Genomic DNA, 72,089 nt, shown 5'->3' on the forward strand with positions numbered 1-72,089 from the left:
ACCCTTACATCACCAGTTAGACTTTGAACAAAGATCTTCATTCTCACATCATCATCATCCATTTCATAATTCTCAAAATAATCTTGGATTTTCTTAGTGTGTTGCAGGGATGTATAGGAGCCAGTACCATCAAAATACATGATTTTACTCTGATAATCTTGAGGCATAGCCCCTGGATTTCCAGGTAACTGTAAAGGAGCATAACAGTTTGTCATTTTTACAGGGATAAATGGGGCAACAGGAAGAAATGGGACAACTGAAACTGCAGGGACAGCGGTAGGAATATGTGCAGTGGATGGTGGTGTGGAGAAGGTGCTTTGAGAGGTGGATGAAGAACTAGGAGAAGCAACAGTAATGTGAGGACGGACTGACGCTTTAGAAGGAGTTTGGATATAGTTCTGCTGAACTGTTTGAAGGTTTAAATCAACAAAATTTTCTTGTTCTTCTTGTTTCCTAAGGGTCTTAGGGATCAAGTTTGGATTTTCAAAAACAGCTGGAGGATTTGGGTCAGGGTTTGACCTGGTGTACCGGGTTTTCTTCTTTGGAGCCAGCGTCTAAACTTGTTTTTTGGTATTTTCTGGGAATGTTTTATAATCACAGTTTTTCACAATATCCCACAAGAGTTTCTTGAAATATACGAGGCTTTGGGCTTTCCTTTAAATATGTTGAAACAGACGGCACTGATCAAATCTTTGGAACAATTGTTTATAGCCTAAAACTATATTGGAGATTGACTGAAGCAACTTTTATTTACTCTTGTAAATGCAGAGCAAAGACAGTTTCAAACGCTACTTGACTAACTTTAGGCTCCATCTGTAGCTTTAGAAAATAGACAGCAGTTACAAATAGTCATTCAGGTTCCCCAGTGGAGTCGCCAATGATGTTATCACTCAAGTTGTTCCCTGCCTCCTGAAGGGAATACGGCCGAGGTAACCACTAACCAATCTTTTAGCTGCAGATTCTAGCCTACCTGCAACCAGAGAGGGCTCACTCTTTGTAATTTATCTTTGTTTTGAAATATTTTAGGCTAGTTATGGTGTACAAGGTTTTGTTTTAAGTTTGTTGGATGGTGATTTCGAGCAGAGTTGTGATGCAAGTCCAAAATAGTCTATACTATTGGGCAATGGAGTTAATGATTGTGTACTACTAAAAGTGTTTCTTGGGTAAATGGTAATGCTAGAGAGAAACATAGGCAGTTTCGGAACAATTTTCAAATCTGAAATTGATGGAATGAAGTCAGGGAATGAAAGGCAATCAAGAATCTTTCATTATGTTGGTAGAGGGAAAGAGCATGAATATTATCAAGGAGCAATAAAGAATTCCTAGGTAATATTCAAAGTGAAAGAATTAGTGTAAACATGAGCAGCTAAGAATTCATATTTATGACTAATCCTGAAGAAAACATAGTTAATAGCAGAGATTGAACACAGGGTGCATTTAAACAAATCCTAGGATATTCTTCTTCTTTGTTACCAAGATTATCGACATATATGGAGTTTGAAAACACAGAAAACATAAAACACATTTTAGAATAACTTATTGATCCATAGAATGACATAGGAATTCTGTAGCAGTTCCTAGAACATCAAATCCACATCCAGACGATGAAGCAACCATGAAATTCAACAGCCATTTGTATTAGACAGTCTCAAAAACTACAACACAGTCCAGAGAGAAAATCACCAACCCCAAATACATTCTATGGGGAGGTATTTATATAAAAATGAAATACAAAATATCTTGTAGACAAGCCTTCATGCAATAACTTTCTTCACCAACTCTTCAAAAGAAGTAAATGAGAGAAATAAAGGCTGCAGTAATTGTTGGTGTGCTAGCTATCCAATTTGTCAGAGATACTTGACTTTCTAGACTGAATGAGATGACTAGAGCTACGTCTTTAATCTGTGGTTCCTGTGTTTGTTGTCCTGCTCTTTTGCTGCGTCACCGCTTTGCGGTCCTAGCCTTGTCATCCATACTTGGTCTTTCATTAAAGAGCTGTAGTCACAATTTGACTTCTTCTGTCTGCTGTTTTCATGCTTTAACTGGTGGCCCATGCATTTAGAGTTGCTGATCTGTAGCTGACCAAAAAAAGGAATAGAAATCAAATTACCTGGGTAGAATTTCCAGCATTGCCTGCCACCAATCCTCTGTAGGCAGCTGATGTCTTTGTATCTTTATGAGTGTTTCATTAGCTTCAGTGTATCTATAAAAGTTGGGCTGGACCTCAAAAAGATGGTTTATCTCATGTTCAATATAGAATAGATTCTCTAACTTGTCATAAAGATTCTGTCCAGAGGGAGGCCCTATTTCTTCTGAGGTACTTGAGGATGCTGTAATCTGATTTGAAACATAGTTATTCATCCTGGTAGTATATTGTTCACAGGTCAGTAGTCTGCCACTACTGGTTAATAAGCGGGGTAACCTTCTGCTCTACAATGCTACAATTTTTAGCTTGAAGTCATTTATTTCTGCTTGCATTTCCTGGCACTTTCTTTCTAGAGTTTGTACAAAATTTCTCAGGGTCAGCACCTTTTTTACTGTCAGAATAGTATCTGTCCTCTTACTGATATCTAATGCTGCCAACTCCTCTTTGGTATGAGTGTTTAGGAAGTGAATCTTTCTATTAGCTTGCTCAGGCATATTTCCCAATGCTTCTCTAGCTCTTTGAGTCTCAAATTGAGCTAAGCCTATCAATTCTATTGTTAATGTATGGTCTGGATTGATTGCCATTGGTTAGTAATTGACTGGCCAATTTTGGCCCACAAAATCTTCTTGATTTCAGCTAGAGTTTTGTCCAAAGTAAGGTCCTTCTCTAAGGCTTTTATTTTGTTCTCCAAGGCTTTTATCTCCCTTTGTTTCTCAGCCACTGTCATCTTGGACTTGTCATAGCTTGCCTCCAGCTTGGCCAACTTTTCTTTGGCCTCTTTCACCTCTGTCACTTGAACTTCTAGCTCTTTTACTGCTTTCATCATTTCTTCCATGCTCATGCTAGATTCTGGTGCTGCTGTTGTTGTTTCTGTAGCATCTGTAGTTGATGTAGCTGTTGTGGATGCTGGGATAATAGGAGGGATTGCTGCTGCTTGTGTGGGAGGAACAGTGGCAACAGTTGGAGCTGTTTGAAGTGGCTGGGAGGTCGACTCTCCCTGCTTGCCTTGCAATGCTCTCTCCAATTCTTCCTCCATCTGAATTATTCTTTGGTTCATCTTCATTAGTAGATCCATGGTATCTTCTCCTTCCTTTTATTGTACAAGTTCTGCAGTTTGAGGGTGCATAGTTGCAGGGAACCTCAATTTCTTTCTCATTGCATCAATATCTTCCTCTTTTTTCTTTATAAGGGCTTGGATGCCTTTGGCATCCTTCTAGGGATCATGCCCTAGTTCCACAATGATTTCCTCTAATGTCTTTATTCTATTATCTTTGGCAGAGGAAGACATTCTCTCCAAATCCAATTAAGTGTTTGTGCTTTTTAGTGATTCCTTCAGTTGATGGGCCAGCATAGCTTTGTCTGCTAGAGTGGCATAGACCATTTCACCTATTTTCTTGTGCAGCTCTATTTGGTCCATCAGGTGTATGTCCTTGGAGAGGACCTCTAAGTTGGTCTTTATATAGTCTGCAGTTGTCTGTGGCTGTGGTATCTTAGGCTTGAAATGACTCAGAATCATATTTTCCTCCTTAAAGTCATAAGCTGCCATTAATCTTTGATGTTTGGAGGGTGTTGTCTTGAGGAATTGATCATACAACTGTACTCTTAACAACTCATTTTGAGCCTTGATTTCCATGAAAGTTCCTTTAATGCCAGGTGGTCGCTTGCTTTGCTGCCTTGAGGAAGACACCTCCATACCATGTTGCCTCTCTTGCTCTTGTTGGAATGAGCTGGTAGGTGTTTGCTGGCTAGTTTCTCTTCCCCTCGTCGGACTCTCTATGACTTCTTCACTAATTTCTTCCTCAACTTGAGGATCAACTCTCTGTCTTTTGGCGTCTAGTTTCTGTGTTGACGCACTTGGACGTGTGGTCTCTTCCCTGTCCCGCTTTTTACCTCTTTCCTCATTAAGAGGAGTCTGTAAAGCTGGCACTTGTAGTGCCTCAGTTTGCTGTGGAGGGGCCTACCCTTGACTCTGCTCCTTTGAGGTGGTAGGCTATTCTGTCACTGTTTCCTGCTCTGCATCAATTACCTCCTTTTCTTTTGTTGTACCTGTTGCTGGTGTAGATCTTTCTTGGGAAGGTTGTGAAGCTGCAGTAGTTGATGGGCCTTCTCCGACTTATTGTGGCAGTTTGAATGTTACCTGCTCAAAAGAATCCATGTCAAGAGTCTTTTCCAAATCTTTGACATTTTGCTCCATTATTTCTTTTTGGGTGAATTCTTCAACTAGTGTCCCTGCCACCCACTCATCTTGGTTGGAAAATTGTTCAATTTGTGGGATTTTGCAGTGTTCATAGGCTGACAGCCTATATTTTATTTTTTTGGCATTAATAAAGCCATCTGGGTCATAAGGGATGCACCAAAAACTCCTTTTCAACTTGAGTTTCTCCCCCAATATTTGGTCAGCATCTTGCCAACCTTCTTTCTTGTTCATGACAAAGGGGCCTAGTTGGTCTTTGAATTTCAGGTGAGCCTTTTTCTTGGCACTGTGAAAATGAGTTAAATCTGAATTGACGAGTTGCCTGTAATACTCCAAGGCAAACAGTCTCATTGGTACATATGATGGCAGCCTATAGGGACAGAGCTCACAGCCATATATCCTAATGACAGTGTGATTCTGGTAAAAGTACCAGTCACCTATTTTGTAATTCTTTGAAAGCTGCAATATTTTCTGCATGTCATAGCATAGCCTAGGAGGAGGAGTTATCATTAGCAGACAAGAGACTGGATAGACAAAAAGGTCAATGAACTCATAGTAAGAGTAGGGGGAGTTGTGGACTTCATGAAAGACTGAGGTCCAAAAAATCACAGACCTTTTTTCTCCTTTAGAGTCCAATCTTTTGATGGGGCATTGGAAGCAGTCTGGCTGATAATACATGAATAGATGGTAGATGTAAGATGAGTATTTGAAGACTCCCTCCCTATCCGGTTTCAGCAGTTGGTCATGTATCTTATTGGCAATAAATTTGGCATAGTTGTATTTGACAGCAGGGGGTTGTCCTAGAGTAAATGTAGACAGCAAGACCAATATAGTATGATCAATATGTTCACTTGTCTTGAAGCCCAGCACATAAGATATCATATCCACTAGTAGTTTTCCTACTTCATTGAAATGCACATAGAGAAAAGGAGGTGGCCCTGTAGGCTGGCGGTCTGCTCTCATGAATACTTTAGGAATTCGGGCTATCTCTGAGCTGGAGAGTTTGGGACCTTCATCAAGTAAGAATTTCATAGAAAAAGGGACCAGAAGCTGAGTTTTCTTGAAGTTTAGCATTTGGCTTATTGAGTCAGGAGTTATTTGGAAGAGGGTGCTCCCAGATGGAGACTTGACTGCTCTTTGAGTTGGGTCATAGTTTTCACAGCAGAGGCGAATAATTTCAGGGAAGACATTGATAGAAGGGAGGAAGTAGATGGGCAAGTTTGATTCCGAAATGCCATAAATGTCACTGTTGTTCAAATAATTGTTCCTCAGCTGACAGAAGGTCTGCAAGTGGTTTCTCTCACCAACCAAATCTTGAACTAAGTGGTCCCTATCAGCCAAGGGTAATGCCTCAAGTTCCTTGTGAGGTGCATTGAGAGGACTAATATTCAAGGCTGCTGGAGTGGCCATCTTGAATGCTCTGTGTCTGTAATCTAGAATTTGGATTGGTGTAACAACTAAACAGTGAAAATTTCCTCTGAAGCTTTGTCAGGGAGCTGGCAGACTAGACTTTGATATAGGTATGGCCCCACTGTGTACAATTTATGCTAAAAAAGCAAATTTGTAGAATCCAAACAGGTTTTTTGAATGAATTCGTTGGATTCATAGGCTCTGTGAGTAAGCTGCAGAGGGAATGGGATTGAATTTTAGCCACCCAAGCAAAACTTGGTAGAGGGAAGTGGAATTTGACGAGTTTCCTTAGTAAACAAGACAAAAGCAGAAGATATGGTGCGTAGGCTTGGGTGCAGGACAGAGTTTTTGCTCTGTAGGCACGATTTACCGTGAAAAATGCGTAAAATAGGTTGCTTGGTGGTGAACAGGTTTGAAGTGGGGACAACGACAGTGTATCTTCCAAGAACTGGGTACTTGAATTATGCCATTTTATTAGTTTTACAGGTTCAGAGATAGAGAAAACTGGAAATGCAGAGGGTTCGGGGTCAGACGGGTAAATAGCTACTTCGAATGGGTGCTAGATGCATAATATGAACTGCAAGCTGAGCTGGGGGACGAGCTGTAGAGTGATCTTTAGTAGGCGATGGACTATGCAGTGCTGGTGGCAGATTGTTCGTGAAATCACATGCAGACGTCTCCACAAACGCAGAAATAAAAACAAACAAAAACTGTCGTTTTCGCATTTTTTAACAAAATTTGGGCCTTTTAGCGCTTTTTGGCACTTTTTATGATGACGTCATCATGATGTATTTTTGTCGTTTATTGGGTACGGAAGATGACGTGGCAGTTGATGTGTATGGTGACGTGGTGAACGACACGTTGGCGGGGCAGTGATGTCAGCGGATGATGTGGCAGTACTGTAGAGGAGTCGGGGGCCGACACGGACGTGATGTCATTGGTGACGTGGGCATGACGTGAGGGGATAGGTGGCAGGAAGTAAGCGGTTTTCCCCGCACTGCCTTTGCCCCATGGTGGTTTTGCAGAGGGGCCTCCGATACCGTCGAGAGATTGACGCGTGGCAGGGGTACGGCAGCAATACCGCCCATCCCCTGGACGCTAACCTTTGGCAGATCGGGGCATGTGATATTGCCGCCAGCTGTTGGATCGTGGGCGCTGGATCGGATGGCAGACGGGCGACGATGGACGGCGAGCAGTTTTGGATGCGGGACCCACCGAATATTTTATTGTTTGTTAATGCGGCGGGAGTTTAAACTTTAGAAAAATGGGTTTTTATATGTTTCGTTGGAGCGGAAATGGTTTAGGTGGGGGGTTAGCATGGTTATTAATTTAACCAGATGTCAAATTAATCCCGAGTAAAGATATATGCGCGGGGTTCTTATGTATGGCTTATGTGTGGGGGGGTGAACTGTGGCTATTTATTTAATGGGAGGTTAAATAAACCCGACGGTTTACACGGAGAAGGGTGATTATTCAAGTCCCAAGTGGACTTAATAATCCCCAAACTTTGTATTATATGGCTATAATTTCCAATGGAAAGGGTATTTAGTATTTTCTAGGTTTTTTATATAGTTTTTTGTAGACTAGGGGTGGGAAAATGATTTAGGGAGCTATATAATAGAGTTAAATGTTAATATGACTTTATGGAATGAAATTGCATGAACAGATGCTGAGTTTGTAAAGTGAAAACTTAGGCATAAGAAAATGTAAGGAGTATGGAATGATGGTTTTTACACAAGAAATCTGGCTTCTTTTCACTAAGTAAACTCAGAGTTTAACTTAGTATTTATCATAGAATGAAGTGAAGCAGGACTATTGGGCAGATCCCAAGGTCCTGGAGGGGATGTCAATAAGTGATTTCTGGGGGAATGATGGGAGAATTAGTCATGCTTCCATTGTTCTGCAGCCAAACAACTACCATGGTACCAATGTCATTGATGAGATGAGTCTTTCTTGATAGGACAAAAAGTGATCATAACCTTGCTTCTGCAACCTCAAACTACCTACCCAGCCTAATACACCTAGCATTTTTTCTTCATTTTGATTGGGTGCATTTGTACTTGCAAACCCTGATTTAACTCTTTTCTTTTGACTACCCTCCTATCTAAGTCTACCCTTATCTCTTCCAAGGGCACAGATTAAGCAGTTGGGCTCCTTATTTTCTCTATCTATCTACTCACCTACCAAGCTTGAACTGTTTGGACAAATATTCTTTCTCTATTCTACAACAGCAAATTCAAATATGGAGTGGTCCAGTTTGAGCTGTTGGGCCATCCATTAGGTACGATGAAACAATGTTTGCACCTTGTGAGCTTGCAAATAAGATAGCAGTGGCATTTTGACTAGCCGCTTTCCTGGTCTTTTGGTTTGGGGTTCATTTTTATTATTTTCTCTGACCAATTCAGTTTTCTTTCCCTTTGATTTTTCTTTTAGGGCATACCCTCTTTTCATTTTTTAATTTTCTTGCTTTGTTTACAAAATATGGAACCTTTGCAGCATGCAAGGATGAACATATTTGGCACTTCCATAGTCAATCATGAAAAACGAAACCTATTGGTATAGGAACCTAACAAGCACATTTGCAACAAGATTCATATAATTGCATACAAAACGGTGCATACACAACTATGTAAGTTAAAAAACATGCACCGCTAAAGCAATCGGAAGAGTTCAACTACAATAACAATATATGCATGAAAATGTGTTGCCTCTTATTATATGAAGAAGTGTAAGTTCCAACCATACAATACATCCATGTAAACCGCTAGCCCCAACAGTGGAACATTACAGCCACATCTTCCTGCTCCATGTACTGGAGAAGCCAAGGCATGTTACAATATTTTCCAAGCTTTCTCAAAGATAGTCTTATCAGAATCTCAGCTAACCAAAATCCTATACAATGAGTTATGAGGACTATTTATGGCAAAGGGTGGGATGACCCTACACATTCCCCTTTGTGACCATTCAACTATGCTTATGACCCTTCACCTACTTTATGACTATTACATCCACTATTGACACTTGAATTACTCTTGACATGACTCAACATTACAATGCACATGTACCCATATGAACAAAGTGGCTTGAGAAAGCCAAACTAGACATCACTCTTACTTAGACAACTATGGAAGTCCAATTGCTCAACATCCTCATGTTGATCAACAATAACATATTTATGGCAAGCATTGTAGTCCTTGATATTGTCTGTGTGTTCCGTGGTGACATCCGTCTGAAACCTAATCATTGCATCCATAACATCAGGGTACACTGCTCAGGCTCCTTTTTCCAACTCATCTGAAAGCATGCCCATGATTATCTTCAATGTGGCTGGAGCAACAACATACTTGTGTATGATGTCTACACTAATAGGCAATTCGAGGTATGAGTCAAGCTCTAGTCAGACCTACTTCCTTTTCTTCGCCTATGTGAGAGTCCCAAGTGATGGGATCACAAGTGTGCACACCACAACATCCATACTTTTGAATACTCATGCATGGGAAGCCCGTATGCTAGTGATGAATTGTGGGAGTTCTTCGTAATTCCATATCTGACTCTAGATACATGCCTTCATCTCGACCGCATTGAACCTCATCATCTTAGGAAAGTAAAGTGGGGCTCTCTTGTACTTCATCATCGATGTTTACATGTCATCAACAATAGCATGCAAGTTCGTCAAGATGTGTTCTCTTCTAGCACATCGTTGCTACCATCCATTGAGGTGGATGACTGCCTTGTGCACGATACCAAACTTGGAGTACAATGCTCGCATAACTATGTCAAGGGACAATACTTCATCTAGTATTTCCTTCTTTATTTGAGCTTAAGTAGACATTGTCACCAAGTCTCCTCCTTTCTTGGTTGTTTCTAGTTCCTTTGCCATTCACTCATTCTCAGCTATTAGGAAGTAAACACTTCAGCTAGTGGCTTTAGCATACACTCTAGTTGCATTGACCAAAGTAGCTGGATGTTTGCGCACATGATTCACAATCACTCATTCTTCAACATGCATAGGAGACGTATGGTCCTCCGAAGTTGACACTCTGTGAGACTGCACAACTCTATCGTGGGATTCATCAAATGAGATGTTGTGCATCTCTTCTTCTAGTTGACCACCAAGGAACTCAATGCCTCCTTGGTCATTCAATACTTGCTCATCATTTGCATGCAATGAAGCAGGTGAGTCAACCTCTTTTAGGTGAGGCATGAGGTCGGTGTCCTGTTCCAACTCTTGTCGCTCCATGTCTACATCCAAATGTTGAAGTTCTTGTTCTATCTCATGAGCGAAGTGTTGCCCCTATGATGGTTCCCCTTGTTCGCCTGATGCTAGATTTTTAGATGAATCAACTACTTGTATGGACACTGCTTCATCTATTTGAACATGTTGCAACCCCTTCTATATCTATTGTTGTTGTGCTTCCCTCTCCTATTTGTGTAGCTCTTGTTCCTTTTGGATTTTCTCCCTCATCTCATGCAACTCCTTCTCTACTTCTTCCATTCTCTTCTTATCCTTCTGCCTTCATGCGATTTGCTTGTCACATTGCTGCCTCTTTGCCTCTATTTCCATAACTTCCTTCTGTTCAAGTGGATATGCTCGAAACTTGTAGCTTTTCTCCTCCTCCATGTGATCGACAATGCTCCTCTTCCCTTTATCGCACACTGGTATGCTTGGCTCTGCTGCAACTACTGCTACTGCTGGTGCTCTCCATGATGTTGCTTCAAGTTCCTTCACTAACTACTCCACAGCAAAGCTGACCAGTTCATTGGGTCTGCAGAATCTATAGCAATATCTCCATTGGTGCACCTCGGCCCAATGACATGCCCCATGGATCCAAATGACCCAAACTATCGTGCAGTGATCTTTGACAATGCAATATGGGTCATACGAATTGTAGCTTTGGGGGTCAAATGGGTACTTCTTCATCAGTTCTACTTTGACATCGTTTTCTTGATACTCTGGATCTCATATAACCCAATCCATAATGGAAGAGCAGTCCAAGGTGCCTTGTTGGCTTGTTGGGGCCTGACCCAAGTTCGGAAGTGGTTTAGCCAAACAAATCTCGCACTACCGGCTCTTTCGGCAACAATTCGTGAGGCGCAGACTAAAGTCTCACCCAATGTAGTAGGGGAGGGTGCTAGAACCAAGTTTCCACATGCTTGGGATGTCTTGATGTGGTTTGGAGGGGTCGCGAACTATTCTGCGTCCTCACGCCAATCGGTACTATTGTCAAGCTTTCACACAGATCCAAGCTGATGCGCTTTACTATTTATGAGTTTATTATTGCTCAAATCTATTTCTTAAGGTTCTTAAGAAAACATTTAACATTAATAACCCATGCACACTATCATAATTCTCAAAGACAGTCATAAACTCATAAACCTGATGCATAAACTAGAATATAACCAGATCCACAATATTTTAACATAATATTTCAGAACCAACTTATCTTTATTAATGTCTTTTCTTCAGTACAATCCACATGCTACCCTACTCACACAGCTGCAAGGGCACGTGCACACAACTGCGGACTCTACCAGCCCTCCATGCACACAGCTACGGAGCCACTATCTAAATACTAACCCTTATGACCCACACTTACAAACTCCAAGTGAATGTTACCTTCTCAACCCTATAACACATCAGATCTTTCCAAAAGCTACTCTCTATCCTTAGAGCCTCGCTCTATTTATACATTCCCATGATCCATGGATCATGGGTAGGCCAACTCACTTCCTATTATTTTATATTATTTTTGGGCGAACAACCATTTGACTCGACCTATTACATTTGGCGCTTCGTGCACTTCATGTAACTTTTACAATATCATTACCCTAACTTATGGGCTTTAGGCCCCAAAACCATTACGTGGGGCCTCTGCTACCCAACAAGCCCCCAACACAATCATCCTAACTCATCCTGAGTCACTCTTTAGTGTGGCGATATGTGCTGCCAAGGCTTCACGATCCACCATCCCTGTGAGTGACGCACCATGTTCTGCTGCTCCCTCTTTGTCTCCTGCAACTCTTCTTGAAGCTCCTGCTCCATTGACTTTACTGATTCATGCAACTGATGATGCTCATTCTACTTTGCTTGGTTAACACAGAGCACCCCCTCATAGGATTTTAGCTCAAGTTGGGGTGCCATGTGCGGGAAGTTTTCGCGCTCAAGAACCAAATCTCCAATTTCTAGTCTATTATATGCTCTATCTACTGTAGCTTGTGTTGCATTTTTGCAAGAAAAATGTTGCTATCCGCGAGATCCCAATCTTCAAGGTGTATTAGAGACCAACTAGTAACTGCAATTACATCATTTGTCTCAATATTTACGATCTTTCTCTTGTCTTTCATGGGTCGTCGGCTAGCCCGTAGTTTAGAAAGCGACATCCGAACTAGTTCTGCTTTGTGTCTAAGAATTTCCAATGCATTCCCTACCATCAGTGCTAAACTCAGTGCGGACATCGACACCACACTATCCAGAAGGTCCTGCCTCCCCAGTGGCCATATCACAACCCTTGGGCTTCCTCCTTTAGCAACAATAACCAACAGTTCCATACTGGTGGGAAGGCACAATAGCTCACTTTTCTTAATATCGTAGATCATGCGAGGGATACCCCCTGCGATTTATAGCCGTGTTGAAAATCAAATTCATTCATTCCCTCCTTTTCTGGCATTCTAACGTTACATGTACGGTAGATTGTTTTGAATCTGCCTCGTACTTTGTATCTTAATTTCGCACCGCCCACTCCTTTTCGACTTAGCTCAGGCATCTTGTCATGAATAGTGATAGAAATGGTAACCTCCATGTTTATGCACACAGCAACATAGCCCCTTCTGTGCAACGGTGACCTTTGTGACATACTGATTCTACGCACACCCTTGTTGTCACGTAGCTCCCTCACAGATTGCTTTTTCATACCGCACTCTCTTTCAACTGTCTGGAGTAGTGAGACTGTACCTCGGTTGGCTAGCCAGGCTGTTGGCCAACCCATGTAGAGCTTCAAGCAGCTGCCATTTACTCTACCCGGGAACGGTTCTCCATTAAGCTTGCCGAGCTAGACCGCGCCTCCATTTGTGACTTCTTTGACTACATAGGGTCCAAACCAATGCATTCGGAGCTTTCCAGGGAATTTCTCTAACTTTCTGTCATATAGTAATTCTAGATCATTTTCTTTGAATGTGTGCAACTTGATATTGCAATCGTGCCAATCTTTTTCCCATTGCTTCTGTACTTGCTGATGGAATCCTGCCAAAAACGGTTCCTCCTCAAGTTCTTTCAATTGCACAAGCCTCTCTTCCAAAGCCCCACGGTCTGCCATGCCTGCCGTCACTACTATTCACAAACTAGGTACAATGTATTCCATTGGCATGACAACTTCCATGCCATAGACTAACCGGAAAGGTGTCTGGCCCATCAATTTCTTTCACGTTGTTCGGTATGTCCATAGCATAGCAGGTATGTGAAAATCCCAATCATTTCGTTGGGCATTACATACCTTGGTCAATGTAGTCTCCAAAATCTTGTTAAAAGCTTCAATGGTCCCATTTGCTTGCTGATGGTATGGCATACTCTGTTGATGATATATCTGGAATTCCTCAGTGAGTGCACTGATAGTTTCATTTAGGAAGTGCGTCCCGCAGTCGCTCATCAGAATTTTTGGGCATCCAAACCATGTCAACACATTCTTCAACAAAAATTTTGTAGCTGTAGCGGCCATGCAATCCTTAACCAACTGTGCTTCCACCCATCGAGTCAAGTATTTTGTCGCCGTGATGATATAGCGTGCACCCGTCTTTCCTTGAGAAGTGATAGGCTCCACAAAGTCGATCGTCCCTTTTTCGAACGGCTGCAACGTCATCTATGGCTTGAGTGGCATTTCATCCCTCCGTGATGGTTTCCCAGTCTGTTGACATACGTCGCAAGCCCGACAGTACCCTTTTGAGTGTTGATATAGAGTTGGCGACCATAGTCCAATGTGAAGAATCTTCTGTGTTGTGGCACATCCCGCATAATGTCCTCATGCAACCCCTCCATGTGCTTCGGTAAGGACTTGTCCTCGTTCAAATTCAGGTACATATCTGTGTAATATTTCATCGTTGCCCATTTTGTAGAGGTGCCCTGCAATAACAGTAAAGTCTACTATGCGTACCACCAGTTCTTTCTTTTGTTGAATAGAATACCCCTCTGGCGTGGTTCCTATGGTAAAGAAGTGGATTATCCTCAAAGTGGCCATCTGCGATGCTCAGTGCATAAATCTGTGCATCTGGTAGTCCTTCCTCCAAGTTTGTGCTCTCTTCGCCATTCTCAATTTGGGACAGGTGATTCGGACCTGCACTTAGACGTCCCGACTTTATGACGACTTCGAAATCATACTCTTGAAACAATAAAAACCATCTACAAATGCACCCCCTCAACAAAAGCTTATTCACTAAGTATTTTAACGCGGAATGATCAATATACATCTTAAAGTGTCCTCAAAGCAAGTAGTGGCGGTATTTTTGCAGCGCGTATACCATTGCCAACCCCTCAAGCTCAGTAGTGGAGTAGTTCTTTTCAGCTTTGGACAATCGTTGACTTGCGAACGCGATTAGGTGGTCAATTCCTTCTGCTCCTTCCTATGTCAGCACAACGCCCAGCGTGATTCATGACACATCAACATGCACATGAAATTCGATGTCCCATTTTGGAAAGATGAAAATGGGAGCTGATGCTATCTTTTCCTTGAGAGTCTCCAGACTTTTGTTACATTCCTTATTCCAACAATAAGTAACATCCTTTTTCAACAATTGTTCCATTGGTGCTGTGATCTGTGCGTAGCTCTTAATGATCTTCCGATAGTAACCAGTGTGTCCCAGCATGGCACGCAGTTGTTTAACACTACGTGATGCTTGCAGATTGAGTATGACATCAATCTATGCCAAGTCCACCATCAGGCCTTGATTGTAGACCACATGGCCAAGAAAGTTTCCAAAGGGGATGAGGAAAGTACACTTCTTTAGATTTAGCACAATCTGGTGCCATCAACAAGTATCTAATATTAACCGTAAACTTGCGATATGTTTATTGACTAGCCCAAATACGGTCCAATCATCAAGATATACCTCCAAAAACATATGTATAAATTTCTTAAAGGCAGCTACCATGACGCGCGAGAATATCCCAACACGTTCTTCAGTCCAAAGGGCATCACATTGTACTGAAAACAGCCTCATTTGGTTGCAAAAGTTGTTTTACTCCTATCCTTTGACGTGATCCTGATCTGGTGGTACCCCGAGAAACCATCCGTGAAGGAGTAGGCTTCCTATCCACCAAAATTTTCCAGTACTTCATCTGTAAATGGCGTTGGGAATGGATTGTGAACACATGCATCATTGAGCTTCCTGAGATCCATGCAGATGTGAATTTCACCCTTTTATTTTTTCTCATGTACAACCATCGGACTTACCCAGTTGGATTCCTCCACTAGTTCAATTATTCCTGCTGCAAGCATTTTGTCCAACTCTTCGTGGACCTTTGCTTTATATTTTGGATTCAACCAATAAGGCCACTGCTTGACTGGCTTCGTGTCCGGCTTCAGGGTGATCTTCATCATTCCTAGGTTGCCAAGGATAACGTTTAACTCCGTGATTTTGGTCGGGAATAAATCTTGATATTATCGAAGTAACTCGATGACCTTTTCCACCATGGCATCATCCCAATAATCCCCAAGTGTTGCATACTTCAGCTCCTCCTCCTTAATAATGTTCACTTGTTTTGTTTTCAGTGGCGTGGTCATGTTGAGATCCTCGATTGCTGGCCCGTGAACCTCGCAACTCCCCTCTGTTTCCAAAATATTGATGTTTTTGGGGTCATCCTCATCATCTTCTACCTACACATTGTAACATTCTGGGGCCTGGCTCAACTGTTGTGACCACTCTCATTGTACTATTTATTCTGATTCTAGTGGTATTTTGAAAATAGCAGCCTTCACAACTTGCAAGACATCATCAATAGTACCCATGCATTGATCTTCAAATAGGATCGTTAACAAAAATCCTTCATGCAAGATATCCCACTCACTCGTGCCATGTTAAAGCTCTGTCTCAGCATACCAGTTCCTTGCGGTGACATACAGGGTATGATAAAATAAGTGTACCCACTTCGGCTGGGGCTCTTTCCCATAGGCTTTGGTCCATTTGGTGAGGTGCATGCGTAGGTCATCATGTCCATCGTATTTCTCGGTTAGTCATAGTTATGGCTTCCCAAACCTTATATGCATCATTTGCCTACAATCGCAACATTCTTCAAATGTTCCTTCATGTGTTCCCCACCAATGCACAGGCGTTGCACGCAGCACCCACTTTAATGCATCAAACCTCTGGTGTTCTGGTACTGTGCACTCAAACTTGGTCAGGAATTCATCCACCGCTGTCAACCCATCATAGGTTGGTAGCTCTCGATCCTGGGATTTTATGCAACACAGTGACCTCATCATCATGTTGCAGTTTAACGTTGTTACTCCATTCAACCGGTTATGCCATCATTTGTCTTCTTCATCTGAATCTGAGATGCAGGCCTCTGCATGTTCCCATGATATTCTTCCTTCTGTAGTCAGATTTACCCAATGCAGATCTCACGCAGTTATCTTGTAGATATGATCCAAGTCATCATCAATTTCATCATCGCACACGGGTTTAGAGTAGCGCACTCCTTTGGTTGGGTCTAGTGGAATGACTACATGTAGGGACTTTTTCTCAAATATCATCTTTCGTTTCTTTAAATTAATCACCCCATTCATATCTGTGGCCCAGTCTATCCGTAATAATGTAGGGTAAGGGTTACTCTCATCCACCATTTCTGTTACCTCAAATTTTGTTTGCATGCTCGCACCTTCTATATCCACTGTGACTCCTTGCAATCTCCCCATGGGCAAGATCTTTTGTTGTTTTGCCATCCGTAATTGAATAGGAGACCATTGTAAGGTGGGCCTACCCATGCATTCCCATGTCTGTTTAGGTAGCATGTTTGCATCCGAGCCTAAGTCCAAAATGATTTGATCCATCTTGTAGTAGTAGATCTGTGCCGTTAATCGCATTTCCCGTCCCATGTCAAAGTGTGTTTTCCCAGTTTTCGGACCACACGAGGTTCACCTGACCCTGTGCACCTAGTTATTAGCTCCTACAATCCCTTAACTGCCTTATTATCACGTAGCAGTTTCATACATATCTCTAAAATGGTAGTTAGCATTGAAGGATCCCTTTCTGGCTTGGGTTGATCCTCACTACTAGAAGTAGAGACCTTCGCGAAGCTCTTCTTAGCTTCGATAAACATCTTCTTCGTGCATTCCAAGTCGAACTCATGCTGCTTTGTAGGGGTTTTTAGAACCCCTGGGCCTACGTCTGTTAAGTTCCCCTAATATTCCCCTGTAGGCACACTACTTCTGAGCATCATGTTGATGTTGGGGTCTTCCTCACGTGGTTCGGACCTCATCTTTTGGACACTTTGTGTCATCGTAGATTGTGCTACCCTTTTCTCACGTATCTGCACTATCAGTGTGAGGCAATCTATCATTTTACGATCAAACTGCTCGCAATAGGGGCACGATATTCTGGTCAAGTTGGTACAATCATGCGCGTAGTGCCTTGGTCCTCCATGGTTACAATAGATTAGCTGCCCGTGGCCCCTTCCTAGCCCCATTCCTCCACCATCCTCATCCTCGCCACTAGAACCCACTGTGCGTTATTGCTACGGCTGGATCCTGACCTCGCGCCTCAGTCTGCATCCTGTAGGCAGGTGTCTGATCCATCAACAATTCATAACTATGGTAGTCTCATTCATCGTGGCCCACCGATCTGTAAAAATTGCAAAATAGCTGCTGGGGGGTTTGGGTAAACTTTTGCAGTAGGTGACAGTTGTCTATGTTGAGCTTTCCTTGCACCTGACAGATTGCACACCAGAGCGAGGTCACCGTGCTTGGCCATGCATGTGCCTTTGGTTGCAACGGAATTGGTCCCCTCACTGCGAAGTAGTTATCAAATACTGGGCAATGATCCTTGTCGTGGACTTGACTTCTACATTTTCTGCACAACACTTCCTCTCGCGCTTCTAGCCGGGGTGCCTTCTCATGTTTCAAACATTGCATTTATAACCATAGGTTTTTTAGCTGTGCGTGGATCTGCTGAACTCCCAACCCACGATCCTATATTGGAGTCTCATGCAATCTCATCGCTATCTCTAATGCTTCAGCCTAGGTCGAGATCTTCTGTTGTGATAGCGCTATTCGTAGATGTCATACCAGAGATGCCACAAACCATGCACGGTGCTGCCCATCCGTTAGTGTCATGTTAGCCTCTCAGATCATACTTTTCAGTATCTGATACAGATCCGAAGGGGTTTCACCTGACAGCATCACAATCTTCTTGAACCTTATGATTGACTGCATTTTTTATTTTGGCCAGATAAACTCCTTGTTCAATGCATCCCTGATCTCCCCTATTCTGACATTTGGATGATCACTAGAGTGCTTGATATACCAAGTCAGTGTGCCATCCTGTAGCACACTCATGAAGGTAGCCTTTTTAATATTATCGTCCGTAACTCCGTGTGCTTCCCATACTGCCCTTACTATGAACCAAAACTATTCTGGATCTTCACTTCTTACTCCTTTGAATACAGGAAACCTGATCACACTCACCATGTTAAACATTTGTTTTATGCGTGGGTGTGCTAAGGCCAGCTATGAAATCTTACCATTTCTGATCTAACCAATCTTCAATCTCTTTCTTTGTAGGGTTCCAAAATTCCAACATCGAACATTCCTTAGGTAGATCCTAGTCCCAGTAACGGAACCATTTGTTTGCTTGTTGGGGCCTGACCCAGGTTGAGAAGTGGTTTAGCCAAACAATTCCCGCACTATCGGCCCTTTTGTCAACAGTCTGCAGTAGGTTTCCGCACCCTTGGGATGTCTTGATGTGTTTTGGAGGGGTTGCGAACCGATTTGTACCCTCGTGCAAATTGGTACTACTATCAGGCTTCCGCACAGATCTAGGCCGATGTGCTTTATTATTAACGAGTTTATTATTGCTCAGATCCATTTCTTAAGGTTCTTAAACAAACATTTAACAGTAATAACCCATGCGCACTATCATAATTCTCAAAGATAGTGATAAATTCATAAGCCCGATGCATAAACCAGAATGTAACCAAATCCACAATATTTTAACATAATATTTCAAAACCAAGTTACCTTTATTAATGTATTTTTTTAAGTACAATCCATGTGCTGCCTTGCGCACACAGCTGCAGGGGCCCGCGCACGCAGCTGCGGACTCTACAAGGCCTCCACGCACACAGCTGCGGAGCCACTATCTAACTAATAACCCTTATAAACTACACTTACGGATGCCAAGCGAGTGTTATCTTCACAACCCCATAACACATCAGATCTTTCCAAAAGCTACTCTCTATCCTTAGAGTCTCTCTCTATTTATATATTCCCATGACTCGACCTATTACATTTCATGGTCCATGCACTTCGCGGAAATTTTACAATATTATTACCCTAACTTATGGGCTTTAAGCCCCAAAACCATTATGAAGGGCCTCCACTACTCAACATTCCTTATTCTTCCGATTCAGTCTAGATGTAAATCCTATCAAGATGTGATATGCTACTTCCTCCATGACAAGTACATCCAAGGAAAACTTTGGTAGTATGTGCAGAGGCTTCTCTGCAATGAACATTTGGATGAAATTGTCGGACGGTGAGGCATACCAATATGTAATGCCTATCAATGCCTCTGTTGCTTCCTTTGACATGCAAGGTGGATCTTGTTTGAATATCATCTTGTACACAGGGATGACAAAATGATCAGACAACTGTGTGATTACTCCTTTGAATCTACATTCAGACAACAACTTGAAATATGTGTTCACAACAGCCTCCGTCAGTGACCATGCCCACTCCAAGCCCAAGAACTCCTGTTAGGGATAGACTACATCTAAGATATATGCGGGCATGTAATTATCAGCATGCATACATCCGGGTGACTGTCGAGCCTTTGTTACATGTTCCTTCAGCTGTTGAGCTAGTATGCCAGACCATTGACACGGTTTTCCTTCTCTAGCGAATTGGTCTAGTGCAACCACCCAACTTAGCGGAAAGGTTTTCATGCTTTCTTGGCCATACAGTCGATAGGAAAATGTGATGAAGTATTGGTAATCATTCCTCAGTATCTTTGTCTTGTAGATTGGTTGGGTGTCAACCTGAATTGAGCTAGCTCCTTTACCTAATTCTTCAGAATGTCTCTGGAGATAACACTACTATTGGGTAGGCTGAATGGAGTCTCCATGATAGTCACGGGCTCTAACATCTGATACATCTCATCATAATCTCATTCATAGAAGGTCGCAAGCTTCATCCCACTTACACTACTCAAGGTCATTGTCTCAAGATCAATGTGAGAGACGCTCTAGTGTATCATGTTTGTGCATGGAAACACGGGAGATCTGCATGAAATCGGGCACAAGCCAAACTTTTGAATGTCCACGTACACTTGAAAGTCTTTGAGGTGTTTCACAAAAGTGTCTACAAATGTTTCATTGACCTCTTTCCACTTCACCTTTATGTCCTTGTCTAGATAAAGCTTTGTATCTTTATAGTTCGATAGAATAGAGGACACTTGATCAATTGCTGCTCCATCTGCATTTCAATCAGTGTCATGTGATCCTATTCTCTTGGAAGCCATTGAGACAGATGAACACCTAGAATATCTAGAGACAAGAAACATGCATGGAAAGAAATCTGTCAGTGAAAATAAAGCAACTTTTGGGAATGACACAACACATACTTGGGAAACTGATGGGTAAGATTATGCAATTTCTTTTGGGAGGTTGGGTGACTGGCTACCATAACTATGAAAAAGGTAGTCTAGGCTATCTAGGAGGTAGGACTGGCTACTGGATATGCGCAATGCACAATCCAGACAAGATTTTGGCTGTTGGGATTGCGCAATACATAATTCCAGCTAGGAATGATTGCAGGCTTAGGTACTGCATTGCAAAATTTTCTTGGCCAGCAGTCACTTCCCCTTAGAAATGCACGAAATAGTCCTGGAGGGTAGTTTTGGGTAGAAATGCACATTTCTAGAGAGGAAGGCAGAGTCTTCCATCCTCAGATTGCGCAATGCAGTCTTAGTGAAGGCAGAGTTTGGGTCAAGGTTGGCCAGTCTTGCAGACGGGCGACTGAAAGAAAATAAGATAATGAATGCATGGTGACACTAAGTTAAAGTAGAAGTGATTGAAAGTGACGGAAAAACATGAATGAAAGATTCAGTAAATAGATCAACATGCATGTGGGTGAACCGATTCATCGGTTTGGTGAATGTTCGTGTAAAACAATTTCATACATGCAACAACAATGAGATAGCGATGAAAACTGAAACAGAGCTAGGACAAGCTAGAATACATGTAAGTGATAGAGAACATTCAAATAAATCAAGAAAAGAACACTCAAACAATCGAATACAAAAAAAAATGACAGAAATGCTGAAAAAGACAAGTTGAGGCCACTTACACGTGAATAATTGAGCTGGATGTGTCGAAGAGTCCTAAAGTCTTGTGGGATGTTAGAGCTCCAATATAGATGTGAAAGAATGAGCTCTAGTGCATTGAATAAATAAGTTTGTGCTCATGACGCGCATGCCACAAATCTAGGAAAAAGTGACACTTGGAGGGATGTTTCTAAAACAACTTTGCATGTAAGCCTCATCTACTAAAAATAGCTCCCTAGATCATCGGATAGCTTTTGCATGTTGCCTTTTTCTATTACGGAAAAATAAATTCATACATGAATGCAAGTCAATTTCCTTGGTCCCAGGTGGAACTAGTCAACCAAACTACTCATCCATGACATTGCTCAACTTCTTGAGGAAAATGTGCATTTCTGGTTGGGAGCTCGGCTGACTGCCAATGAGGTTTACACAATTCCTTGACAAAGTAGTTGAATGTTGCCTATATTTCTACAAGTTCTGGGCTGAGTAGCCCTGCTGGCAAAAATTTCACAATTCCTACTGGGAGTGTTGGTTGGAAAAATTGCACAATTCTGGAGTGCAGAAGGCTGCCAGATAGAATTGCACAATTTCTGGAGGGAAGGCTGGTTTTCCCTCAAGAAATGTGCAATTTTCTTGGGGAAGCTGCTCAACTTGTAGCTAGACCGAGTCCGGGTGAACAACCTGTGAGAGAAATGCATCAAGTTGTGATGGATAGGCTGCCTTTGTTCATGAAAAACATTGAAGCTTGTGTACTTGACGAAGCAGGACAAGGTCTTGTGAAAGGATGGTAGGGAGGCTTCCAAATGGGCTAAGAAAAATTTTTGGAGGCTAGTTGTAGCTGCTACAAGTCCTTAGAAAAATACTTGGAAGACCCTCATCAAGACAAGATATCTACAAAGCAAGGCAACCCAAAGTATAGACATCTAAGAGAAGTACTTTAAGGATGAAGATCATATCATCTTAGAGAAATTCAAAATCCTAGAAGCATTTCTAATTTTCACTCATTCACTGTCAAAGAATTCGAAGTATCTTGAAGGCTAGAAGGTATTGTCATCATCTTCAAAATCTATAAGGAAATTTTCCTCTCATTAAAGAAATTATCCCATCCTTATCCTAAGTTGAAGAAGATCGACAGAGTAAGCAACAAAACATCCTCATCAATTACCATCAATAAAGGAAGCTAGATCTAAAGGTGTTGACATCATTAAAGCATAAATCTCCTTTATTGAAGAAGGGATTTTCATTTGGAAGAAGATCATCAAAAAGGGGCACTAATACATCTTCTTCAACCACCATTAAAGTGATCAAGTGTAAGATTTCATCTTCACTTGTCAAGTAAGTATGTTTCATTCTCTAATCAAATTTGGTAAAATGGCTTTGTTTTCAAAGAGATCTATAAGTTGGTTAGGTCATCCAAATTCCTTGCATCGAAAAGGAGGAAAGAAGTCGCCCTTGAATAAGGTTAAATAATTGAACATATCAATGAAAATTTCTCCTATAAATACATGTAAAGGGATTCTTATGAAAGGTCCCCTCATATATCAAGATTGGAGACATCTAAGAGATATATGAATTGGCAGAACTATTCTTTGAAGATGTGATACAGAAAGGTCATATCACTTATATCTGATCAACAAAAAATTTTAGGTATCAAAGGATGAAGGGATATCTTCATAAGATCTCAATGCAAGATCTGGGAGAGATGATAAGGATATATTCATCATTGTTCTAAATGCGCTAACTAATGAACAAGGTAACATATTTCTATAAGGATAAGAAGGCTATCGCATTCAACAACTTGTGGTTTCTATTTAAGATAGAAGAAGATAGGTTGAGGGAAAAAAGTATTCAAACATTTGTTGAAAGGAAAGAAGAACATAGCTAAGAATCAATGTTATATAGGAAATATTGTTTGAAGCTTAAGAAGGGAAATAACAAGAAATATAGAGGAGAAGTCCATTTCACTGAAGAAGTGGAGAAAGATGAAAGAAGGAAGAGAAAAAGCATTAGATGTAAGAACTTGTGACATCACCATAGGAAACATGAAGGATGTTCGATAGTCAACTATGAAGCATATAACTCTTGGTGACCTCATTAAAATATTAAGGGAATAATTCATCTAGGATAAGCCTCATCATACATCAACCAAAAGGAAATGTCTACTGGATAAGGATATGTGAGATCCTCAAGATTCTTTGATGGAATCCTCATCAGAGGTTTCACCAATCTAGAGTGGAAGCAAGTATTTCATTAAGAACACCAAGTTGTGGAATTCATAGGATGATGGTATGATGACATAAGAGATGAAGTTGATCAAGAGGTTCAAGTTATTTTCAATCAAGGAAGCAAGTGAAATAAGCCTAGATGACCTAAAGGTAAATGAGGTATGTATTTGTTGGGATGGGGTCCCCTAGGGTCAATTTTGGGGAAAAAGCCCAAGTTTTATGTAAAAGATGTAAAGTCTACACAAGTTGTGGTCGTGGATCACATAGATAGTTAAAGAGTCAAAAAGGATTTTACCCTTCTTTATGTAAGTTAGGTGGGATTTTTGAAGATTTACCCATGGTCCATGGACCATGTGATTGTATAAATAGGTGTGTCTTAAAGAGTCTAAGGAAGGAGAGGGATGAAGGCGAATGTAATGCGTCAACAAAAGGAAGATCATAGAGGTATTACAGGAGGAAGGAGGCTCCGCAACTGTGTGCATGGAGGCCTGGAGTTGAGTCCATAGTTGAGTGCGCAAGGAAGCCTTGAGTCTGTACGCTGAACTGAATATTAATAAAGAAGATTATTACAGAAATTCATGTGTTTCATCTATTTACTTCTGTTATGTATGAATGCACTTTATGCTGTGATGAATGATGCATTTATGAAATAATGTTCTATTGATGCGTGACTTTACTAGATCTATATTGCTATGTGAACACAATTGACATTAAAGGTTCACACAAATATTATATCATTCTACGTTAAAGCTATCAAACACTTTAGAAATTCTGAGCAAATACTGGGTTAAGAGTAACCTTTGATGCACGTAAGTAGTTGATTTACCTTTTGAGTGTCTGCAAAAGCTAGTCATATACCTTTGCAGAGGTCTAGAGGCTGATTAAAGGAAGTTACATCATTAAGCCATAAAGGCTTATTGATCTACATGAAGGCATATTTAGGGCACAAAATGACATAACGCTCATCTCTAGGTTCAGAAACTTCGTTCCAGCTTCCCCCCATACTACCTCGGGTGAGACTTCAGTCTACGCTCCATAGATTGACGTCGAAAGGGCCAGTAGTGTAGGGATTTGTTTGGCGCAACTAACTTTGAAACTAGGTTAGGAACCACTAAGCCAACAAATGGTTCCGTTGCTGGGACCAGAATCTGCATAAAGAAATGTGTGATGTCGCATCACTGGAATCCAACAAGGAAAGAAATTGAGAAGTGGCTGGATAGAAATATCCATGAATTCGTGGCGCAAGAGAAAAAAAATCCACACCTAATAAAAGAATAGTGGTTGGACAGATATTTGCACACAAAAATACATGGAATTGTCTTCTACACTTTATTGATTGCGCTATACGAGTGGATTACAAAATTGGTAGATTATCAATGAAGGTTGAGGCTTGATGATTTGATAGTGTGGACCCCAAAGCTCATGGGAAGGATCGAAGCTTCTGAAGATAAGATCATGCGTGACATTGACCACTAGCTTGATCGAGTTATCGGAGGATTTGTTACAGAGTTCATTGTCGACACCTCTGTCAGTTATAGTGAAGTAGAGCAACACTTATTCAAAGGACCATGAGGTAAGTAGTTGAGATATTTGAATACTGAGATTAAGATTCTCTTGTGTGAAAAGAAGGTTATGCCACTGCCTTGATGTTTGGATCTATGCAAGGTGGATGATTCTTCAAGAATGAGGAGAGAGCAGGTCCTGATTATACCCAATTAATAGAACCTCCTTCGAGTGACGACGAGGGAGCGGTACAGGCCTCACCGCAAAGTGCTATACAGTTGATAAAGTAGGGATTTCCATGAATACCTCATCCACCCACAGCACCTCCACCTTCATCTCCACAACATATACCTTCAGCCACACCACCACCACCTCCATCACCATTCAACATGTTGAATATCATGAAGTTGCCTGTTTCCAAGGGCTTGGGAAGTGACGACCCGGATAAGTTTTGGTTTATTGCAAAGGCTATATGGAAGGCACAAAATATTACAGATGATCATATAAAGAAGGTGCAATTGGTTACTACTGTACATGATCCCACACTAACATGGTACATTAAGTACTCCACCAACAACCCGATGGCATCATTAGAAGACACTTAGACTGCACTGATCAAAGAATTCAATAAGCCCAAGTATGATTCGAAATCAGCCATTGGATTCAAGGAAATCATGAGGAGGCCCAGCGAAACACCCTGGGAATTATATCAAAGATTAAAGTCCTAGATCCGCGAAGCTAATATGAATCTCACGGATAGTCATCAGAGTGAATGGTTTGTGGCCTCGCTTCTACTGCACCTAAGGGTTTTTTGATCACCAAAAAAGATAGGGACCAATGTGGAAGCCCTAGAAATTGCAATGAGACTTCATGAAACACCTAATGACAATGCTGCTTTGGGATTTTAGCAGATTCACGAGGAATTGCAGAATCGCTACTTGGAAATAGAGAGCTTGGAAAAGGAAAAAGTGGCTGGGCCAAAGGTGCGCAAAGAATTTTGGTGCCTCAAATGTAAAATCGAGGGGCATGATAAAGATCATTGACCTGTCTTCACGAAATATATCATAGGAGGAGGGCCGATGTCTCTGAGGTAGGAAGCTTCTGCAGGACTAAGTACATGGCCTGTGCTATGGTGTGCTATTTGTCAGGTGGCTGGAAAACATGTTATAGATAATTGTCATTTGTTATAGAAGTTTTTATGGACTCCACAATAATTATTATGTAATTTCGGTAAATTGGTGGGCCACGATGAGTGTAACTGCCATAGCTATGAATTAATGATGGAAAGAATGCCCACTTATCGAATGCAAATAGAAAATCAGCCTACGAATCAAGGCCCTGGGGGAGCGCGCAGAGGATATCATGGGCGTCGATGAGGCCGAGAGGGAGGAGGACCTAGTAGAGGTTAGGGATAAGTTATTTTCTATAATTACGGAGTGCGAGGACACTACGCATGATAGTGTACAAGCTAGACACGCCCATCATGCCTATACTGTACTCAGTTTGACCATGCAATAGAAGAATTCCCAATATTGATATCTAAGATGTAGGAGAAGAAGGTGCAACCTCATCAACCTACCCATAATTTATAAATGATGAGGGTCGAGCCCCGTGAAGAGGATCCCAATGTGAATATTGTGCTGCAAAGTGGAATGATGACTGGTGATGATAAAGGGAAGCAACCAGAAGAGAGTGAATGGGTCTGCAAGGCCCCAGAAAAAGATGTTGGGTTTGACCTAGAGTGTGTGAAGGAAACGTTCATGAAAGAAAATAAAAGATTCATTGAGGCCTCTACCTTAGGAAGTCAAGAAAAGCTATCTAAATATGTTGACCCCTCCATCCTTACTACTTTCTTGGAGACTTTTATGAAGCTTCTGCGTAATACAAAGGCCGTGAAAGGGATAAAAGAGCTGATAAATAAGTGTGCTGGTAAGGAAATTGCTCCTGAAGGACACCACGCAGTGAGAAAAATAGGCAAACACAAGATGAGAATAGGGTGCGAGATGAGACTCACTACACAAATATGAGACTATGACATGGACCAAGTTATTATGGATCTGGGGTAGGATTCAATTTTTTTCGTAAATAGACATGGGAAAGAATGGGGATACCTGCACTGTAGTTGTCCCCGATTGAATTGAGGATGGAAAACCAACAAAATCTTATCCCTATGTGGAAATTGCATGGAGTGGCTGTAGATATATAAGGAGTGAGCGTGCTGGCTGATTTTGAGGTGATAGAGATTGATGATGACAAAAATCCGTATCTTGTGGTCCTAGAAATCAATTTGACTATCGACATGAACAGGGTAATCAATTTGAAGAAGAGAACAATGTCATTTGAAAGGAAATCGCTCCATGTGATAGTCCCACTAGACCTTGTAGAAGGACCATGCTATACTAAACTGGTCCACGACTATGAGGAAAGTAATTTTGATTTGGACCACATCTATAAGATAATAACGTGAGATGAAGAATGGGTTAATCCGACAACTGACAAAAAAATTGCACGGGACCGCGAAAGCTCCTATACCTCAAATTCAAACAAAGAATTGGAACATTGGAAAAACAGGTTGCATGAATTATCCACATTGCGTTGCAACATGATGACCAAATCATTGCACTTTGTGTCATCAGAGGTAAGAAATATGCCCTATTATGATGGTTAAAACTGATGTAGATAATTTCTTAGATTCCTTTGAAAGAGAGTTACTTGAGAGTCATCACTTCCAAGATTTGAATTTGTCACTGCATGCTACAATCGTACGGTGGTGGGCATAAGGATAGTTTTGAAGAGTGGCGTGAGTACTGAAGAATGATGAGATTATGGTTTGGTTGCCCAAAAATTCGGTTAGTGGAGAAGTATGATGGGAGGAATGATCCGCGCGATCACTTGGCCAAATGGACTAAGGTTTATGGAATGGAGTCGCAGCCAGAATGGGTACATTTATTCTGTCACACTCTGGATATAATCCCTATGTACTCGTATTTGGAAATGGAGCTCTGCCACAGCACCACGAGTGGGATGCAGGGAAAATTTTAAGAACCCCCCCTAAATTTATAAATATAATAAATGGGCGAATCTCCATGGTATATAGGAAAAATGGAAGGCGATTTTATCAATAATATAATATTTATATATAATTTTTTGGCGAATCTCTCACCAGGCATGGCGAATATTTTACTCAATTATAAAATCTTGTAAGATCTTGGCGAGTCTTTCACTAAATAATAAAACTTTGTAAAGTCCTAGTGAATCTTAGCATAGGCTACATGCTGGTTTAATTCCCCATTTAAATAGGCTACATTCCAGGTGAATACCATGGGTCAATACCATGTGCCATTTTTATTTTTATTAGAATATTTTACTCAACTATAAAATCTTGTAAGATCTTGGCAAGTCTTTCACTAAATAATAAAACTTTATAAAGTCCTAGTGAATCTTAGCATAGGCTACGTGCTGGTTTAATTCCCCCATTTAAATAGGCTACATTCGAGGTGAATACCATGGGTCAATACCATGTGCCATTTTGGTGAATACCATGGGTCAATACCATGTGCCATTTTTATTTTTATTAATTCTAATATTAGGGTTAATAATGGTTTTTTGCATGGTATTAATAACAATCTAGTCCATGGTATTTGTCCCATAGTATTTTGGCCATAGGTTTCACCTAAATATAACCCATTTTTTGAGTGTTCGTAAATATAAGGTGACTTATGGAGTAAATATAAAAAAAATGTTTTATTTGTTTACCATACCTCTCGTTTATTTATATTTTTATTAATTTACCATACCTCTTTTACAAATATGGTATTTGGCCCATAGGATTCACTTAAATAAAACCTCTTTCTTGAGCCTTCATAAATAGAACGAGGGTTATGGACTAAATATAAAAAGAGGTTTTATTTATTTGTGATACGTCTAGTTTATTTATATTTTTATTTATTTACCATACCTTTTGAGTAAGTATAAAATGACGTTTTATTTATTTACCATACCTCCACTTTACTTATATTTTTATTTGTTTACACCCTTACATGTATATAAGGTGACTTATGGAGTAAATATAAAAAATGTTTTATTTATTTACCATACCTCTCATTTATTTATATTTTTATTAATTTACCATACCTCTTTTATAAATATGGTATTTGGCCCATAGGATTCACTTAAATAAAACCTATTCTTGAAAATGGGCGAATGGAAGGTTGTAAGTCTTAATTTGAAGGGCTAAATTTACCTTTTTTACTGTCTCCCTTAAAATAAGGTGGGCTATTTGAGGTGATTTGTAAAAATGTATTATGATACAAAATATTCGCCCACTAAAAATTTAAAACCCCTTAATTCTGCCAAAGGGCGAACATTCGCCCCTAAAATTATCCTTGGTGGGATGTTTTGAGAGAAGGATTTGTGAGGACCTTCAGTTTTGAAGATGGGTTCAAAAGCATTGATGAGGCACTAAAGCAGGTTAAGGCAACAATCTTTTGAGTCCCACAGAATCATGTGGAATTGATCCAACCAGATTGGAGCAACCAGCTGTGCCATGCGCTTGAATGCTATAATGTGACTATTGAAGGAGACGATGAGGATCTAAGGAATACTAACATTCCAGGAACAGAAGGCTACCGTGAGGTAGAGGGACCACAGATAGAGAATTCAACTATCACTGCGCCATTGAAAACTAAGCATGTAAACATTGGCACAGAGGTGGAACCAAAGTTTTCGAAGATTGGGGATTAATGGGATGATGCTAGAGTAGATACAGTCGCTGAGTTTCTCCGCGAATATCAGGATTTTTTCCCTATAAAATTTTTGAACTTGAAAGGCATCATAGGCGATTTAGAAGTGATGAAAATAACTCTAATACTGGATGTGAAGCCTGTTAAGCAGAGGCCATATCGCCGTAATCCAAAATACAAGGAAAAGTTCTGCATGGAGTTGGATAAGATGCTTGAAGTAGGAATTACTGAACTTGTGGAGGAATCTAATTGGGTGAGCCCAATGGTAGTCCAGGAAAAAGAGAAAAAAGGAGAAATAAGGATATGTGTAGATCTTAGGAAGCTCAACGATGCCTACGTTCATGATCCTTTACCGACACCCTTCACAAATGAAGTATTGGATAATGTTGGAGGGCAGGAGGCCTACTCATTCACTGATGGGTTATCGAGATACCATAAGATTAAAATTGCACCAGAAGATAGGAGTAAGACAACCTTCGTGATGGAATGGGGTTGTTTCCAATATATAGTGATGCCATTTGAACTCAAAATGAGCCGGCAATCTTCTCGCGCGTAGTCATTATGGTGTTCGAAGAATTTATTCACAAGTTCCTTAAGGTATATTTTGATGCTTGGATAATGTTTGGCCTAGTAAAGTGCCATGTAGCTATTTTACACTTAATGTTGGATACATGCCGAAGGTATCAGATTGCGCTAGACCTTAATAAATGCTTGTTCTGCGTCCCTTTGAGAATCTTGCTCACTCATGTGGTGTGTAAGAAAGGATTAATGGTGGACCTTGGTAATATCACGGTCATAATTATTTTGGAGGTGCCAACATGTGTTAAATAGCTGCGTGCCACGTTGGGTCATATTGGATACTATCGAAAGTTCATCAAGGTTTATGCTTAGATTATTGTGCCCATGGAAAAGATGCTAAACAAGGACGCTACATTCAATTGGAATGAAGAATGTCAGCACAGTTTGGCTGTCTTAAAGGAGAAAATGGTTACCGCACTGATCTTGGTTTTCTCGAACTAGAAGAAAGAATTCCATGTGCATGTTGATGCCTCGTGTTTTGCTTTGGGAGCAGTGTTGACATAGGTCGGTGAAGGGGAGATGGATCATGCTATAGCGTTTGCAAGTAGGAAGCTGTCAAAAGGTAAAAATAATTATTCGATGACAAAGTGTGGACGGTTGGCTATGGTGTACATGCTCCAGAAATTCAGACATTACCTTCTAGGCAAACATTTCAAGATGTACACAGACCATTGTACATTGAAGTATATAGTCAATAAGCTTGTGTTGGAGGGCGAAATATGTATATGGCTATTGTTGTTTCAAGAATATGATTTTGAATTAATTGTGAAGCCAGGAACATTGAACTTGAGACTAGACAATTTTTCGCGCATTGAAAGAGGAGAGGAGCCTACCAATTTGGAGGAGGGGCTTCTTGACACGCAGATTTTTGTTGTGCGCATAGTGGATATTCACTTTGTGGATATTATCCACTTCTCGACTACAGGGATGACTCTAGAGTGATATACCAATCAATAGAAGAAATAATTGGTGGTGCACAAGGTAGAATTTTCAGTCATTGCAAGCCATTTCTATAAGCTGGGATCGAACGAAATAGTTCAATGTTATATGCCTAATTTTGAATGAACTAGTATCCTCGTTGAAGCTCATAGAGGAGCTATGGGAGGGAATTATGTAGGAAAAGCAACAACGCAAAATATTTTATGTGCTGCGAGGCCGACACTACATAAAGACTCTAAAGCATACTGTAGGGCATCGACACATGTTAGAGAAGAGACAGGCCATCGTGGAGGGATGAGCAACCTATAAATCCATAGGTGTCATTGCAGCCATTTGAGAAATAGGAAATTGACTTTGTAGGACTAATTCAACCCCCAGGCAAGAAGATGGGTGTGTGGTATATCTTCACCGCGACCGAATATTTGACCAGATGGGTGGAGGCACATTATGTGAAAAACTATATAGGGATAACAATAGCAGAGTTTTTGTTTTAGTATGTGTTGACTAGGTTTGGTTTCCTGAACGTTTTGACGAGTGATTCTGGTACGCATTTTCTTAAAGAAACGATCAACATACTGACAAAAGAATTCCAGTTTTTACCATCAGAAGAGTACGCCACATCATCCCGAGGTTGAGGCTTTTAATAGGATATTGGAGAATGCGATGACAAAGGTTTGCAATGTACAATGGAATGATTGGGACACGTGCATACCGATAGTGTTATGGGCTTACAATACTACTTGTTAAAAGCTTACTGGTTAGACACCTTTTAGGTTGGTGTATGGCATAGAAGGTGTGATACCTATGCATTACATTGTTCCTAGTCTACGCATAGTGGGTTTCACAAACATGGCGAACCATAGTGCCTTAGAAGAATGACTCATACAGCTAATGGAGCTTGAGGAAGATAGATTTCTAGCTTGATTCTATGAACAGGTTCAAAAGGAATGTGAAAAGGCTTGGCACACTCGCCACATCAAACTACGCACCTTTAAGGTAAATGATTTGGTTTTACTATATGATAGTAAGTTTGCTAATTTTCGAGGGAAGTTTTAGATGCACTAGCTGGGACTATATATCATCAAAGAAATTACAGATTGTGGAGTAGTACAACTCGCAAAGTTGAATGCAGATCCATTTCTAGGAAGGTTAAATGGAATTTGATTGAAGCCATACATGGGTAATCTGGCCCAATGACTACATGACGATAGCACAGTCCTAGCACTCTAGACAGCTGCAAGGAAGCACAAGACTATAAACTACACTACCCGATTGGTGGAACTGCGTGATAGGGAGCTACGCGAAAAAGGGTGGTGTCACAGTACCAGAAGAGGCATGAAGGGAGGTGTGCTATAGAGGAAGGTATGCGTGAGTCACCGAGGAAGCATGCTGCTTCCCATGCCCAAAAGAAAGAGAAACAACCGGTGAAGGATAAGGGGAAAGTGGTGGATTTGGATGCCAAAAAGGACGTGGAGGATATAGATGCTGATTGCATGCAGCCTATCTCAAAGATGTTGAAGTATATCCCTCTGCGTAAGGGAAAACTGAAGATCCCTAAGGACCCACTTGTAGGAAAATTCCTCCTAAATATGCCACTGCTATTGAAGGGCATCACTTTTGAAGTTCTACTCTTGGTGTGCATTCCCCATATAAAGCTAGAAGACTGGGATTTGGCAGACCACGAGAGGTTCCCCCACCTTGTAATGAATAATTATATGAAGAGGGTATATTACAAGGAATCAGGTGTCATTGTGTTGGATCCTGTGGAGTGGATTTGCGAAGTGAATCAGTCGGGGTTATTGAACATGCTATGGGTGCCCCACTACCACCGCTACAACATCAACCTCATTGTCATAAAGCCATTGCTGACCCTAGTTCATGAAGGATATTTGTGGTTGAGTGTGCTGATCCCAGTTACAGATATGTTGATCCATCGGATCATGCTCTTTTTGCACTCAGGGTTGAATCTAGCCAAGGAGTTTGGTGGAAGGAAGAGTGAGCACAACCTAGCAGACAAAATGAAGGAAAATTTTAAGATGGTCAAGAAGCCATGTGGGTACTCCATCACATCTATCACCGACCCTGCAATACAAGTTGCTACACAGATATTAGCCGACAACAACATGGGAAAATGCCGTGTGGACAAGGTTCCAGCACCCATAATTTCATTGGATGCACAACGAGCGGAGGGCATGTAGTTCAATTAGTTGTGCTACCTCTGTAGTGAGTTCCTCATGAATTGTCGCGAGGCACAAGATCAAAACAAAACCTTCCATTACACGTGGTTTTTGCTCACCTAGTGGCTTGGGACGTACCGAAGGATAGCTAGTTTCCTCCTGTGGACAATGGATTGCTAGAGGTTGCCCAAATTTCCTCGCTTTGGGCCACAAATGACATTGCATGGGTCATGGAGACCAAATTTTTCTCGGTGTTGATGGAGGTGAGCATTCACATGGACATCAATGAGAAGCCACAGTTGTCCCCAACACTGTTTGAGTAGCTCACAGAGTATGTAGAGTTTAAGGTAGGTTTCCACTCCATATATATCAGGGCCTAGAAGGATCCACAAAAAAATGGTTGGATCTACCTTACTTGGCCATGGACAAGGCCATATAGGAAACCAGCAAGCACTGGCCAAAAAATTGGCATACTCCATTCGATTTGGTCACAGGCTCCATTAAATCTGCGAAGAAGAGAAAGAAGGAAGCAGAAAAGTAGAAGGTCTAGTAGTTGGCCGAGAAGCATAAAAAAGAGGCTGAGGAGAAGGCCCAGGTGGAAAAGCAGCGTGCCACGAAGTAGTAGACTGGACAAGAAGAGCACGACTCCAAGAGGAATGCTAAGTTGCCTTCACCACAAGTAGAGGAAAAGAAGCAGTAAGAGTAGGGTGGTGGTGGAGATGAAGGACATAACACACCATTTTCAGTGAAGCGATATAGGGAACAAGAAAATTAGGGGCCCTCAAAAAAGTCCAAAGTGACGAAGCCATCGCTAGTTCCAATCACTCTAACAGCAGGCATCCTTGATGAGATTGGAGATAAGGTATGAGATACTACAGTGGATCTACTCCAACAATTCGATCAACAATAACAACAGGTGCTAAGTATAATTCAGAAGGATTTGTGCAGGCTGCAGATTCAAATGAGTAGGATCCAGGTGGGCACAAGCCAGGTAAGTATCATAGAGACAAGTTTGGCACCTAGGACTAGTCAGGCAATAGAGATGGTCAGATCATTAGATCTCTGGGAAGTCACGTTACTAGAAGTATCCTTAAGTATGGACGTGGCCACTCACAAGGTCATCGTAAGTTCCTTGAAGAACATCAGCCTCAAACTGGCCACGCTCCCCAATGAGTACCTTCACACACTGTAGTCATGTGTGATAGCAGAGCTAAGAGCACACGAGAAGCATGCGCTTAGCCTCATAAGTGAATATTAGGTGAACACGAACATATGTTCGTTGAAAAGACGAAGGATATGGAGACAAAGATGACAATTCAGGCATAAAGCACCCAGATAGCGGTCGCGGTGGCAAAACATGTAGGATGTGCCAGAATTTCATATCCCTCAGGAGGCAACACTTGAGGCAAAGATCAGAAAGCCTGTTGTGTGCATGCAAGATGCCAAGGAAGAGGTGGCTAGATTTCTGTTCGAGCTAGACATGAAGATAATAGAATTGGAGTTGAAGTCACAACCTTCAACCCCGCTAGAGGTAAGGGAATAGCTCGAATCCGATGTGAAGGATGGAGTTTCTACATTAGATGCCATGGTGGTGGAATGCACCGTGCTATTTGGACAGGCCATGGAAGTAGTTACTACCTTGTAGGAAGATCCCACCCTGCAAGTATTAAATACAGAGGTCCACAAGCTACAACAACAATATGACGAAGTAAGGGAAACACGATGTAGCTTTGCTACAACACATCACCTCACCAAGATGTAGGAGGGTAAGAAGCGCGAAAGAAGGAAGTAGTCCTTCAGGCTAGATTGGGGCCTTAGTTGGATGACGCCTACATAGTCTCTGCCAATATTCAGGAAAAATTGGTGAACTTCCAGAGTACGCAACAGAAGATCAAGCAGGACAGTGGAGGACCAGCCACAAAGAAGCTTATGGAACAGACCAAGTATGCTGCCACGTAGAGTGCGACTGGAGTAGTGTTGCACCAGTGGAGTTGGGGGATCTCCGCAATAGGATCTCTTCGCCAGTCGAGTGACTCAAGGGTGATTCACGATCTTTGTGTTGGGGGCATGTTTGGATGGGGTCCGTTAGGGTAAATTTTGGGGCAAAATCCCAAGTTTTATGTAAAAATATGTAAAGTATCTATAAGTTGTGGTCATGGAGTGCGTAGATAGTTAAGGAGTCAAAAAGGGTTTTCCCCTTCTTTATGTAAGTTAGGTCAGCTTTTTGAAGATCTACCCATGATCTGTAGACCATGGGATTGTATAAATATGTGTGTCTTGGAGAGTGTAAGGAAGGAGAGGGATGAAGATGAATATACTGGGTCAATATAAGGAATATATAGAGGTCTTAGAGGAGGAAAAAGGCTCTATAGTTGTGTTCGCAGAGGCCTAAAGTTGAGTTCACAACTGAGTGTGCGAACCCTCGCAACTAACTGCGTAGGGAAGCGTTGAGTCTGTAAGCTGAATTGAATATTAATAAAGAAGATTATCATAGAAATTCATAGAATGATGGCATGATGACATAAGAGATGAAACTGATCAAGGGGTTTAAGTTCTTTTCAATCAAGGAAGTGACTGAAATAAGCCTAGATGACCTAAAGGTAAATAAGGTATCTATTTGTTGGGATGGAGTCCCCTAGGGTCAATTTTGGGGAAAAAGCCCAAGTTTTATGTAAAAGATGTAAAGTCTACGCAAATTGTGGTCATGGAGCACATATATAGTTAAAGAGTCAAAAAGGATTTTACCCTTCTTTATGTAAGTTCGGTCGGATTTTTGAAGATCTACCCATGGTCCACGAACCATGTGATTTTATAAATAGGTGTGTCTTAAAGAGTCTATGGAAGCAAAGGGATGAATTCAAATGTAATGGGTCAATAAAAGGAAGACCGTAGTGGTATTAAAGGAGGAAAAAGGCTCTACAGCTGTGTGCACAGAGGCTTGGAGTTGAGTCCGTAGCTAAGTGCGCAAGGAAGCCTTGAGTCTGTAAGTTGAACTAGATATTAATAAAGAATATTATTACGGAAATTCATGTGTTTCATCTATTTAGTTCCATTATGTATGAATGCACATTATGCTGTGATGAATGATGGGTTTATGAAATAATGATTTATTGATGTGCAACTTTACTAGATCTATATTGTTATGTGAATGCAATTGACATTAAAGGTTTACACAAAGATTATATCATTGTACGTTAAAGCTATCAAACACTTAAGAAATTCTGAGGAAATACTGGGTTAAGAGTAACGTTTAATGCATGTAAGTAGTTGATTTACCTATTCAGGGTAGGTGAAATTCAGTCATAGAGCTTTGCGGAGGTCTAGAGGTTGATTAAAGGAAGGTACATCATTAAGCCATAAAGGCTTATTGATCTGCATGAAGGCATATTTAGGGCACAAAATGACATCATGCTGATCTTTGGGTTTGGAAACTTCGTTCTAGCTTCCCCACGTACTGCCTTGGGTGAGACTTCAGTCCATGCTCCATAGATTGATGTTGAAAGGGCCAGTAGTGTGGGGATTTTTTTGGTGCAACTAACATTGAAACTGGGTCAGGAACCACTAAGCCAACAAATGGTTACATTACCGGGACCAGAATCTGTATAAAGAGATGTGTGATGTCGCATCACTGGAATCCGACAAGGAAAGAAATTGAGAAGTGGCTGGAAAGAAATATCCATGAATTTCTGCAACAAGAGAACAAAAATCCTCACCTAACAAAAGAACAGTGGTTGGACAGATATTTGTACACAGAAATACATGAAATTGTCTTCTACACTTTCCTGATTGAGCTATAAGAGTGGATTACCAAATTGGTAGATGACCAAGGACAAGAGAACAAAAATCCACACCTAACAAAAGAACAGTGGTTGGACATATATTTTTACACAAAAATACATGAATTTGTCTTCTACATTTTCCTGATTGAGCTATATCAGTGGATTACCAAATTGGCAGATGACAAAGGAAGGTGGAGGCTTAACGGTTCGATAGTGTGGACCCCAGAGCTCACGGAAAGGACCGAAGCTTCTGAAGATAAGATTGTGCATCACGTTGACCACTAGCTTGATCAAGTCATTGGAGGATTTGTTACAGAGTTTATGGTCGACACCTCTATCAGTGACAGTGAAGTAGAGTAACACTTATTCAGAGGACGACGAGGTAAGTAGTTGAGATATTTGAATACTTATATTAAGATGCTCTTGTGTGAAAAGCAAGTTATGCCACTGCCTTGATGTTTGGATCTACGCGAGGTGGATGATTCTTCAAAAATGATGAGAGAGTAGCTCTTGAATATAGCCAATTGATAGAACCTCCTTTGAGTGACGATGAGGGAGTAGTACAGGCCTCACCGCGAAGCACTGCATAGTTGATAAAGTAGTGATTTCCATGAAAACCTCATCCACCCACACCACCTCCACCTTCATCTCCACAACATACACCTTCACCCACGCCACCACTAACTCCACCACCATTCAACATGTTGAATATCATGAAGTTTCCCATTTTCAAGGGCTTGGGAAGTGACGACCTAGATAAGTTTTGGTTTATTGCGAAGGCTATATGGAAGGCACAAAATATTATAGATGATCATATAAAGAAGGTGCAATTGGTTACTATTTTGCAGGTTCACACACTAACATGGTGCATTAAGTACTACACCAACCACCCGTTGGCATCATTACCAGACACTTAGATTACACTGAACAAAGAATTCGGTAAGCCCAAGTCTGAATCGAAATCAGTCACTGGATTCAAGGAAATCATGATGAGGCCCAGTGAAACACCATGGGAATTATATCAAAGATTGAAGTGCCAGATCCACGAAGCTAATATGAATATCACGGATAGTTAGGACTGTGAATGGTTTATGGCCTCGCTTCTGCCACACCTGAGGGTTGCTTGATCACCGAAAAAGATACGGACCAAGGAAGAAGCCCTATAAATTGCAATGATATATCATCAAACACCTAATGAAAACGCTGCTTTGGGATCTTAGCAGATTCACGAGGAATTGCAAAATCACTGCTTGGAAATATAGAGCTTGAAAATGGAAAAACTGGCTCAGCTGAAGGTGCGTGAAGAAGTTTGGTGCTTCAAATGTAAAATCCAGGGGCATGATAAAGATCGCTAACCTATCTTTGGGAATTATATCAGAGGAGGAGGGCCGATGCCTCTAAGGCAGGAAGCTTCAGCACGACTAAGTACATGGCCTGCGCTATGGTGAGCTATTTGTTAGGTGGCTAGAAAACATGTTACAAATAATTGTGATTTTCTACAGAAGTTTGTATAGACTCCACAACAATTATTATGTAATTTCAGTAAATTGGTGGGCCACGATGAGTGTAACTACCATAGCTATGAATTAAATATGGAAAGAATGCCCACTTATCGAATGCAAACAAAAAATCAGCCTTCGGATCAAGGCCCTAGGGGAGCGTGCAAAGGATATTAGGGGTGTGGACGAGGACAAGGGGGAGGACGACCTGGTAGAGGTCAGGGACAAGTTATTTTCTATAATTGCGGAGTGCTAGGACACTACGCGTGAGAGTGTATGAGCCAGACATGCCCATCATGCCAATACTATACTTAGTTTGACCATGCAATAGAAGAATGCCCTATATTGATATCTAAGATGCAGGAGAAGAAGGCGCAGCCTCATCAACCTACCCATAATTTACAAATCATGAGGGTCGAGCCCTGCGAAGAGGATCCTAATGTGAATATTGTGCTGCTAAGTGGAATGATGACTGGTGATGATAAAGGGAAACAACCTGAAGAGAGTGAATGGGTTCGCAAGGCCCCAGAAAAAGATGTTGGGTTTGACCTGAAGTGCGCGATGGAAACGTTCATGAAAGAAAATAAAAGATTCATTGAGGCCTCTACCTTAGGAAGGCAAGGAAAGCTATCTAAATATGTTGACCCCTCCATGCTTACTACTTTCTTGGAGACTTGTATGAAGTTGCTGCATAATACAAAGGTCGTGAAAGGTATATAAGAACTGATAAATAAGTGTGCTGGTAAGGAAATTGCAAGTAAAGGACACCACGTAGTGAGAAAAATAGGCAAACACAAGACGAGAACAGGGTGCGAGATGAGACTCACTACGCAAATATGAGACTATGACATGGACCTAGTTATTTTGGATCTGGGGTAGTATTCAAATGTTTTTCCTAAATAGACATGGGAAAGAATGTGGATACCTGCGTTGTAGTGGTCCCTGATTGAATTGAGGATGGAAAACCAACAAAACATTATCACTATGGGGAAATTGCATGGAGTGACTGTAGATATACAAAGACTGAGCATGCTGGCCAATTTTGAGGTGATAGAGATTGGTGATGACAGCAATCCATATCCTATGCTCCTGGGAATCGATTGGGCTATCGACATGAATGGGGTAATCAATTTGAAGAAGAGAACAATGTCATTTGAAAGGAAATTGCTCCATGTGGTAGTCCCACTAGACCTTGGAGAAGGAACATGCTATACAGAACGGGTCCGTAACTATGAGGAAAGCGATAATGATTTTGACCACATCTATAAGATAACAACGTAAGATGAAGATTGGGGTAATCCAACAACTGACAGACAAATTGCATAGGACCGCGAAAGCTCCAATACCTCAAATTCAAATGAATATTTGGAACATTGGAAAAACAGGTTGCTTGAATTATCCACACTGCGCTGCAACATGATGAATGTCCATGTACACTTGAAAGTCTTTGAGGTGTTCCCAAAAAGTGTCTTAAAATGTTTCATTGACCTCTTTCCACTTTAGCTTTATGTCCTTGTCTAGATAAAGCTTTGTATCTTTATAGATCTATAGACTAGAGGACACTTGATGAATTGCTGCTCCAGCTGCATTTCAATCAGTGTCATGTGACCCTATTCTCTTGGAAGCCATTGAGATAGATGAACACCTAAAATATCTGGAGATAAGAAACATGCATGGAAAGAAATCTGTCAATGAAAATAAAGCAACTTTTGGGAATGACACAACACATACATAGGAAACTAATGGGCAAGATTACACAATCTCTTTTGGGAGGTTGGGTGACTGGCTGCCAAAACTGCGCAAAAGGTAGTTTGGGCTGTCTAGGAGGTAGGATTGGCTACTGGATCTGTGCAATGCACAATCTAGATAGGATTTTGGCTGTTGGGATTGTGCAATACGCAATTCCAGCAAGGAGTGACTACAGGCTTAGGTACTGGATTGCACAATTTTCTTGGCTAGTAGTCACTTCCCCTCAGAAATGTGAAAAATAGTCCTGGAGGGTATTTTTGGGTAGAAATGCGCATTTCTAGAGAGGAAGGCAGAGTCTTCCTTCCTCAGATTGGGCAATGCAGTCTTAGTGAAGGCAGAGTTTGGGTCAAGGTTGGCCAGTCTTGCAGACGGGCAACTGAAAGAAAATAAGACAATGAATGTATGGTGACACTAAGTTAAAGTAGAAGTGATTGAAAGTGCATGAAAAACATGAATGAAATATTCAGTAAACAGATCAAGACACAGGTGGGTGAAGTGATTCATAGGTTTGGTGAATGTTCGTGTAAAACAGTTTCATACATGCAACAACAATGAGATAGCAATGAAAAATAAAACAGAGCTAGGACAAGCTAGCATACATGTAAGTGATAGAGAACATTCAAATAAAGCAAAAAAAAAGCACTCACACAATCGAATACAAAAAAAATGACAGAAATGCTGAAAAAGACAAGTTGAGGCCACATACTCGTGAATAACTAAGCTGGATGTGTTGAAGAGTCCTAGATGTCTTGTGGGATATTAGAGCTCCAAGATAGATGTGAAAGAAAGAGCTCTGGTGCATCGAATAAATAAGTTTTTGCTCATGATGCGCATGCCAAAAATCTAGGAAAAAGCGACACTTGGAGGGATGTTTCTAAAACAACTTTTCATGTAAGCCTCATCTGCTAAAAATAGCTCCCTCAATCATGGGATGCCTTTTGCATGTTTCCTTTTTCTATTACATAAAAATAAATTCATACATGAATGCAAGTCAATTTCCTTGGTCCCAGCTGGAACTGGTTAACCAGACTGCTCATGCATGACATTTCTCAACTTCTTGAGAAAAATGCGCATTTTTGGTTGGGAGCTGGGTTGACTGCCCATTAGGTTTAAACAATTTCTCGACAAAGCAGCTAAATGTTGCCAAAAGTTCTACAAGTTCTGGGCTGAGTAGTCCTAATGGGAGAAATTGCACAATTCCTACTGGGAGTGTTGGTTGGCAGAATTGCACAATTCTGGAGTGCAGTAGGTTGCCAGATAGAATTGCACAATTTTTGGAGGGAAGGCTGGTTGCCCTCAAGAAATGAGCAGTTTTCTTGGGAAAGATACTCAACTTGCACCTAGACCATGTCCGGGTGAACAACCTGTGAGAGAAATGCATCAAGTTGTGATGGATAGGCTGCCTTTGTTCATGAAAAACATTGAAGCTTGTGTACTTGACGAAGCAAGACAAGATCTTGTGAAAGGATGGTAGGGAGGCTCCAAAATGGGCTAAGGAAAAATTTCGGAGGGTGGTTGTAGCTGCTACAACAAGTCCTTAGAAAAAGACTAAAAATACCCTCATCAAAATGAGATATCGACAAAACAAGGCAACCCAAAGTATAGACATTTAAGAGAAGTACTTTAAGGATGAATATCACATCATCTTAGAGAAATTCAAAACCCTAGAAGCATTTCTGATTTTCACTCATTCACTGTCAAAGAATTCGAAGTATCTTGAAGGCTAGAAGGTATTGTCATCATCTTCAAAATCTATAATGAAAGTTTCCTCTCATTAAAGAAATTATCCCATCCTTATCCTAAGTTGAAGAAGATTGACCGAGGAAGCAACAAAACATCCTCATCAATTACCATCAATAAAGGAAGCTAGATCTAAAGGTGTTGACATCATTAAAGCATAAATCTCCTTTATTGAAGAAGGGATTTTCATTTGGAAGAAGATCATCAAAAAGGGCACTAATACATCTTCTTCAACCACCGTTAAAGTGATCAAGTGTAAGATTTCATCTTCACTTGTCAAGTAAGTATCTTTCATTCTCTAATGAAATTTGGTAAAATCGCTTTGTTTTCATAGAGATTTATAAGTTTGTTAGGTCATCGAAATTCATTGCATGGAAAAGGAGGAAAGAAGTAGTCCTTGAAGAAAGTTAAATAATTGAACATATCAATGAAAATGTCTCCTATAAATACATGTAAATGGATTCTTATGAAAGGTCCCCTCATATATCAGGAGTGGAGATATCTAAGAGATATATGAATTGGTAGAACTATTCTTTGAAGATGTGATACAAAAAGGTCATATCACTTATATTTGATCAACAAAAAATTTTAGGTATCAATGGATGAAGGGATATCTTCATAAGATCTCAATGGAAGATCTGGGAGAGATGATAAGGATATATTCATCATTGTACTAAATGCACTAACTAATGAACAAGGTAACATATTTCTATAAGGCTAAGAAGGCTATCCCATTCAACAACTTGTAGTTTCTATTCAAGATAGAAGAAGACAGGTTGAGGGAAAAAAGTATTCAGAGATTTGCTGAAAGGAAAGAAGAACATAGCTAAGAATCAATGTTATACTAGAAATATTGTCTGAAGCTTAAGAAGGTAAATAACAAGAAATGTAGAGAATAAGTCCATTTCAACGAAGAAGTGGAGAAAGCTGAAAGAAGGAAGAGAAAAAGCATTAGATGTAAGAACTTGTGACATCACCATAGGAAACACGAATGATGTTTGATAGTCAACTATGAAGCATATAACTCTTAGTGACCTCATTAAAATATTAAAGGAATAATTCATCTAGGACAAGCCTCATCATACATCAATCAAAAGGAAATGTCTGTTGGATAAGGATATGCAAGATCCTCAAGATTCTTTGATGGAATCCGCATCAGAGGGTTCACCAATCTATAGTGGAAGAAATTATTTCATTAATAACACCAACTTGTGGAATTCATAGGATGATGGTATGATGACATAAGGGATGAAGCTGATCAAGGGGTTGAAGTTCTTTTCAACCAAGGAAGTGACTGAAATAAGCCTAGATGACCTAAAGGTAAATGAGGTATGTATTTGTTGGGATGGGGTCCCCTAGGGTCAATTTTGGGGAAAGCCCAAGTTTTATGTAAAAGATGTAAAGTCTACACAAATTGTGGTCATGGAGGACGTAGATAGTTAAAGAGTCAAAAAGGATTTTAACCTTCTTTATGTAACTTAGGTTAGATTTTCGAAGATCTACCCATGGTCCACGGACCATGTGATTGTATAAATAGGTTTGTCTTAAAGAGTCTAAGGAAGGAGAGGGATGAAGGCAAATGTAATGGGTCAATAAAAGGAAGATCGTAGAGGTATTAAAGGAGGAAAAAGGCTCTACAACTATGTGCATATTGCCTTGGAGTTGTGTCGATAGCTGAGTGCGCAAGGAAGCCTTGAGTCTGTACACTGAACTGAATATTAAATAAGAAGATTATTACAAAAATTCATGTGTTTTATGTATTTACTTTTGTAATGTATGAATGCAATTTATTTTGTGATGAATGATGGGATTATGAAATAATGTTCTATTGATGCGCAACTTTACTAGATCTATATTGTTATGTGAACACAATTGACATTAAAGGTTTACACAAAGATTATATCGTTGTATGTTAAAGCTATCAAACACTTAAGAAATTTTGAGTAAATACTGGGTTAAGAGTAACCTTTGATGCGGGTAAGTAGTTGATTTAGCTTTTTAGGGTCCGTGAAAGCTAGTCATAGACCTTTACGGAGGTCTAGAGGCTGATTAAAGGAAGGTACATCGTTAAGCCATAAAGGCTTATTGATCTACATGAAGGCATATTTAGTGCACAAAATGACATCATGCTGATCTCTTGGTTCGGAAACTTCGTTCCAGCGTCCCCACATACTGCCTCGGGTGAGACTTTAGTCCTCACTCCATAGATTGATGTCGAAAGGACCAATAGTGTAGTGATTTGTACTAACTTTGAAACTGGGTCAGGAACCACTAAGCCAACAAATGGTTACGTTGTTGGGACCAAAATCTGCATAAAGAGATGTGTGATGTCGCATCACTGGAGTCCAACAAGGAAAGAAATTGAGAAGTGGCTGCATAGAAATATCCATGAATTCGTGGCACAAGAGAACAAAAATCCACACCTAACAAAAGAACAGTGGTTGGACAAATATTTGTACACAGAAATACATGAAATTGTCTTTTACACTTTCTTGATTGAGCTATAGAAGTGGATTACCAAATTGGAAGATGGCCAAGGACAAGAGAACAAAAATCCACACCTAACAAAATAACAATGGTTGGACAAATATTTGTACACAGAAATACATGAAATTGTCTTCTACAATTTCCTGATTGAGCTATACGAGTGGATTACCAAATTGGCAGATGACCAAGGAAGGTGGAGGCTTAACGGTTGGATAGTGTGGACCCCATAGCTCATGGGAAGGATCAAAGCATCTGAAGATAAGATCGTGGATGACATTGACCACTAGCTTGATCAAGTCATCAGAGTATTTGTTACAGAGTTCATGGTCGAAACCTTTATCAGTTACAGTGAAGTAGAGCAACACTTATTCAGAGGACCATGAGGTAAGTAGTTGAGATATTTGAATACTTATATTAAGATGCTCTTGTGTGAAAAGCAAGTTATGCCACTGCCTTGATGTTTGGATCTACGCGAGGTGGATGAATCTTCAAAAATGAGGAGAGAGCGGGTCCTGAATACAACCAATTAATGGAACCTCCTTTGAGTGACGAAGAGGGAGTAGTATAGGCCTCACCACAAAGCATTGTATAGTTGATAAAGTAGGATTTCCAAGAATACCTAATCCAACCATACCACCTCCACCTTCATCTCCACAACATACACCTTCACCCACGCCACCACCACCTCCACGACCATTCAACATGTTGAATATCATGACATTGCCCATTTTCAAGGGCTTGGGAAGTGACAACTTGGATAAGTTTTGGTTTATTGCGAAGGCTATATGGAACGCAAAAAATATTACAGATGATCATATAAAGAAGCTACAATTGGTTACTACTCTGTAGGATTGCGCACTGACATGGTACATTAATTACTGCACCAACAACCCACTGGCATCATTAGCAGACACTTAGACCGCACTGAACAAAGAATTCGGTAAGCCCAAGTCTAAATCGAAATTAGCCATTGGATTCAAGGAAATCATGATGAGGCCCAGCGAAACACCCTGGGAATTATATCAAAGATTGAAGTGCCAGATCTGCGAAGCTAATATGAATCTCACAGATAGTCAGGACCGTGAATAGTTTGTGGCCTCGCTTCTGCCACACCTGAGGGTTGCTTGATCATAGAAAAAAATAGGGACTGAGGTGGAAGCCATATAAATTTCAATGATATTTCATGAAACACCTAAAGACAAAACTGCTTTTGGATTTTAGCAGATTCATGAGGAATTGCAGAATCACTGCTTGGAAATACAGAGCTTGAAAATGGAAAAAGTGGCTCGGCCGAAGGTGCGTGAAGTAGTTTGTTGCCTCAAATGTAAAATCCAGGGGCATGATAAAGATCACTGAGCTATCTTTGGGAATTATATTGGAGGAGGAGGGCTAATGCATCTGAGGCAGGAAGCTTCAGCAGGACTAAGTACATGGCTTGCGCTATGGTGCGCTATTTGTCAGGTGGCTGGAAAACATGTTACAGATAATTGTGATTTGATATAAAAGTTTGTATAGACTTTGGAATAATTATTATGTAATTTCGTTAAATTGGTGGGCCACAATGAGTGTAACTACCGTAGCTATGAATTAATGATGGAACAAATGCCTACTTATCAAATGCAAACAGAAAATCGGCCTCCGGATCAAGGCCTTGGGGGAGTGTACAGAGGATATCAAGGGCGTGGACAAGGACAAGGGGAGGAGGACCTAGTAGAGGTTAGGGAAAAGTTATTTTCTATAATCGCAGAGTGCGAGGACACTACACGCAAGAGTGTATGAGCCAGACACGCCCATCATGCCGATACTATCCTCAGTTTGACCATGTAATAGAAGAATGCCCTATATTGATATCTAAGATGTAGGAGAAGAAGGTGCAGACTCATCAACCTACCCATTATTTACAAATGATGAGGGTCGAGCCCTGCGAAGAGGATCCTAATGTGAATATTGTGCTGCGAAGTGGAATGATGACTAGTGAGGAGAAAGGGAAACAACCTGAAGGGAGTGAATGGGTCTACAAGGCCCTAGAAAAAGATGTTGGGTTTGACCTGGAGTGCGCGATGGAAACGTTCATGAAATAAAATAAAAGATTCATTGAGGCCTCTACCTTAGGAATTCAAGGAAAGCTATCTAAATATGTTGACCCCTCCATCCTTACTACTTTCTTGGAGACTTGTATGAAGTTGTTGCATAATATAAGGGTCATGAAAGGGATATAAGAACTAATAAATAAGTTTTCCAGTAAGGAAATTGCTCCTGAAGGACACCACGTAATCAGAAAAATAAGCAATCACAAGATGAGAACAGGGTGCGAGATGAGACTCACTATGCAAATATGAGACTATGACATGGACCAAGTTATTTTGGATCTGGGGTAGGATTCAAACATTTTTCCTAAATAAACATGGGAAAGAATGAGGATACTTGTGTTGTAGTGGTCCTTGATTGAATTGAGGATGGAAAACCAACAAAACATTATCACTATGGGGCAATTTCATGGAGTGACTATAGATATATAAGTAGTGAGCGTGCTGGCCAATTTTGAGGTGATAGAGATTGGTGATGACAACAATCCATATCCTGTGCTCCTGGGAATCAATTGGGCTATCGACATGAATGGGGTAATCAATTTGAAGAAGAGAAAAATGTCATTTGAAAGGAAATCACTCCATGTGGTAGTCCCACTAGACCTTGCAGAAGGACCATGCTCTACTAAACTAGTCCACAACTATGAGGAAAGCGACAAAGATTTGGACCACATCTATAAGATAACAATGCGAGACCAAGACTGGGTTAATCCAACAACTGATAGACAAATTGCATGGGACCGCAAAAGCTCCAATACCTCAAATTAAAATGAAGAATTGGAACATTGGAAAAACAGGTTGCGTGAATTATCCACACTGCGCTGCAACATGATGACCAAATCATTGCACTGTGTGTTGTCAGAGGTAAGAAATCTCCCTTGTTATGATGGTTAAAACTGATGTAGATAATTTCTTGGATTCCTTTGAAAGAGAGTTACTTGAGACTCATCGCTTCCAAGCATTGAATTTGTCACTGCGCACTACAACCGGATGGTGGTGGGGTACGCATAAGGATAGTTTTAAGAGTGGCGTGAGTATTGAGGAATGATGAGATTATGGTTTGGTCACCCAAAAGTTCAGCTAAAAGAGAAGTATGATGAGAGGAATGATCCATGCGATAACTTGGCCAAATGGACTAAGGTTTATCGAATGGAGTTGCAGCCAGAATGGGTACATTTATTCTGTCACACTCTGGATATAATCCATATGAACTCGTATTTGGAAATGGAGCTCTGCCACGACACTGCGGAGTGGGATGTTTTGAGAGAAGGATCTGTGAGGACCTTCAGTTTTGAAGATGGGTTCAAAAGCATTGATGAGGCACTACACGAGGTTAAGGCAGAAATCTTCTCAGTCTTGTAGGATCACGTGGAATTGATCCAACTAGATTGGAGCACCTAGCTGCGCCATGCTCTCGAATGCTATAATGTGACTATTGAAGGAGATGATGAGGTTCTAAGGAATACTAACATTCCAGGAACAGAAGGCTATTGAGAGGTGGAGGGACCATATTTAGAGAATCCAAATATCAATGTGCCATTGAAAACTAAGCAAGTAAACATTGGTACAGAGGTGGAGCCAATGTTTTTGAAGATTGGGGATTATTGGAATGATGCTAGAGTAGATAAAGTTGATGAGTTTCTCCGCAAATATCAGGATTTTTTCCCTATAAAATTTTTGAACTTGAAAGGCATCATAGGCGATTTAGAAGTGATGAAAATGACTCTGAAACTGGATGTGAAGCCTGTTAAGCAGAGGCCATATGACCTTAATCCAAAATAAAAGGAAAAGGTCGGAGTTGGATAAGATGCTTGAAGTAGGAATTATTGAACCTGTGGAGGAATCTAACTGGGTGAGCCCAATGGTAGTCCAGGAAAAGAAGTAGAAAGGAGAAATAAGGATATGTGTAGATCTTAGAAGCTAAATGATGCCTACGTTCATGATCCTTTACCAACACCGTTCATAGATGAAGTATTGGATAATGTTGGAGGGCAGGAGGCCTACTCATTCATTGATGGGTTCTCGGGATGCCATCAGATTAAAATTGCTCCAGGAGATCGGAGTAATACAACCTTCTTGATGGAATGGGGTTGTATCGAAGTGCTCCTTTGGTGTGGAAGAAGTAGAGTATTTCAGAAACATTTTGGGCCATGAAGTAGTGAGGGTTAATCTAAAAAATATTTAGGAAATGAAAAATTGGCCCTAACAAAAAACTTTGAAGAGTTTGAGGGGATTCTTGGGTCTCACAGGCTACTATAACAAATTTGTACGTAGTTATGGATGTGTTTCCAAACCCCTCACTAATATTCTCAAGAAAAATTCGATTCTCAAGATTGATGCAGCTCAACAGGCATTCTTGGCTCTGAGATAGGCCATGTGATCCACTCTAGTATTGGCCTCACCAATCCTCACCACATATTGTGTGATCGAATGTGATGCTTCAGGTAAAGGTATTGGCATCACCTTAATGTAGGAAGGTAGACCATTGGCCTTCACCAATCAACAACTCAGTGGAAAACATATGGGTCAATCTACTTATGAGAAAGAAATGATGTCCATATTACATGCAGTAAAAACCTTGGCACCATACTTATTGGGGCAAAGTTTCCAAATATGCACAGACCATCTTAGCCTAAACTATTTTCTATAGTAGCATATATCATCACCACAAAAAATAAATCTCTTGCAAAAATGTTGGGATATGCTTATGAGATAATTTACAAGATGGGGTGCGACAATGTAGTTCTCGATGCCTTATCAAGCTAATTTGCCTATGAGAGAGCCCTTCTATGACTCTCTATAGCCATACTAGTTTGGATTGAAGAGGCAACAATGAATGATTTTCCCACCCCTTTTTGTCCCAAGCTATTAATAAATTAAGAGAAGATCCCAATTCCTCATCAAACTACTCTTGGAACGATCAAATTCTTTGCTACAAGGATAAGGTAGTGTTGTCCCTGGCCACCACCCTCAAAACCTGTATCTTGAACGAGTTTCACTCATCTCTTATTATAGTAGATTCAAGATTTCCGCAGACTTATGCACGAGCACGCCATTCTTTCTTTTGTAATAGCATGAAGAACGACATTCTTACTTTTGTAGCTGAATCTGATGTATGCAAATGCAACAAAGGGGAAACATTCAAGTTATCGGGAACCTTACAACCATCACCACTCCCTGCTTCTTTCTAGATGGTTGTTTCCGTGTTTTTCATTATTGGTCTCCAAAAGTCAGGAAACAAATCAATCATCATGGTGGTTGTTGAAAATCTTTCCAAATATGCTCATTTTTGTGCTCTACCACATCCACTTAACCCACCATTAGTGGCTCAAGTTTTCTTGGACCAAATCTTAAACCTATATGGCATGCCAACTTCCATTGTGTCTGATCAAGTCCCCACATTCACTATAAAATTTTGGCAGGAAATTTTCAAGATAGAGGACATGCAAATCCAACTAAGTACCAACTATAATCCACAAATTGATGGTTAATCATAAGTGGTCAACAAATGTTTGGAGACCTATATGAGTTGCTTCAATTCACATAAGGAGCATCAAAGGGTATATTGTCTTCCTTTAGTTGAATGGGGGTATAATAATATCTATCATGAAGCCACCAAAGTGACGCCATATGATGCAGTGTATGACCAACTCCCACATTCACCAGTTTCTTATATCCCTGGATCTTCCAAAGTGCAGGGAGTTGATCAACTCCTCTAGAATCGTGTTGCCATGAACGTTGATCTCGAAGATAATCTACATCAAGCTCAGAATAAAATGAAGCAACAGGATGGCAAACATTGTTCTAAGTGCTCATTTAAGGAAGGCGATACGGCATTCTTGCAAGTCCAACCTTATAAGAAAACCACTCTGAAAGAAAAGGGCTACCACAAACTAGAACCAAAATTCTATGTGCCTTATTAGATACTTCAGCGCATAGGAACAATCATTTACAGATTATCCTTGCAACCTACTTAAGAAAATCCAACTGATATTCCATGTATCAATCCTGAAGAAAGTGGTGGGAAAAATTTCAAGGTTTAAACAATTCTTCCCAAATTGCATGAGCAATTCTCACTTTGGCTCTGACCATAATAGTTCCTTGATACTCACAGAACAAATCTCCACGACCGCACAATCAAGCATGTCCTCATCAAGTGGAAAGACACCTCTCGAGGAGATGGAACATGTGAACTAGCCACTATGCTTCAACAGTTTCCAGAGCTTGAGCCTTGAGGACAAGGTTTCTTTTGATGGGGAAGGGCATGTTAGGGTCCAACCCTAACCCCCTTATTTATGTAATAAGTCCAAGCGGCCTAGTTACAATCATAGTTAGTTAGAGAGTCAATAAATCCCATTAGAGGTTATCTGCATTAACAATAAATGTAAGTGGCTGACTCTCATTATAGAAAGGGACAACAGCTAGTTATAAATGGATCATAGATAATAAATAATGTGGTTAACCTATGTTATGCAAGGTACCACTAATAGTTAGGGTTTTGGATGTCATTAATACATAAATAGTCTTCATTAGTAAGGGAAAGACCGCCGAGTCTTATTGTAACTGAGGTTTGCTCTGTTGCAGTTTCCCCCTTGAAGAGGCAAGTTAACATTGGAATACGGTTCTAAATAATAAAATATCTTGTAGTTTGTCTCGTTTCATGTGATAACTCTATGTTTTGGGCTATATTGCTTCGTATTTTTGGTATTTTGGATTTCTCGCAGGTTAAGATCATAACATATATAGCTCCTTTTCGACTATTTTTTTCTCTGTGAAATTGATATAAGATTATGTTGTTTCATATGGACATCCAAATATTTTATTTATGGTTGAGAGTGAGAGTGAAATATTTTTACCACTACTCCCTAGTTCGAGACTAAGAGTGAGATTATTGATGTTTTATTATACTTTTAATTAAGCAAACCATATAGATATATTCATTTTAGTATTGTTTTTAATCATTTTTTAAAGAGACACATGTCAACTCCAAATTGAAAAGATACATAATTACACTCGGTTGTAGAAGGATCCTATCAGCTCAACAATTTTTATATACTTATTTGTTATAGACATATTTGGGCACTGCAACCCCAATGAAATATGTCCATAAACCAAGGGCTTCTAAACCCATAAAAGTGTTGTTTCATACCCTAAGGGAGCAAGGTCAGCTGGTTACATCATCTTCCAGAAGTTCTCCCTGAAAAACTACTCAGAAGTGGTCAAAACTGGATCATCTCACCTGCTCCATGGCCAGGGTGTGATGCATCTCACCTTGTACACATGGGAGGTGTGATGCATACTGAAAAGGCCTTCTGTAGGGTGCGATGAACGAGAATAGACAAATGGCAGAGACAGTTTGCTAAGTGGATGATCAAGGAATCTTCTAGAAACTTCTCATATGACACTTGCCTCTCAGAATTCGCCCACGGATGAGTAAGAGATCAATGAAATCTCCAAGTGGAACCAAGAACTATCAGTGGAATGACACTAATAAAAAACCCAGAGCTGACTCACATCTCTGCAAATATCTATATATGGATCCCTCATCTTAGAGATCCAGAGACTAAAGGTTGGAATTTGGTAATTTGCAAAGAGGTACTACTGGTTTCTCTTTGAATACATTGTTGGGTGATCTTGCTTTATATGAGGTGAAGAGGGCTTTCAAGCTGGGAGGATGGCGCTGGGTCAGACCAAGTGGCTGTAATCCTCTCTTCTACTACTTTTATCAATAAAGCTATTTGAGTTTTCCTCCATATTCTTGTGTATCTTTGAATATTGTGTTGATATATGCATTTGTGATAGATCACTATGCTTTCATGGTATTATGTTGTTGTGACTCTACAGGTGCTCTTTGAAGCGCAACAAGCAAGGAAGCAGTGGTGAGATTCTGTCAAAGGGGAAAGGAAACAAGAAAGGAGCCAAGCGAAAGACTGAGGTTGGTACTCTCTATTTCTTTCTCATCTCTCTCTTGTAAAGGAAAAACAAGTGACTTTAGTTTGTTTTTTTCTAAGATAGCTACCCATCTTAGTGGGACTAGCAGTTCTGAATAGACACTAGTTTTCCTGGTAACAAAATGGTGACTTCGCTGGGGAGAAATTAGCTTGATTTCTTGTCTCTATTTGTTTGATTCATAAACCACAGACAGAGCCTAAAGTTAAGCCAGGTAGCCTTCGAACTACATTTTCTATGCAAGTGCAAAGTAGATCAACGTTACTTTAATCAATCTCTGGGTTTGTTTATGAACTGAAAAATTGACTTGCAAACATCCTAAGTTCCCTATAGGTAGCTCAAGTAACCTCATTAGATCAGCCCCTATACGTTGTATTTACTAACTATCATTAGATCGGCCTAAATCCCTGAACTAAGCTACAAACTGTGACCAAAAACCAAGTTAAAGTCTCATCCCTAGACCATCACAGCTTCTCTTCTTGGCAATTTGGATGCATCACACTTCCCGTGTGCAATAGGTGAGATGCATCCCTATTTCCCTGTGTTACAGGTGCGATGATCAGATAAGACTGTTTCTGCCTCCAAATTTTGGTTTTTTCTTCACTTTCTTCAGCTTTATTAAGGAGTTTTGTTGTCCGTGATTAGTAGACCACTGTTGAAACCCCCTTACTTTGCATCCAGCCTCCATTTTACAAAGATTTCTGAATGTTTTTATGTATTTTTTGCCATTCACAGCTCTCATTTACAAAATAGTAGCTTAATTGAACTGTCGTCTTTTGATTTGAAAGTGTCGCATGTGTCATTTTCAGTGAAAGGAAAGAATCCTTCTCCTTTTGATAGTCGATTACACTGTTACTCTTGTATTTGATATGAATTAATAGTATTTCAAGTGTCAAAAGCAGTTTTCACTTCAAAATCGTAAAGTGTCATCTTGTCTCCTTTTTGTTTTTTGAAGAGAAAATTGTTAGTATTGTTGCTTTGAGAGAAAGAATAATTCAAATTTGTACTTAGCATTCTTTTTTTCATTCACGCATTAAGAAAGCGGAAAAAAAAATACATGCATGTGCATTTGCATTTAGACTACTTGTTGATTTCGATTTAGGACAGTGCATCTAGTGTGTGCTCTCTGCTCTATGTTGAAAGGATTTCATTTCTCTTTCCTTAGTAGCTAGGATTTTCATTGCAAAAAGAAGAATAAACAATTGTTTATCATCTTAGATTGCATATTTAGGAGTTGCATATCTACAACACACAGTGAACCTTAAAGGAAAATTTCTTAAGAAATATTAGCTATAAAATAAATTCAATGAACATAAAAACACTTTGGAACCTAATGCACAACATCTAGAAGTCTAGGTTAGAGACGTATTTTGGCGTCATAAAGCCTGGTAACTATCACTTTCATCATAGGTTGGGTGATTCCTCCTCTTTGAGACGACAAGTGCTAGTAAAAACTTGTGCTCCCACGTACCTTCGAGTATATATTGGGAGACCACAATAGGCTATATCCTTTATCCTTAGGAAACCGTGTTTGTCACCCTATCGATCGCAATGCACTAAGCACAGCATTCAGGAAGATTGACTACCGTACCGTAAAAAGTATTCTACAGTTTTGTGATTGGTTTGGTGATCCCTCTATCTAGATTTCCAGAGTAGTCTCTTTCATTCCTTTTTAGACACCTTAAAGGAAAAGGTCCATCTAAGCACTTGTCACTTCATGCTCATTAAAAATCGAAGGCGACTAGAGTCATCTTTAGCTTTTTCTCGACTCTTAAAAATTGAAAAAGCAAGTTGTGTCAAAACATCTAAAATTCATTTAATTCAGAATAACATTTTCCCCTCCTATTTTGATTTGATCAAATAATCTGCAATCGTGGAAGAAAGTCAGTCAAAACCCTGTCATTCACGGAGACTGACGAGTCAACCGTCTTTGACTCCAAAAATGAAACCATTCTGGGCCAAGAGAACTCGTTTAACTGGGTCAGAGTCTCCTGGTTTTTTTGAAACTTGTGTTTCAACATCCTCTGAGATTCTAGTTACTCCAACCATTTCTGGTATCCCTGCCTCTACAGAAGAAGTTTCGCAGTTACAAGAGGACATTAGAACTGATCCTAGTGTAACATTAAACACTTCTATTCCTGAACCAGCTCCATCTAGAGTTGACCTGGAAGGTGTTACCCCTCCAACATCTGTCGCTGCAGAATCTATACCTTCTTCGGCACCAAAAATATTTTACGGACCTGATGGTCTACCTCTTCCACCTGGATTGATTGCTATAGAAGAGATTACGGAGGATCTTCCATGTAGTACTCCATCACATTTCGGAACTGGGATCCACCTATATCCTTCTACTTCAGAAGTTAATACCCCTTCATCGCAAGTTCCTGTAGAATCGCTAAGAAGTCTTTTGGATAAACTCGATATGTCTGGAAAACCATCGACATCTAGGACTATGTCATCTGATACAGTGGTAACAAAACCTCCTACCGCCACTCCGTTGATGTTCGCTGGCATACCATCTATCCCAACTAGCTTTCAATAGATAGAGGGAGTCCACCAAGGGACTTTTTTGATAGTATGGTCTGTTCTTGTTTGTTCATCCAGAATAATATCTAGAATTTCATATGTTGAATCTCAGCAAATTGATCCTTCACGGCAACATCAATTTGGGGAGTCTGCTCTCTAAAGGCCAAACTTTCCTATCAGCACTGGATTGCCGCCATATGGAGGGCAGTATGCCTTTTCATTGTTCCCTCCGGGAGAACAACCATATGAGAGTTCTCAACTGAATTCGGATCAAAATGGAATCACATCCAATGGTTGGGTGCCAATACTACCTCAACAAAAAGGAATTGTATACTCAATGCAACCGAATCTACACCAGCTATTGTGACAGTTTCGCAAGTACAAGCGTTGCCTATTGTATGACAACCTCATGTTTCTCAGGTCGTAATACAACAGTCTCTTGTCTCCACGATGTAACCACAATCTCTAGTTAGTGGCTCCTTAACAAGAGCGACTCATGCTCAAATGGGTACTATTACCCCTCATCTTGGTCAAACATTCAGTATTGGGCAACAACAAATGGTTTTACAACCATGGCTGGTGCAACACCATCAACCGCAATTCCAACAAGTGTACCAAGGACTTGAGCAACAAAACTTTGCAAGTAATGGGCAGCCGTATATTCAAAACAGTTATCATCAATCATCCCAAATTGGTTATGCCTCAAATGCATTATGCTGGTATGCAAAGACCTACTGCTCAGGAAATCCCATCTTATCCTAGGTATGCTTCGCTGAACCTGAAACAACAGTTGCCCTTCGTGGCGACTTTAGAGTTACCAAATCTAAATTAACAAACGATCCAATCGCTTATGCCCCTTGGTGGCCAACGATTCCTCATAAACTTCCGTTAGATATTCCTAAATTTAATGGAAATCCAGGTGAAGATCCATCAAATCATGTGATGACCTTCCATCTGTGGTGTTCCTCCAACACTCTAAATGATGATTCGATTAGGCTTCACCTTTTTCAGTGAACGTTAACTGGTCCAGCAGCAAAATGGTACATCGAATTGCCTAGAGCTTCATTTGATAACTTCAGTGCCCTTGCCACCACCTTTTTAACCCATTTTCAGTTACCAATAAGGTACGAAACAGGAACAGAGCTTCTTACCAATTTCAAACAGACGACGGCCACTCACATATCTGATCATATTCATGAATGGTGACATCGTCGTAGAATGGTAAAAACATATGTCCCTGATCAGCTACTAGCTGAATGGTTTATTAAGTCTTTGTTACATTCTATTACAGAAGATGTGGCAACGGGAGGAGCCGTCACTAAAGAGCAGGTCATTGCTCGTGCGCAATATCTAGACTTGATCTATACTCAGTCTGGCACACTCTATGACAAAATCCCTGATGCTCTAAGACCAGAATTTTCCATTCCTCCTCCTCCTAAATCAAACAAGGACTCTCATGCCAGCGATGGCATGATAGGTACGACAAGCACGAAATTGACAAAGGCTGCATCCAACAAAGCCCGTAAGGTTTTTGATCAAAATGCAAATGAATAACTTCTCACCTCGGAGGTTAATTCCATGTCGACCGAAAAAAGCAAAGAACCGAAGCAACCAGGGGGCAAGAAGAAAGGGAAGAGAAAAGAGAAGAAACAAGATGATTCCTCTCCTGAAAATATTCTGCAAACCCTTCTGGGCAAAGGAAACCTACTTAGCCATGCCTCAAATGCGATGAGGATCATTGGATGAGAGATTGTCCATATAAAGCTGAAGTTATGAAAATCTTTAAGAATTCAAGAACTTCAACAATATTGACAGACCCATTTCCTAACCCAGGAACCAATCTAGTTGCAAGTGACAATTCTTCCCCATCCCAAGTGCTTATGTTGTCCATTTCAAAACAGCGAAAAGATGCTTTGATATCGACAAGGAATAAAGATTACATGAATCCATAGCTGTCGAACAACAAGGCTATTGATCAACCTAGTAGTTTGACAACAACTTCGACTGAAGTTGTGCCACCCATCATTCCTAAGCTAATGATAAAGCTGCCAAAGGGAGTAGTACACAAATCGACATTTAATCCTTGTGCCAGAGCAGCACATAATTATAATATAGTAGAGGACTTGGCCCAATCACCATCCACTATGTTGACACTTGAAGTACTTCAAAATTGTCCCTCCCAAAAGCAGGCTCTATTATCAGCAATAGGTGGGATAGACCTAACGGATTCCAATGTTGTGGCCTTTAATCATAAAGGATATGAACCTTAGTTACCATCTCAACTTGCTTTCCTCATTCAAGTGAAAGCCCTCAACAAAACTGTTCATCGAACAATTATTGATGAGGGGGCATCTACATGTATTATGCCAATGAGTTGCTGGAAAACTTTAGGATCACCACCCTTGTCATGATTTTTAATGACGTTAAAATCATTCGATGGTTGAACATACACTCCATACGGGATTTTGAGTAACTTACAAGTTGAACTGGGGTGAAAAACAATAGAAATTGATGTTGAAGTTATCGATGGAAATCTCGATTATAACATCCCACTGGGAAGGCCTTGGATTTATGCAATGGCTGTTGTTGTGTCAACGTACTTCAGAAACATTGCATTTCCTTTTCAAGGAGGAATTACAATCATTGACCAACAAACCTTTCTCCCCAACTGTTCACAAGTTACGGGAAGCATCCTAGTGATCCACAGAAGCTCTAAGTTGCTTCAAAATATCGGAGTAGGCCTGCTAAAAGACCCTACATTCATGGGTACTTTTGCCCTACCGCCTCCAAACAACCTGGTGGAAGTGGCCACGGTGGGAACCTGCAATATGATATCTTCTATATCTAAAATATTCATAAGATTCTTGAACATTTTGTGAGCATGGATCATCGCCATTTTAGAAATATTGTAGCAATCAATTTTCTTGGCCTGGGGGCAATCCCAAATCAATGCTCATCGAGTGTTCAGATAAATAGGTCTAAGGAATATGGCACCTCTTCAGATCCTTGGTCACATGTACATTCTATAGACGAAGGAATTATTCAGTCAATGATCGTAGAGGGGGTGCCATGGGAAGATTACCACCATCATTCCCATCTTTTGGATCACCACGAAGATTATTCCAGCAACCTTAAGCATCCCTCAGTTTTTTATTTTCTATCAAATACTGTAAATACAGTGGATTATGAGGATAATTCTTTTACTATGTCAACCTCATTAAAAATTGAAACAATTCCCTTTCCAAATTGAGTCTTTGATTACAATATCGTAAAATCCAACTCATGTCTTTCAAAGATCTCGAACGTAAACATTCATTCCAACCACCTCATTGAATGCAATGAAGCTTGGGGGGCATGCATCTCGATTTGTGTCACTATGCTGGCGGCATGAGAACTTATATCAAGCATAGTTTCTCGTTTCAAGCTTGTGTAAACATGAAACCGAATCTGAGCATATGTCGTCGCATGGTTCAAGCTCATTAAAAAATGAACCAGGCCACGAGTAGTTCTACGCGAAGTTCAAGCTCGTTAAAAAATAAACCTACCAATGAGCATATGTTCCACCAAAGTTTAAGCTCATTAAAAAATGAACTCACCTCCAGTAAATAACCATTGCGATTGCATTATTATTAGCCTTTGAGCCTTGGTCATGTTCTTACCATCACCTCCACTCTTTTTAGCCTATCATACGCCTTCGTTTGATTGTTTACCCCTTTTGAGGAACAACTACGACGAGTGAACCTATAAGGCACCTTATCTAAACTGCCGTGATTGGAAAAAGTTCCAAACATTACCTGGAACCAGCTGCTATCTGAAAACGTCACTCATTCCTCTAAAAACGAGTCTCCTTTAAGCTCTTTTCATCTAACTCGTAAAATATGAAAACATTGCCGAGCAATTGGACTCTCTAGCTCGTTAAAGTGATCGAAAGTGTTATCCCTCCTCTAGATTTTAATCTTTCTAGACCTGAGGAATTATTACACAAAAAGATGAAGAATTTGTCTTGTTCGACTTGTTAAAACTATTGAAAAGTAATCCCTTTCATATTATTTTATACTTTCTCGGACTTAAGGGATTATATTACGAAAAAGGATTATTGGAGTTTCCTTTTCGTCTCTTTTCAGACTCTCTAAAATTGAAAAGAACTAATTTGTCCTTGTCGCTAAACTCATTAAAACAATAGCGACAAACTTGTCCATGCAGAAGAGAGTGAGTCTCACTGTCACTAGGCTCATTAAAACATAGCGATGGGTTTGCCCAAAGGGAAAATTATAAAACAAGCATATGTTATCCTCCTCAAGCTTAACAAAAATAAAGAGGTACTAGTCAGAAATGACTGGGGAAAATTGGGAAGAAAACTTGAAGAAACTTTATTGGTAGTAGGTCGCTCTTGAACATGACACTTTCACTCCATCACCATGATTGAGTCGGGTTGGGTTATTCCGTTCACTGGTCATATCACCATTGGTCCACCGTATCATCCACTTTTGGGGTTAATGCTACCAATCCATTTCAATGTCACCGATATGTTCAAGAGAAGTCGCTCAGAGAATTTACCAACCTAGCTTGTGTCTCATCCATTGCAATACCTTTACGCTTCATTCTTTCATGACCACCACCTTGAACCTTGTATCATCAGATCGTTTTCACCTCCACAAAATCATTTGCTCCGTTTCGTGTCGTAGATGTGGGATTCATTAAGGCCCTCCTACAACGGGTCACTTCTTGTCGACATCAGCTCATTATCCAAGAAGTTGACTTTGGAACAACCCTTTCAGTACTTTGAAGCTTGCATGCCTCAATGGCAAGTTTCTCACTTCCGGAGACAAGTTTACATCAATGGCCTTCGACCGAAAGATTTTGCATGGTGTTCGACGTCAAGTCCCATTTTCACACCACGTGAATTGTACTGCAGTACCTTGCGGGTCATCATCATTATCGGTGATTCCTCTCGCACTTGTTAACAAATTACATCATTGGCTGGTAATCAGGCGATGTCTTTCCATGTTCGACTTTAGAACATCTTTTCACATGGATCGACTTGTAGTTCGGGCGAACATTGAATGAGTTTGAAGACCTCGGATCTAGTTTCATCCTTCTGGGCTCTGATATATTCAGGAAAATAAAGACATCAAATGTACATCATTGCTGCACAGATAATCATCCAAGCCAAAGGATGATGGCTCTACCAGAATCATCAGTCTACCACACAGACGGTTGTCTATCCTATGTACATGAAAATTAATTTATAAAGCTGAGCATGGGAATGCCCGTCACAGTTAGATCACGAAAATATTATGAAGATAATGTATTGTATTATATCTTATTACAGGTCACCTTCCAGTTCAAAAAACCTCAGATCCTCATGATAAAGCATTTCACCCGACATCAAAAGATTTACAACCTCATGCTTTAGGGGGCAACTGTTATAGACATATTTGGGCACTGCAACCCCAATCACATATGTCCATAAACCAAGGGCTTCTAAACCCCTAAAAGTGTTGTTTCATACCCTAAGGGAGTGAGGTCAGCTGATTACATCATCTCCCAGACGTTCTCCCTGAAAAACTGCTCAGAACTGGTCAAAACTGGATCATCTCACCTCCTCCATGGCCAGCATGCGATGCATCTCACCTTGTACATATGGGAGGTGCAATGCATACTAAAAAGGACTTCTGTAGGGTGTGATGAGCGAGAATAGAAAAATGGGAGAGACATTTTGCTAAGTGAATGATCAAGGAATCTTCTAGAAACTTCTCATATGACACTTGCCTCTCAAAATTCGCCCAGGGATGAGTAAGAGATCAATGAAATCTCCAAGTGGAACCAAGAACTATTTGATGAGCCCCAAAAATGGATAATTATATGGGCTCATTCAACCTCCTAATTCGACTTAATCCACAATTCTCATCAGTTTATTACATGTTTTTGATTACATTTATGCTAATAGAGTGAATTGGGTTAGTCATTATGCCAACAAGTCTAATGGGTGCTTTGTGCAGATTTTTAGTCAATTTTGAGACAAAATCGAAGGTTTTAATGAGCACTTGGCAGCCAAATTCGTGGGAGAACAAGGGAGAGGATTTGTAGGAAGGTTTCCCCTTCATTTATGGGCCCTTACCTCGAATTCTCCACCATCAGCTCGGAGTTCAAGGGCCACCAAATCAATTATCTCAAGGGCAGCTGAGCAAGTGCTAGTAAAAGTGCTGTTAACTACAAATTTTGGCAGCCGAGTCCCTAAAGTTTAGGAGGGCTGTTGAGGTCCTCAATTTGTATAAATAAGAGGGCTTAGGGCCTCATTTCAATTAGTCACTTTGTAGGCATAAGTTAGCTAGTTTGTAGTTCCATTTTACTCAGTAGATTAGCTTTTCATTTCAGCACATTTTCAAGATTTCCCTTGTGGATAGTTTTTGATGTAGCTATTATTTCTTGCTCAATAAAGATGAATCCAGCTTTGCACCAACTCTAAATCTCTCTTAGGAGGCTGTATCTCTTGGGGTTGGGCCCATCTCAAGTTCCCAGTGCCTCATTTGTTTATCTTTATGTGTCTTTGCCGCATTCTTAGAATAAAATCTGCTATTTTAGATTTAAATCTTGCTTTGTTATTTAGATTGCCTTTCATGGCTAAAGTAGATTTTCATGTTCTGATTTAGTTGGTAGGATAATAACAGGAAAAAGGCTCCAAAAAAGGGTCAACAAACACTTTTGGTTTCACCTATTCCTTATTGGATCAGGGGCTGGAATTGAAGTAACCGTGTTGTCCCAAACAAAAACACTAGTTTGCTTTACCATGCAATCCTTAGTGTACTGTTTTCATTTTCAGAAGTTGGTTATGTGTTCAGATCTCTGAAATGTCTCCTTTCATAGTTGATATACATGGTTCTCTTCCAAATAAAGCTGTGGTTCATTCACTTTATTGTTAGTTAGATTAGATTAGCTAGGACTTTGATTACTTGCAAGACTTTGTTGATTCAATAGAATGTATACGGTGCAAAACATCTCTACCACTCTTTCATCCACCCGAGTTTCATCAGAGCCATCTGCTCCATCTCCTAGCTAGGTTCCTCATCTCACATCTGTCCTCTTGCCCATGTAACCCTACCTTTTTGTGCAATCATTGTTTCAGCCTTCTTTGAGCCAATTTAACCATCTACACCTTCTCACCACTCCATCCACCAGTACCTAGGCCACTTCAAACCCCTATCCTACCTCCATATCCATTCATGCATCTTCCCTCACTCACCCATCCTCTAAAATCCAATTTTTAAACATCCTATAGAAATTCCAGAACATCCTGTAGAACCCCTGTAGACTTCCTGTAGAAGCTCACGAATGAGGTTTCTTGATAGCCAAACTCTGTGAAACTCTCTGGAAGGGTGTTAGGGACCGCGTAGGTGCTCTCTAAACCTTCCTGACCTCCTCTAGGCATTTCCTCTCGCCAATCCACCTCTGCACAGTAAAAAACAGTCAAATCATATGCATAATAACTCTCGCAACTTATTCAAAAATACAAAAAAGATGTTTCTTTTAGATGTTACTGTAGAAGTATCTCAGGTACATGTATTTACCTTCATAGAGGTTAATGGCATTTCCTTCAGTAGTTTGCATCATCTTATTGGCATCAATAGAGTTAGCTGGTAGAATTAGGGTTTGCTAGGGTTTGCGTTTTCTTTTAGTTTTTCACTATCTTTCTGCATGTAGATCAGCCTTCTTTAAAGTAGCTTTCATCCATCAGTTAAAAAGCTTCTTCTCAGAGCCCATAGAAGTTGGTTTGAGCCCCTAGAGGACTTGTGCCAGCTGACCAAGTGACATCTGCGGCAAGAGCTAGTACTTGTGCATACAACACCGTCGCTTCCAAGTTTGTTACGAACTACCAGTTTGATAAAAGTAAAGAAGGGAGTTCCAGGAGTTGTAGCATTATTGCTGCAATACTGGGGCTCACCACTCTTAGTGGAATGACACTAATCAAAAATTCAGAGCTGACTCACATCTCTACAAATACCTATATATGGATCCCTCATCTTAGAGATCGAGAGGTTGAAGGTTGGAATTTGGTAATTTGTAAAGAGGTGGTGCTGGTTTCTCTTTGAAAACATTGTTGGGTGATCTTACTTTGTATGAGGTGAAGAGGACTTTCAAGCTGGGAGGATGGCGTTGGGTCAGACCAAGTGGTTGTAATGCTCTCTTCTACTACTTTTATCAATAAAGCTATTTGAGTTTTCCTCCATATTCTTGTGTATCTCTGAATATTCTATTTATATATGCATTTGTATGGTCTATATATATCTGATCCTATATTGTTACAGTGATAGATCTCTATGCTTTGATGGTCTTATGCTGCTGTGAATCTACCAGTGCTCCTTGAAGTGGAACAAGTAAGGAAGCAGTGGCAAGATTCTGTCAAAGGGGAAAGGAAACAAGCAAGGAGCCAAGTGAAAGACTTAGGTTGGTACTCTCTGCTTCTTTCTCATCTCTCTCTCGTAAAGGAAAAACAAGTGACTTTAGTTTGTTTGTTTCTAAGATAGCTACCCATCTTAGTGGGACTAGCAGTTCTGAATAGACACTAGATTTCCTGGTAACATTATTGTACTTTTAATTAATTTATTAAATTGTATTTTTAAAATCATTAATATTTTGATGTTCCTAGACATTGGATATTAATAATTTTAAAACATCACTTGCTAATATAATACATTGATTTGAACTACTTAAGATTAATAATTTTAAATATATATTATATTATATGATACAATTAATAAACAATATGCTAGGATCCTTACACCTAGTATATTATTTCTTAAAATATCCCTATCAATAATATAATATATTAATTAATTTACGCGCGCGCACACACACACACACACACACACACACACACATATATATATATTCTCACATATACGTACATATATTCTCACGTTTAACTTTAGATATAAGCAATATATTAGTATTCTTATGTATGATACCATAATAATATGGAATTTTTATTAAATTAGATATTTATATTTCAGTCTAGCATTTTAAACATTCATATATTTTCATTATTTTATTGTCTTTAATTTTATGATTCTTTGTCCTCTTGTTTCCTTGTGAAACCCAATTATTCTACCCAACCTCCTCCTATATGTATATCTTACCTCTTTTTCTCTTCCCTTGACTATATTCTAACCAACCTAGATGCATCTTAACCTTGGATCTATCAAGTATCGAGAGGGATAAAATTTCTTGAGGTGCAAACCTTGTTTTTGAGTGAAAAACTTGAGGAAAGGTTTGCACCCCGAGATATTTGATCCCTATTGATGCTTCATATATCCGGGGTCAAGATAGATTTAAGCTGGTAATATAATACTATTTAATACCGATATTTGTATATATGCATCACTTTCTTATTATCTCTCTCTATCTCACCCCACAAGAATACACACTAACTCTCATTCCTTTTTGTCTATCTCTCCCTCTCTCTTACTCTCTCTCTTCCCCTTCTCTCCTCTATCTCTCCTTCTCTTTCTCTTCCCTCCCACTATGCTCTCTCCTTCACTCTCTCTCCACCTTTCTCCCTCTTTCTTCCTTCTTACCTCCCTCTCTGTCCACCTCAAACTCCATCTCTCTCTTTATTCCTCTCTCTCTTCCTTCCTCCCTCTCCCTTTCTCTCCCACCTCCCTCTATACCCCCCCCATCACTCGCTATCTTTCTCTTCCTTCCAACTTTGTCGCTATTTTCATTCCTCTCTCCTTCTTTCTCTCCCCTCCATGTCTATGTCTCAATCTCTCTCTCTTCCCTTTCTATCCCTATCTCTCTCCCATCCTGTTCTCTCTCTTCCCTACTCTCCTCTCCCCCTCACAGTCTCTCCTTCTCTACCTCTTTATGTATTTATTCTTTCCTCCCTCTATTTTCCACTCTAAATCCATCTCTCTCTCTCTCTCTCTCTCTTAAATTTGATCCCATTGTATTGTGTTTAAGAAAGTATCTAAACTAACAAATCTGAATTGGTTGTAGAATATTAAACTTATATTTTGGATCAATCATGTCAAAGATAATATAATAATGAAAATCTTAAAAACGTCATAACTACCTTTCGTCTGTTATTGTTAGTCATTTTGCAAAGCATCTAAATTAAAAGAACTGAATTAGTTGTAGAATATTAAAGCTATATTTTGGATCAATCATGTAAAAGAAAATATAATAATGAAAAAGTTGAAAAAAATCATACACTACCTTTCCTCTATTATTGTTAGTCATTTTTCTTTCTCTCATCGGTTGGATCCTTAGTTAAGATAAGTATATGATGTTTCTTAATAATATTATTTATGTTACATACATTTCAGACGTTTATATATAAAAGTATTTTATTTTATTTTTATTAAAACCTTGATTTAAAACCTTAGTTGAATTTCTAAGGAAATATTTTTTAGTAGTTGTGAGGATAGTTTAGATATATATCAAAAGTAATTATAACCTTTTTCCTTTTAGACTCAATTAAAAAAAATGCAATGAAATTAAATTAAATTCAAATATTTTATAAGATATTTTGATTGTGAAATAAGTTAGGATTTTTGGGCATGTGGTATTGTTAATCCATGGTATTGGCCAATGGTATTGTAACAAAGCCTATTTACAATATAATAATATCCATACTAAAGTAGGGGTGAATATCCATGGTTGTGAATCTTGTCATATTGTTATCAAATATTTTGATTACAAAATAAGTTATGGTGTTTGGGCATGTGGTATTCATAATTCATGGTGTTGGCCCAAGGTATTGTGACAAATCCTATTTATAAGATAATAATATCCATGTTAAAGTGTGGATGAATATCCATGGTTAAGAATATTTTTAGATTGGTATAAAATATTTTGATTGTGAAATAAGTAATGGTTTTTGGGTGGGTGGTATTGATAAGCCATCATATTGGCCCATGGTATTGTAACAAAGGCTATCTAGACGGTAATAATATTCATGTTAAAGAGTGAGTGAATATACATAGTTAAGAATTTTATCATATTGTTATAACATATTTTGGTTGTGAAATAAGTTATGGTTTTTGGGCATGTGATATTGAATTTTATTATTTTTAATATTCAACATTTAAATGTTTACAAATTTTTGTTTATTACTTTGAACTTTTTAATATTAATTGAGCCAACATTTTAAATGTTTAGAGTAATCTTCATATCATTTTTAGCATTTTAATAATTTTTAATTGAGCCGACATTTAAAATGGTTGAGACTAGAGTCTTATTCTACAACCTAGTATGAGGGGGATGTGTAATTTTTCTCATTCTACAACCCAGTATAAAGGGGATGTGTAAGTTTGTTAGTCCGTCTTCCTTTAAAATAAAATAAAAAATAATGCTCTAAATTGAAAAATAATGTGGCCATAGTAAAAAAATTAATTAAAGCTTATGTTTTTCAAAAATATTTCAACATTTAAATAAAATATTTGAAGAAATATGTTACCTAATATACATTGATATCAACTTCATATATATCTATATATGGAAAAAAATGTAAAAATAAAAGATTTTAATGTTGTATATAAAAAATATTCAACGTGGGTTATCAATAAAATGTTGTAATAAGAATTAATATTCATATATCCTTAAAAATATATTAATAATAAAAAATTATTTTAATTTGACTGATAAAATGTCTAGATGTAGATGTGATGTAAAATATTTCTATGTAAATTACAAAAAAATTATGTATATATCATGGAAAGCTTAAGTTTTTATGGTTAACATGTTTATTTGATCCTATATATACTCTATTTAGCATTCAAAAATACAATATATTAAACAATGAAAAATAACACATTGTATTTTGCACTCTAAAGAAGTTTGTAGGTGAACAAATTTGAGCTGGCTCAACTCATGTTAGATCCCCACTTAAGATGGATCTATGCTCATCTACATACTTCCATTACACCTACAAATATAGCTTATATTGGGTTATCATTAAACCTACACATCTACCTTATATTGGGTTGTACAGTGCCTCTAGGTGCAATGATGAATCCTGTTCTAAATTAAAATCACACTACAACATCTATCCCATACAAGACTATAGAGTGCCTCTTATGAGACATATATTTAAATGAAATGTATCAATTCTATGTTAAGCATAATACAAATTACACATCTCCCTCCTACTGTATTGTAAAAGTACCTTTCCAAAATATAGATCCATATTAACTCTAAGTCTCTCACATATCACTTGAAGTGACTTTTTTTCATAATTTAAATAAGAAAAAATGAAAAATAAAATATCATAAGATAAATCTATACCAATTCAAAAAAATATAACTCTTTTTATATATAAAAGAGCATAACTATACTAATTAGCAATGAATTAAAAATCATCTAGGAAAACTTGTTTATTTATGTAGAAGATAAATCTATAATCAATAATCATCTCAATTAAAGATGACTGAGAAAGACACATAATCATATTTGGTATAACTTGTTTTAAATGGTATTACTTTAGATTGTTTATTCTTTTTATTGAATGAAAATTTGTCTTACCTTCTAAATAAGGGCTTACATGAAAAACTAAAGGGCTTAGTTTAGCCAGTCATTTGGGATTCCTAACCAAAGCCAAAAATGAACCATTTTGAGGGAGAAAAGAGACAAAACAATAACAAGGGATTCAAAATATGAAATACATAAGCTGAAAGTCAAACCTTTCAGGCCCTATAAGAAACCTAAGAAAATAAAAATGATAAACCAAAGACATGACAAGTGTGAGTAGACATGGAAGAGGAGTTTAACTATGTAGTTGCATCTTGGATCTACTCCTTTCTCTCGGGAGCACATTAAGACTAAGACATGACTATGGACTTCCCCACAAATTACATTCAGAATGATGCTAGGAATGGCAATTGGAACAAACACCACAAGTGAATAGGAATCAGTGTCACATTGTCCTCTATTCTACCACTATTAGTTGACAAAAATACCTGAGCCCAAAGACCACCCTCCTTCTTTGCACTGAAGCCAATGGGCCCATCTTTTGTTGACAAAGAGAGCATGAGTGAAATCATCTTGGAATCAAGAGTTCGTGTCATTAACCATCATTGAGGTTACCAAACCATCATTGTGACCCAAGCTTCCTCAATGCGAGTATTTAACAAATTGTACGCTCCACACGCCATAATAATTTCCATTGTCACTCATTGATTTCTTCAAGAAGGTTCAAGAATCAAACCACCATGGGGGAGAGATCTTGCTAGGACAACACTTCATAAGAGATCCTAAGGGAAAATGGGGTACGATGAGCCCAATAAAATTCTATGTAGGTGATGTTAGTCTCAAGGCCATAATTGACTAAGTAATCTCCAAGCTTATTTCTATGTTGGTGAACATGTGAAAGATAGACAACATGAATTTCAATGAGACGTTAGTTTACCTTGATCACTTGGGATTCAATTCACCAAATTTTGAATTCTTTTAAAGGAGAGGATCCATTCTAAAGTTTCTTCATTACAGAAATAAGTAATAGTGAATCCCCTTCAATGACCAGCTGATGATAGTGTTAGGGTCCTATAATTTATAGGATCTCAAGGTAATTGAGTGTTATATCTTAGGAATCCTATTTTGTAAGTACTTGTCAATCTACCAATGATTTCCAAATAAAAGAAAAATAGAATAAAAAATGAAAAGAGGGAATAAAGAAGAAAAATAAGGAGAAAATAAAAATATTGAAAAAGAAGAAAGATTGAACCCCACCAAAAGAAAGAAAAGAAAAAAAAAGAATAATGCAGAATGTTTTGCAAGTCTAAATGCCACTACTCATATAGAGTTTTTGTTTCATTTCTGTAAAATAAAAGTTATGTGCAGCTTGTTCAAAATACCACAATCACTAGTCTTAGTTTAATCATGATTGAAGTCTTTTAAATGTATGTAAATTAGATAGAGGAATATAGATTTACCCAACAGTTTATTCTAGGTAAATCATTAGTTAGGTAGAAAATGACATTGATCCAACTCTTTTATCTGTGTCAATAAGAGAAATAAGGGATAGTTAGTTAGTTTTTCATTATGCATAAAACAAAATAAAATGCGTTTTCTTGTGTAAATGCACCATAGAGACAAAAATAAAAAATGCTAGTTTAGCTAAGGGTAGGTAGATTAGGTGGTTTGCTAAATATCTAAATATACAAATTTTATCCTAAGTTTGAGGACATGGAAAAAGACGCAAATGTGCATGCTATGGATAATGTATCTCAGAATATTTCATTATATACCCCTTGTCCTAAGTTTGAAAAGCTGAATGTGCGCACTATCAGTAAATTATTTCATACTTTTCATAATCCATCCTTATTCTAGGCTCAAAAGGCTAATGATAAAAGAGCATAAGGAAGAATATTCTTTGTCGCTTGTGATTAATGTTTAGTAGCATTCAACACCTTTGGATCTGATACCCCACTTCATCCATGAACCTCGTCTTTCTCCCGGCCTCCCCTTTGCATTCTGCATTTACTATCGACGGGGGGGGATTTGGAAGGTGGTTTCTCCCATTAGCCCCTACTCCTTATGTTGAGTGTTTTGGTGATTTATCACCCACCCCCCCAACCAATACCACTTACTTCCTCCCACCCCCTCCGTAAACCACATATCCCTTATCCATTTTGTCGTGCCCCACCACTTTTCCTCCACCATTCACCAACCACCACATGGCATGAATATTGGGCCAATTGAATGCATTCCCGGCCAAACACCTATTCTTCATTTATTTCATTTTTCCCAGGTAACTGTTCAACCTAATGGTCCCATGCCTTTCCAATGAAAATTTGTCTCAATGTTTAAATAAATCTGAGCTTGTCATTCTCAATGATTCACTCCTGATTGTTTCTTCTATTCATAATTTCCCACAATGATCTCCATCAAAGCTTCTTCGCCAATAGGATTGTGACGTACACTAACATTTATTTTCCTTTTCGCTTGACAAACTGTTATCATTTATGATCTTAGTAAGCCTCCTCTACATATTCATACTATTGAGAAATCTTCTACGATCATGCCTCCTAAGACTAAGACCCAGGATAGGGCCATTGATCCTTTAATTCCACCCATTGTAGACATATATCATACACATTTGGTTGAAAACGATTACCGGATAAGTGAAACTCTATGCGACTATGGTTTTCTGGAGTTGTATTGTTGGTTAGAGGATAAGCACAGAGATAAAACTGATGATATTGGACTATAGGAGTCCAACCTCCCCCATTATATCTCCCCGTTGACATTCCAAGCCCCATAATTTACCAGAAGATGTCAATATTGTTATGTCCTTGCCCAAAGAGCCATAATTTCCCCTACATGTGACATTATTTTCACCATTATAGCCAAATCCATTGACCAAATGATTCTGGCCCCTACTGTGGAAAATGTTGCCCCTTTCTCCACAAAAGTCCTCACTGAGCTTTATCAAAAGTTGGACATTACCACTAGAGCCATAATTCTTTATATTTTCTTGCCAGAGAATGCCCAATTACCCAAGAAGAATCCAACAAATCCTTCTTCCATTTTCCCTAATCATGCCAAGCATATTATTTCCATGATTTCTTACATGTTATGCTATCGTTCTCATTAGTGGGTAGATGAGACCATTTTAGGATTCCTCTCCACATTTTCCATAGACAGAAAGCCCTCTATAATTTTCAATTTCAGTCAACTAATAGCTGACAATGTCCATGAGCAATTTATTAAGTTTACTACAGAGTAGGTGTTCAATTACACCTCTGTTTTGATTTTCATGTTCATCTATTATGAAGAAGAAAAGTTCAATTTTGCAAAGTTGGATGATGCAGGGAACCAACAACCAGTCATCTTTCAGACCTCATCGGTCATGAAAGACCAATAGGAATTCACATACAAGAAACTCATTGAAGACTTTGTTCATCCATCCATGAACATTCTTAATAGTGCAATACAACCCAAAGTTACTGAGGAAATCAAGATAATTCTATGTCTCTCAGACCAAGAAAACCCCGGTGATCAGTATCTATATCAAAAATACATAGATATTAGAGTATATGGATGTGAGCTAGCCCCTTATAAACTCCCAAAGTACCTCCCAATCAGGATCTTTGCTCTGGAGTATATCAGGTAGATGTTGAACTCATATGACATCCACTTTGTAGTGGCCAAGAAGTAGGTACAACTCATAATAAAGACATAGGTGGGCCCATTTGTGTGCAACACAAGGACAACAGGTGAGAAATTAGATAAGATATTGAAGGAGATGAAGTTTAGATTGAGTTTCACATGGCGTTATGACCCCTGGTGCATCATCTCAAATCTCAAAGTGGAAAACAAGAAATCTCCTTATTTTCACACTTCAAGGCAAGAGATAGAGCAATATGCCAATCAGTTGGAGTGGCCAAAAAATACCTTGCAAGAAGCTAAAGAACAACTTGTTTCTACTTCCAAGTTTGCAGACCCCTATTCCTCAAGAAAAATCAAGAAAACGCAAAGGGAGCAAGGATTATCATCTACTACTAGAAGTGAAGCCAGAGAATTCATAAGTAGTTATAGAAAGAGACCCAAGGTAACTCACAAACCAAAAGTAGAAAAAGGCACTGAAGTGCAGGCAACTATCATCATCATAGATTCACTACTAGCAACCACCAAGTTAACTACATCTCCTTATGAACCTTCATATTCGCAAGGTCATAAGGAGACTGAGCTAGAATCATAAACTGTCCTAAGAGATAAAGAGAAGACAATTTTTGATAGGTACAGGGAGATAAAGCTCAGGAATGAAATTCTCAAAAACAACACTTATAACCAATTCTGGAAGCAGACTTCCAGCTCACAAAGTAGATTGTTGTT

This window comes from Pinus tabuliformis, chromosome Q, assembly GCF_031772625.1.
Source record: "Pinus tabuliformis cultivar Carrire ecotype Pingquan chromosome Q, CPIR1, whole genome shotgun sequence".
NCBI classification, from domain to species: Eukaryota; Viridiplantae; Streptophyta; class Pinopsida; order Pinales; family Pinaceae; genus Pinus; species Pinus tabuliformis.